We start from the raw sequence: 72089 nt of genomic DNA, 5'->3' as shown, positions 1-72089 counted from the left end.
AGCATGCTCGTACATCACAGCGGTGTATGTACTGGATTTTGTTGTCAAATATATTTCTTACTGAGGATGGGTGTCAACACCATTTGTCTAGAGAAGTTCTAGCACTTTTAAGAAATAGGTTAGAATAATATGAAGGTTTGTTTGTCAGAGTGAAAAATTGGAAACAAATGTGGAGTTAAAGAAAAACGATGAGTCAAACTGTGCTGTGTATGTATACAGTGGAATACTATATTCCAGGAATTGACACATCTGTCCCATCGTCTGCTTTTGTAAATTAAGTTTTATTGTAACATGGCCCCCGATTTATTTATGTATTGTCTGTAACTGCTTTTGCCTATAAAAGCACAATCGAGTAGCTGCAACACAGACTGTGTGATGTAAACTAAAATAGTATCTTGCCCTTTACCTGAAATTTTGCTGACCCCTTATATATAAATAATTATGAAAGTGGAGCTACATATATCCACATGGTTAAATAAAAAAAAATAAAATGCCCCATGGAAAACAGTTGCAAAATACTATGCCATTTTTAGGACTTTTAAAATATTTGATACATATGTTTGTAATATATATATAATAATTTATAATATATAATAAACCTAATATTTATAATACTTATTATTTGTACAATAAAATACATTAAATATATTATTAACTAATTATATATATGTATACACACACACAATTTTTGGAAAAACATGCATGGTTTAATTTTTCTGCATTAACAAATGACCAGAAACGCAGTGGCTTAAAATAAAATCCACTTATTAGCTCACAATTCTGTATGTCAAAAGTATGAGCACTGGGTGACTGAATTCTTTGTTTGAGGTTCCCAAGATTGATACAAGGTGGGGCTGGGGTCTTATCTGAGGCTGGAGGTTCTTTTCCAAGCTCATTCAGATTGTTGGAAGATTTTAGTTCCTTGTAGCATACAAAGAGGCTCTTGTTTTTTTTGCTCTATTAACTGCCTTACTGCCTGCATTCCTTGCCACATGGCCCCTTCTATTTTCACAGCCAATGATGGAGAATCCCCTGCCACCATCACTACATTGAATCGTCATTACATTTTGAATGTCTTTCACCAGGAACAATTATTTTAAGAGCTCCCTGATTAGATCAGGCTATTTGAGAATAAACGTCTTTTGTTAAGGTCAGCTAACTTGAGACCTTTATTACATCTACAAAATCCAATCACAACAGCACCTAGATTAGGTTTGAATAATAGGAGAAGGTTAATGTACACCAGATGCTGGGGACCTTGGGAACCATCTTAGAATTCTGCCCGTACAATGCAGTAGAATGATAAAAACTATTTAATAATATTATTTACTGCAGGAATGTTAGTTAGATACAGACATACTTATTCTAAGAGGTACTCAGATGTCTTGAAATATACCTGTAATATTTCTTTCCTCAAATAACTGTAAAGCATATATGGCAAATTATTAAAATTAAATTGTGTTACATGTTTAACAGATAGATGTGCATTATAGTATTCTTTATCTTCTGCATATTTGAATTTTCCCAATTAGATAAAAATAAATTTGTCTTCAAATTTCATTTCAAATCCCTCCTCTCAGCTGAGCATTTTCAACCTCTTTTTCATTCTTGTTTAACCACAGGCCCTTAGAATTTTCATAACTCTCTTATCATCAGAGTTAATACAATCATTTCTGAACATCAAATGCACGTCATGGACAATTTTGTGCCACATACATATATTGCCACTAATCAATATATGAAACCTGTAAGAAAGGTGTGAATATCTATAGGCCAAAGTTGAAAAACAAAATGTGACTCACTAGTTGAGTTTCTGATATTCTTTCAAGTGGAGAATTTTGGTTTCATTGAAACATTTTGTATTTTTCACTTCCTCTCACTTTGTTATTAATAATCAGTGCCTGTGTCTTCCTTGGTACTAAACTCTAAATTCTTGAAAGCAAAGTGCCTTGCTTTTTATTTTTCTTAACTCATAGCTCCTGAAACAGTAATGCTCATATAATAGGTACTCTTTTAATTGATTACATGTTGTAGGAGGATTCCCAGCATCATGTGAAAGGATGTAGTAGAAGACTACATTTATAAAGAACACTTTGTAAATGGGACGTGTGTGTGTGTATGGGGGTGTGGAAGTGGGCAGAGGTTTCATAGAGGATCACACTTTGACATTAAGAGTTAATGATAAAATTCTATTCTAATTCTGTTGCTTGGAATCACACCCCCCCACCAAAGATTGGAACATTCCATTACCTTTTAACAATGAGGACTTCTTTTCCTGCCCTGTGCTAGAGGTTCATTAGCTGTAACCTTTTGGTTCTCACATCTCACCACTTTGCTGGAATCTCAAATACTTAATTCTCCTTAGAAATAAATGTCATGGTATTAACCATGCATATTAATAACAACACTTACAAATTTCGCAAAGAATTAGAACTTCAAACCAGCACACCAAAACTCTCACTGTGGGAAATGTACTGAGTATATATTTGTATCTACAGATATTTAATCAGCTTCATTTTTGAGGATCCAGACATACTCATGTAATAGTTACAGATAGAACCGGGCTTCCATGTATGTAGGGTAAATTATAACATGTGATAAGCTGTTGGAACTCCTACTCTCAAATATAGATTTCTCTCCCAACTACCAGCAAATTCCCCAAGAGGTACTCCTGGTACACCTTGCCAGGTGCCTGGGTTTGCCGACAGCAAATACTACAAGCTATACTAAAGCATGATATCTCCCATACAGACCTCATTAAATGCTGCAGGCATGATATAAATAGCAAGAGTAATGAACCAAAGCTCAAAAATGTGGATTTTAGAAATTTCCTCAGGTACAACAAACTCTGTGACCTTGAACATATGAAATAGGTTATCTAGACCTCATATGATTCAATCCTTAAATCAGGATAATGTACATTACCTCACTATATCAATTCAGTTGTGGATGTATGCTTCAAAAAATAAGTATGAACATATAGAGAAGGCAGGTTTTTTTTTTTTTTAATGCTCTCTCTCTTTTTTACATAAATTAAGTCTGGAGCTACGCTTTCCAGGGCCAACATATGGCTTTATATGTTTTTCAGGGACCTATGCTTCTTCTGGGTCTAATACAGTCAGTCCATAGTTCTCAGTGTCATTGATTGAGTTCTAGGCTCGACGTCTGCATTCCAGGTAGCAGAGTAAAGAAAGGAACAACAAAATGTGCAAAGTAATCCAGGTATATATTAATGTGGTTTCTCAGAAGCTTCTGCATAATCTTTCTGCTTGTGTTGGCCTAACATTTTTCTATGCTCTTTGTAAGAGAAATGAGCAATACAGTATTGGGGGTCACATGTTCAACTCAAAGTCAGGCATTCTATTTTCTAAGGAAGAAAGGGAGAGGACATACTAGTGTATAATGAGAAGTTGCAACTACATGAGTTAAATCCAAGACCTGGGCAGATAGTGAGGTGTAACTTCCACATCTTAGAGTTATAATTCTATAATCTTTGTCTATACAAGCATATAAAAAATCCTCACCATATGCACATGCACACATATATTTAACCTGCCTGTCAAATTTATGAATATGACAATCTAGCATAAAACACAATCTTTTTGATATGCACAGCTTTTTAAAAATAACATTTCCATGAGGCACTAAAGCTTTAATATCTACAACATTCCTAAAAAGGGAAAAAAACATACACATACCACAGAGCTTAGAACCTGCTATCAATTCCATTCACAGTGGCAGAATGGCTCTAATAGCAAAGACATTTATGAGTCATAAATTACCATTTATAAATGCAGTGTTTAGTGTTCATTTCAATGGACGACATATGGTCGCAACATTTCCAAATAGCTTGAACTGATAAATAGGCCACTGAAGTGGTTCAATTTGTTAAAATGCTAACACATTAACTCCTGAAGGAGTCAGGCTGCAGGTTTGCATCTGAAATGCTGAGCACTGACTTTGAGATGGCAAGATGCTACCTTTAGAAGCTGGGTGAGGATTTATGAAGTGGGTCTCGCAGTCCATTTTTCATCATGATTTATATGATTCCATGTGGAGAGGCTTAGTGATCCATCAGGGAAGAACCCCACTCGTTTGCTTTCAAGTTTCAGAATAAGACTGTCCCCGATGCCAACAATGTCCTACTGTTTTAGTTGAGCTATATCTTGTGGACATGACTGGGGGCCAAGGTATTTCCAGATATTTTAATACAAATTAGTGAAATCCTATAGCCTTTCCAAGGGGAGAGAAAAGAATGAGTAGAGAGATGTCTGACCTACAGTTAGCACATTTATATTAGAAATTAATTTAGAGTGTCCAGCATGTAAGTGTCGAACAAGTAAATAGCTGAACAAACTGAAAACAATAAGTAAATCGCTGAACAAACTGAAAAAAAGAAAAAAAAAAAACTCCTCTTAGATATGTCAAGAGAACTTAGGTCACTGGGAAAACTAGTGAACCCAAAATTGGAGACATAGACAGGCAGATAAAGAAATTCACAACTTGCCAGAGTGGAGACTCCTAAGCAGAAGCCTCCACAGGAACCAGTACTTGAGTAAGAAAACCTGAACTACAAATTTCTAGGGTCTTGGTGTGGGTGAATTTGAACATTATGACCTCCAGGGGGACCCAGTCTAAGGGGACCACACACACACACTTCCGTGAGTTTTACTTTCAGTTCTTCCAGATTCTTGCAGTGTGTATCAGAGAACCCCCCCCCCCCCCCACCGTGCTTTCAGCAGCAGGAGAGAAGTGTAGCTATTTTGAAATCTGACAAATCATTCTGTTCTTAATAAGGCCTGTCCTTAGGAGAAACTCTTATCAGAGCCTAACCTATTGGGTGTTTGTAAGAGCCTAACTGACCTTGGGGAGAGAATTACCTAAGTCCAGCCTGCCCTAGCCTTCCACAGAGGAAAGGGAAATAACAGCCTCCTCTAGCCTTCCATGTTGGAGAAGAGTGATGCTCAACTCCAGCCACCCTGTCCAGCTGAGATTAGCCATCCAGGGCATAAGCTCACTAAAAGACTGAGACCTAATCATAGGAATGTCTTGTCCCCTCACACCTTACCACTGTATTACTAATGACCTATTTACTGCAGCTCCTTGCACACAATAATCATGTCTGGCTTCTGACAACAAATCACAAGGCATACTAAAAGGAAAACAACACCACACCAGACTGAGATATGGCAGAGCTGTTGATTTATCAGATGAGAATTTTAAAATAAGTATGATTAATAAATGAAGGGCTCTAACAACAACAACAACAGCAACAACAACAACAACTCCCCCCAAAACAGACACTGCACAAGAACAAGATGGATATCGTAAGCAGAGAGAGGAAATTTCTAAGAAAGAATCAAAAAGAAATGCTAGAGATAAAAAAACACTGTAACAAAAATGAAGACTGCCTTTGAGAGTTTATCAGTAGATAGGACATGGCTGAGCAAAGATTCTCTGAGCTTGAGAATATGTCAACAGGAATTTCCAAAGTTGAAAAGCAAACACAAATGACTGAGAAAAATAGGCCAAGAATATCTAAGAAATGTGGGACAGCTATAAAAGATGTAACACATGCATAATGGGAATATCAGAGGCAGAAGAGAGAAACGAACAGAAGAAATATTTGAAACGATAATGACTATGAATTTCTCCAAATTAATGTTAAGTATCAAACCACAAATACAGGAAGAGAACATTAAACAGGATAAATGGCAGGAAACAAAACCAAACAAACAAAAAACTATAGCTAGTCATATCATATTCAAATTCCAAAACATCAAAGACGAAGAAAAAATCTGGAAAGAAACCAAAGTGGGGCAAGTGGGGCCAGTGGGGGAGGGGCAGCTGTCCTGTAGAAAAACTAATATAAGAATTACATCAAATTTCTGAGAAATCATGCAAGCAACAGATTGGAATAAAATATTTAAAGTTCTGAGAGAAAAAACAAAACCCCAACCTAGAGTTTTGTATCCTAGGAGTTTGTTCTTTAAAAGTGAAAATATAACAGGACTTTCTCAGACAAAAATAATTTATTGTCAGTAGATATGCATTGCAAAAATGTTAAAAGGAGTCCTTCAGAGAGAAGAAAAATGATACAGGTTAGAAACGAAGATCTACATGAAGAAGAGAAATAGAGAAGGAATAAGTGAAGGTAAATAGAAAAACTTTTATTTTTCTTAACTGATCGAAGAGGTAACAGCTCATTGAAAATAATTATAGCACAAAGGTATTCAAGTATGTATATATAGGTTTATGTATGCTTATATATGAGTGAAATGAATGACATCAATGATATAAGGGACAGGTGGGAAGAATTAAAAATACTTTGTTATTATAAAGTATTTGCACTATCTGTGAAATGGTGTATAGTGTTGTTTGAAAGTGGATTCAGAATAGTTGTAAATGTGTTTTGTAGACTCTAGGGTAACCACTAAAAATTTTTTTAAAAAAGAAACAATTGATATGCAAAGAAATGAAAGTAAATGGAATCATATAAAATGTTCATTAAAGCCACAAAAGAGAGAAAGAGAGAGGAAGATAAAAATAAGAACAAGGGCAACAGATGGAAAATGGTAACAAATATGGTAAGTATTAATCCAGCTATATCAGTAGTCACTTTCAACAACAATGGTCTAAATATACCAATGAAAACACAAAGATTTCAGAGCGGATCAAAAAACAAAACCCAACTATATACTGTCTTCAAAAAAATAAAGCACTTTAAATATAAAATATGTACAGATTAAAAATAAAGGAATGGATAAAGGTATATACCATGCTAACACTAATCAAAAAGGAGGCTGGATGACTATATTAATTTCAGAAAGAGCAGACTTCAGAAAAGGAAAAGTAATCATGAATACAGAGGGGCATTACATAATAATAGAAGGGCCAATTCTTAAAAAGACATAACAATTCTAACAACAAAGCATCAAAATATATGAGGCAAAAACTGATGGATGTGTAGGGGAAATAGATGAATTCACTGTTGTAGTGGGGACATCAAAATCTGTCTATCAAAATTGACAGATTGAAAAGGCAGAAAATTGGTAAGGAAATAGAAATCAGTATCACCATCAATCAAAGGTGTATATTTTATATCCTTAGATTACTTCATCCTACAACAGCAGAATATACATTCTTCTGAAGCTCACATGAAACATTTACCAAAATATATCACATTCTGGGCCATAAAACACCTTAAAATTTTTTGAAGAATAGATAACTATACAGTGTATGCTCTTAGACCACAATAGAATCAAACTAGAAATCAACAACAACAACAAAGTGCCTAGAAAAATCCCTAAAATACTTAGAGGTTAAATGACACATTTCTAAATAATCCATGTTTCAGGAAAAGAAATCTCAAGAGAAATTTAAAATAATTTGAAATAAATGAAGATGAAAATACAACACCAAAACTTGTGGGAGATAGCAAAATTGGTATAGAGGGAAATTTAAAGCACTGAATGCATATATTACAAGTGAAGAAATACCTAAAATCAATCATCTAAGTTTCCACTTTAGGGAACTGGAAAAAGAAAAGCAAATTAAATCCAAGATAAGCAGAAAAAAAGAAAATAATAAAAATCAGGCATAAATCAATGAAATTGAAAATAAAACAATAGAGAAAAGCAATAAAACCAAAAGCTGGATCTTTGAAAATATCAATGAAATTAACAAAGTTCTAGTCAAACTAACAAAGAAAAATGAGAGAAGATATAAATTACCAATACAAGTGAAAGAGGGGACACCACTACAGATTCTATGGACATAAGAAGAATAACAAAGGGATACTATGAACAACTTTGTGCCCACAAATTTGATAACTTGGATAAAATAGTCCAATTCCTTGAATGACACAATCTGCCAAGCTGATGAGAAGAAACAGACAATATGAATGGGCCTGTATCTAGTAAAGAGATTGAATAAGTAATTACTACTCTTAAAAAGCACAAAGCACCAGACTCAGATGGGTTCACTGGTGAATTCTACCAAACTTTTAGGGAAGAAATTACAGCAATCCTCTACAATCTCTTCCAGAAAATAGAATCAGAGGAAATATTTCCCAACTCATTCCATGAGGCCAAGAGATAAAATACTCAGAAGAGTCAACACGATATTTAGGGAGAAGAACAAAGTCAGAGGACTGATGCTATGCAGTCAAGATTTACTATAAAATTGCAATAATCAAGGCAATGTCATATTGGTGAAACAACAGACAAATAGACCAACAGAACAGGGTAGAGAACTGAAATATAGACCCACACAAATATAGTTAACTGATTTTCAACAAAGGAGCGAAGGAAATCTCTTCAACAAATGGTGATGGAACAGTTGGATATACATGTGCGAAACTGTTAATTTACACCCAAACTTTTCACTTTTCGTAAAAATTAACTTATATTGGGCCATAAACCTAAATGTAAAATGCAAATTTATAAAATGCCTAGAGGAGAACATAAGAGAAAATCTAGAAGACCTTGGGTTTGGCAATGACTCTACACACAACACCAAAATCACAATCCATGAAATAAATAATTGACAGACTGGACTTCATTAAAATTAAAACCTTCTGTTCAGCAAAAGACACTGTCAAGAGAATGAGATGAGAAGCCACAGACTGAAAGAAGATACTTACAAAAGACATAACTAACAAAATACTCTGTCCTGCATATATAAAGAACTCCTAGAACCCCCCAAAAATAAATAAACAAGACAATGAAAAAAATGGTAAATGATCTGAACAGACACCTCATCAAAGACGACATACAGATCGGGAATATGCATAGAGAAACTCAATGTCATACAACATTAGAAAGTTGCAAATTCAGACAGTGAGATAGCATTAGACACCTATTAGAATGGCCAAAATCCAAAGTACTGACAACACTAAATATTGGCAAAGATGTGGAGCAACACAGATTCTCATTCATTGCTGGTGGGAATGCAAAATGGTAGTCACTTTGGAAGATAGTGTGGCAGTTTCTTACCAAACTAAATGTACTTTTACCATACAATTCCACAGTTGTGCCCCTTGGTATTAAAAGCCAGAGTAAAAATTTATTTTCACACACACACAAACTGCATGGAAATGTTTATAGGAGCTTTAGTCATAATTGCCAAAACTTGGAAGCAACCAAAACGTCCCTTGGCAGGTGAATGGATAAATAAACTGGTCTATCCAGACAATAGAGAATTACTTAGTGCTAAAAAGAAATGAGCTATTAACAACACACAAAGAGACATGGAAGAAACTTAGATGCACATTACTAAGTGAAAAAAGCCAATTTGAAAAGCCTAAATATTATATGATCCCAACTATATGATATTCCAGAAGAGGCAAAAACTATGAAGAAGTGAAAAGATCCATGGTTGGCACGGGATAGGGAGTGGGGGAAAGGATGAATAGGCAGAGAACAGATTTTTTACAGCAGTGAAACTATTCTGTCTGGTATTATAATGGTGGATGCATGTCATTATACATTTGTCCAAACCCACGGATTGTACAACATGGAGTGAACCCTGATGTAAATTATGGACTTGGGGTGATAATTATGTGTCAGCGTAGGTTCATCGGTTGTAACAAATAAACCATTCTGTTGTGGGATGTTGACAGTGGGGGTGGTTGTGAGTGTGTGGGGACCAGGGGTATATGGAATCTCCATGTATTTTCTGCTCTATTTTTCTGTGAATGTAAAACTGCTCCAGAAAAAATAAAGCCTATTTAAAAAATGAAATTAGAAAAGGAGGAACAGGCATTTGGCAAATTTTGGAGACAACTGTTATTCTAGCCCTGCCTGATCACCATAAGCATATACTCCACCTCTGCTACTACCCCTTCTCATGTAATCTACCATCTTCTCTCGAGGTATCTAACCCCGAGCTGGGCCTCCTCATCTTTCTAAACTTTCTTGCCAGAAAGCCTGCGATTCATCCCACTATAATTATTACATGCTGTTATGAAAGCCTGTTTTCTTTTTCTGGGGCCCATTTTCCCTGAGGACAAGAACCATGCTTCTCTTTCTTTCATCCTGTTGTAGAGAGACAGTATGGGGTAGTGTTGAAGCAAGAGGATTTGGGAGCCAAACTGCTTAGATCTGAATCCCAGCTTGAGCACTCGTTAACTGCATGGTGCTTGCCAAGTCATTTCACTTCTCTCTGCTTGTCTCCTCATCTGTAAGATGGGGATAATAATAAAATCTACTGCAGAGAGTTGTTGAGAAAAGTAGGAGTAAATAATAAATGTAAAGGGGCTAAGGAGTGAATGGCACGTAACAAGCCGTATGGGGGTCTTAGCTTCCATTATTCCAATGCTGCACTTGGCCACAATGTTACCTCTCCTTGGGAACACTCAGAATGTCACTTTTCTCTCTTGTAAAAGAAAGGGTCTTGTCCCCTGATGAAAAGATTATATGCATGTGATGAGGAGCATTTGTGGGGTGAAGGGCTTTCTCTGCTGCCTTGAAATCATATTACAGGGAAAAATTTTTCTGTCTTCTGTTCTAACTCTGAGACTCTGCCCTCACCTGAAGATTTGAAAAGAGATTAAATTCCTCACAGCCCAGCATTCTCTTTTGCCCAACCCGAAGTCGAAATTGTTCATAATGGTCTGCTCTTACAGAAAAGAAATCACTTTATACGTTCAGATTTCATCAAGTGGATAGATGTGGTTGCTCCCAGCTGTGACTGATAGAAGCAAGAAAATAGGAGGTGAAGAGAGGAGTCTGTGAAGTCATAGACAAACGGAGTCCTTTTATAAAAGATCACGTGCTGGCTGTGTTCAAACCCCAGGGCAGTAATTCAGATGTCAGGTGGCTATGGGCAGACATGGTCAGGAGAAATAGGACTCTAAAAACAGGACTTAGCATAAAGAACTAGGACTGGGAACTAGGAGGCTCAGGTTCCAGTCTGGATGATGTGAGTCATTAGCCAAGTGGTCTTGAACAAGTCATGTTAATTCTTTGAATCAGAGGTAGGACAGGCTGGATTTCTGAGAGGATTAAATCAGAGGTAATAGGTATAGACATGATTTGAAAACTGTACAGGAAAATAAAAGCAAATTTAAGGCAATATTAATTTTCCCATAAGAACCTATTTCTTCCTATTTAGAAACAGAAAATGGTAATTTTTTTTTAATTGGATAGGCCTTTTCTGTGAAAGGATAAAATATTATGATTATTATAATCCTTATTTGCTCTCTAACTCTTAGAGTGTTTTTCTGTATGTTCATAATCTAAATGCCTTCTGGCTCCACAGCCATCACCATATCATAGGAATTCAGCTCTCCATTCACTTGTGCTGTCCTATGATGTAGAGGACATCTCTAAGGAGAGGCCTTGCACAGAACCACTAATTTTTAGTCTACTCGAATAACTGCCTCATTCCCCTCTATTATAGTCTCCCAGTTCTAGTCTGTTGCCTGGAGGCCACTTGGAGACATCTAAGTACTGTCCTGGCCTATCAAAAAGACACATAGCTGGATTGCTTACTGGCTCTGGATACCTCAAATATTCCAATATTCTGGGTCTTAGAAAGTGTGCAAGTTCTGAAGAAACAGCACCAAAAAAGGCCTGCCTCCCCCCAGCTCCCCCAGTCCTGTGCTGAATCTAATCCCTTGGACACAGAACAACTCTCCTCATACCTGGAGTCTCAAAAATTTTCTCTTGAACAGATCCCACTCTCTCTGTCTCTATACCATCTTGCCATGGCAACTGAAACTTAAAAACCTGATAGAGAACAGACATTACATTTCTTCTTGGTTCCTCTTTCTTTTTCCTCTCCCACCATACTCTACTGATTTCTTTCAACCACAAAAACACCCCCTGCATGTGAGTGGAAACAAATGGACGTGTAAGAACAGAACTAAGACGGGAAGAGTGTATATTGTCTAAACAAATAGCAAAAGCTAAACATATTTTGTTATAAACACATATGTCATGGATGCAAGCACACATACACAAACTATATACAAAGAAAGGGTGACTTTTCTTTTTTCCTTAACTGGCCTACCATCCCCATTCCACTCAAGTGGGCATCAAGAAAGCTTGAATTTGTCCATTAATGATATCCAGATCACTCCTTGATTAAATGATCTATTTGTATTTAATATTCAGTGAATCCAATGAATTCAGATTTCCTTTCTGTTTCAGAGCTAGTTTGATATTGTTTCTATTTAGATTTGACCAATGCTCAATATTTCAGATTCTTCTGCTTTCCCTATTCTTTTTCAAGATGGCATGTTGGCATAGAAAGAGAGAGGGTCAAAGACCTTCTGTCTGGGTAAGATGAGACCACAGATTCAGTGTTTTCCCAGAAATCTTTTCTAATCTTTGGGGAGTGGTCTGGTTCCTGATGAGGCGATGGAGAACAGCTATTCATTTGTTCTTTAGAGCTGGTATGCCTAGGCACAAATACCCAGTGGTAATCACTTAGCATTTTTTAATTTATTAAAGATATTTCCTCTGAATATAGAATTATTAATTGATAGGTTTTGGGTGTTTAGCTTTCTCTCAGATACTATTTCATTTTCTTCTGACATATAGAATTTCTTTTTTTTTTTTTTTAAGATTTTATTTATTTATTTGACAGAGAGAGACAGCCAGAGAGAGAGGGAACACAAGCAGGGGGAGTGGGAGAGGAAGAAGCAGGCTCCTAGTGGAGAAGCCTGATATGGGGCTTGATCTCAGAACCCTGGGATCACGCCCTGAGCCGAACCCAGACGCTTAACGACTGCGCCACCCAGGCGCTCCTGACATATAGAATTTCTTATGAAAATTCACAGAATTTAAATTGACACACTCCTATATGTAATGTGTCGATATTTTTCTGGCTGTTTTCAAGATTTTTTTTCTTATTTTTGGATTCCAGTAACTTGGTTATGATATATCAAGACATAGTACTCTATATGTTTATCTCGCTTAAGGTTGCTGGGCTTCTCAATCTATAAATTGATGTCTATGAACAAACTTTGGAAATTTTTGGCCATTATTTCCTCAGATATTTTTCTGTCCCCTTTCTTTATTATCCCTCTGTACTTCTAAATGTGTGTGTTTTAGGTCTTTTTATATTGTCTCATGGGTTCCTAGAAATATTTTTTTGAAATTTTTTCTGTTTTCATATTGAATCATTTATGTTGATTCATCTTCAAGTTCACAGGCTCTTCCATAACTTCCACTTTTCTGTTAAGCCTACCTAGTACATTTAAAAATTTTCCCCATATTGCATTTTTCAGTTTTATAATTCCATTTATATCTTTTCAGAGCTATTTTAATTCTAAGATTTCTTACTTTATTTCACATGGCAAAGTCATATTTTCCTTTATATCATTGAGCTCAGTTAAAATAGCTACTTTAGCATTCTTTTCTGCCAGTGCCAACATCTGAATCATCTCGGAGGTAGTCTACATGGATTGTATTTTCTCTTCAGAATGGGTTGTGTTTTCCAGTTTCTTTAAAGATGGAGTACTTTTGTATTATGTATTTGTGAATAATATGCCCTATAAATTAGGTTATAATCCTTCCAGGAGGATTAAGTGTTAAGTGTTGAATAATTTTATACCTTTTAGCAAGCACTTAAATTGGTTAGATTCGAAGGGCAAACTCTCTGTCTATCTTCCTCCAATGGGCAGCATAATACATCTTGGTTCAGATATTTTATTTTCAGTTGTGTTGTTTCTGTCCATGTCATTCATGCAAGTTACTGTTCTCAGCAAGAGGGTTGGGAAGAATTATACACAGAATTTGGAGATCCCCGCTCTGGCTTTCATCTTTTCTGGATTTCTACCCTCAATTTCCATTGACTATTTTTGCCTATTTCTATTTTCTGTTGTTACAAGCCAAAAAAACTGTGAGTTTTCTGATTTTTTTCTACTTACTCCATGTGGTGCAAACTGAACCGGCTCTCATTCTAAAAATTATGAAGCTAGAAAACTGGCCCATCGTGTTGACTCCAGTCCAGTATTTGTCTGATTTTGATAATTCTCCCATGTTTTCAGGTAGGTTTTATTGTGTGTGTGTTTTCCAAAATTTATAGTTGTTGTCTGCAGGACAGTTGGACTGATAAGAGCCCCTCATCCATATTGGAAAAAATATATTTCCTTCTGTCACTATTTCAGGTCTTTCTTTCTATATTTTATGATGCTCTTCAATGCTGTTGTTTTTCTTCTGTATTTTTTCCTGTAGTTCTATTTCTTTCAGTTTGATTTGAATATGTATTCTATTAAGTTTATTTATCCCAACTAGTAGTCATTTTGGATTTTGATTCCTTGAATTAAGCTCTAATCAATGCTGACCTTTGTTTTTTTCCACACACGGTTCTTTTATTCCATTCTCATTTTTAAAGTTTTCTTTTTTCCTGAAATGTTTGGATAATGTCCATGCCATTGTTTTATTATTCTCATATTTCAGTTGGGTAGCCTAATCTGATGTTATTATTTATTCTAATAGAGGATGATTGACTTTGCTTCAGGAAATCTCTGTATTATATTCCAAGCTTTACATTGGGGACTGGGATCATTTTGTTCATTCCACACTTTTTAACCTGAGAACAAAAGAAAAAGGAGAGATATATGCCAGTGGGGCAACGTGCAGCCTTTATTGTAGAGCCTGGCTGTATGTCTCTTCTAACGTTTGTCAATGTTTTCTACTGAGCTTCATCCAGTAGGGGAGTAAGGTAAGCAGAGTATCATTATCTAACGGGATGCAACAACCCAACCTTCAGAGTATTCCTTAACTTCACTCTGAGAACCTGGAAAATGGAGAATTTTATGGATTCTGATGAAACCACAACAATTCTAAGTTTCTATTCAAGAGGATTTTTCTGTCACCGTGCCATTGACTACATCATTGCACTTATTCTGCTTACGTTCAGTGTGGGAGTTATTAGTAAGAATTCTCAGGATTTGCTTGAGATTCATTTCCTTTCTTCTGTATTTCTGCATGAGGATAAGGGAGTGGGTATAATGTGTTTAGCTTTCTAAGCTGCACCTGGATTTTCACTGAATTGCCTGGAGTGATATGTTTAAAGGTGTATAGAATGTGGTATGATATATTGTTGCTTCTGATCATTTTTTTCCCTGATTTTACTTTTTGTTCTTTTTGTTGTTCATTTACCAAGGTGTCTGGAATGTAGGGAGAGGAACAATTGTGGCTCTTCTATATGCTTTCCTATCCATAAGACTTTTGCTGTGGCTTAACCTGTCTTTCTGTGTTAAGTTTTTTTCTCTTCTTAAGTTACCCTCCACTGTCTTATCAAGGAGATTCTAATATCCAAATTTAATTATATTACTACTCCACTTAAAATTCCCAGTCACCTGATTATAGCACCAAAATCACAGGCCAACAATAACAAAAAATAAATTTGACTCCATTAAAATTAAAAACATTTGTGAGTCAAAGGGCACTATGAAGAGAGTGAAAAAATCCAGAGTGGGAGAAAGTATTTGCAAATCATAATATGATCAGGGATTAATATCCAGAGTATATGAGGAACACCTATAACTCATCAACAACAACAAAGAAAATAAACCAAATGGAAAATGGGCAAAGGAGTTGAATAGACATTTCTCCAAAAAAAGTTATACAAATGTCCAATAAGCACGTGAAAAAACACTCAACATCACTAGTCATTAGGACAACGCAAATCAAAGCCAGGATGAGATATCACTTCACATGTGTAAGGATGGCTACTATTTAAAAAAAAGGTTGGGGGAATAACAATTGTCAGCAAGGTTGTGGAGAAATTGGAAACTGAAAACCTAGTGCATTGCTGGTAAGAATGTAAAATAGTGCAGCCACTGTGGAAAACAGTACAATGGTTCCTCCAACAGTTAAAGACAGAATTATCATATGATCTAGCAAATCCATTTCATAGGTATACTCAAAATAATTGAGAGCAGGGACTGAAACAGAGACTTGTAGAACAATATTCATAGCAGCATTATTAACAATAGCCAAAAGGCAGAAACAACCCAAAATGTCCATCAACAGATGATGGATAAACAAGATGTAGTATATACATACAACAGGATATTATTCAGCCTTAAAAAGAAATGAAATTCTAATATATGCTACAACATAGACAAATCTCAAAAACATTTTGCTACATGGAATAGGCCAGACACAAAAATGCAAATGTTGTGTGACTCCACTTATAAGAAATAATTAGAATTGGCAAATTCACAAGGACAGAAAGTATAATAGAAGTTGCTAGGGCTGGGGAGAGGGTGGGATGGGAAGTTATTGTTTAAAGGATACAGTTTCTGTTTCAAATGATGTAAAGTTCTCTAACTAGATAGTAGTGATGAATGTAATTAATGTTACTGAATTATACGGTTAAAGTAGTTAAAATGGAAAATTTTATGTGATGTACATTTTGCTACAAAAAATATGAAAAATAATTCCCAATTACCTATAAAAAAGCCTTTAAGGTTCATATTCCAATCTCTTTATGACCTAGCTCCTTATCTTCTTACCCTCTCTTACTGCTTCCTTCTCTGTTTTGTCCCAGCAGTATCTCAAGTATCGGCAGGTTCTGCAAGAATGTTATGTCGATTCAACCTTTTGTTTGATATGTTAAATTTAAAGAATGGTCCTTTTATTTCTTATTACATGCAGAGTTCAAGTCACCTTTCAAAAGAAGTTTACATATTTTCCAGTTTACATATTAAGTTTTCCTTAACAAGTTTCCAGACATCCTACCTATTTGCCAAGAACTGGACAACTATCATTGGTAAAGGCTTCTTTCCCTACTATAAACATCATGTTGGGGGCTCCTGGCTGGCTCAGTGAGTAGAGCATGTGACTCTTGATCTTGGGGTCATGGGTTCGAGCCCCATGTTGAGCATTCAGCTTACTTAAACAGAAAACATCATGTTTTCTTGAGTGCTATTGATTCACAGCTATTGCTGAATAATACCTGATGAAAGGGGACCAATTAAGTACCATCAATACAATTTCTAACTTGTAATAAAATTTCAGTCTCTTTCCATTTATAAACCTAGACTATGCATACCAAAGAAGCTGATAATCCTCAGTACAGAAAGCCTTTTTTGACATCCATGGAAAAACGGGAAAAAATACTTCAGGTATGGATAAAAATAAAGAAAGAAAAATCTGGAAGATTCAGGTTTCTGATAGCACTCTATAGGACTAGCTGGTCCCTCTTACTGGTTGGTTCCGTGAGCTAATAAATAAGCTCTGCACATAAACTCCTGAGATTTAAGTTTCTTTCATTTGCAAACACAATAACTACCTTTGATTACTTCTCTGATTATATACCTATGACCTTCCAATATTATCTCACCAAATTATTATTTGGTTTTGTCACTGCTAGATGGTGAGTCCACTAAGAATAGGTCCTTGCTGCTTTCATCTTAGTTTTTTCAGTACCTACCACATTGAATTTCAAAAACAGTTTCATACTTTTAAAATTGTTATTTTTCTTTGTAAGTCATAAACTGTGTTCATGCAACTTAGTCCAATTTCAGAAATATGCCTTTACTCTGTACCCCCCATGCTAAACATTAAAAATGTAAGGATAAAAATATAACTTGATCCTTAATTCAGTTCTAGAGCCCTTGAGAACAGACAGACACACACACATAATTTTGATACAATCTGAAAAGTGATAAGATGAGGTACGTGTATATATGTGGCATGTAGCTTTGGATATTTTCATTCAACAATTATAAGCATCGTTTTTGCTAAAATAATTAAACATTATTTTGTTCTGATGAAATAATAGGAATTTATCATAATTTACTCAATGACCCTGCTATTGTTAACATTTTTACAGTTTCAGTATTTATTCATTTATAAATAATGCTAAGCTGAATATTTCATTTCACTTATAATTTCTTCATTTCTAATTATTTACTTAAGACAGATTTCTGAAAGTACAGGCATGCCTTGGAGATATCGTGGGTTTGGTTTCGGGCCTCCACAATAACTCGAGTATCATAATAGGGAGAGTCAGATGAATGTTTTGGTTTCTCAGTGCATGTAAAAGTTATGTTTACACTGTCCTGTAGTCTCATAAGTGTGTAATAGCATTATGTCTAAAAAATGTACATAACTTAATTTAAAAATACATTATTGCTAAAAAATATTAACCATCATCTGGTGGAGGGTCTTGCCTCAGTGTTAATGGCTGCTGACTGATCAGGGTGGTGGTTGCTCAAGGTTGGGGTGATTGTGGCAATTTCTTAAAATAAGACAATAATGATGTTTGCCACTTTGACTGGCTTTTTCTTTTATGAACGATTTCTCTCTAGCATGTGATGCTGTTCAATGGTATTTTACCAACAGTAAAATTCTTTCAAACTTGTAGTTAATCCTCTCAAACCCTGCCACTCCTTTATAAACTAAGATTATGCAATATTCTCAGTCCTTTATCGTCATTTCAACTATTGTCACAACATCTTCACCAGTAGTTCCAGCGCAAGAAACCACTTTCTTTGCTCAACCATGAGAAGCAACCTCTCATCTGTTCAAGTCCTATCATGAGATGGCAGCAATTCGGTCACATCCCCAGGCTCCACTTCTATTCTTGTTCTCTTGCTTTTTCCAGCACATCTGTGGTTCCTTCTTCCACCGAAGTCTTGAACCTTCAATTTGTAAAAAATGCAGTATTTGCAAAGCACAGTAAAGCGAAGCAGAGTAAAACAGGTATGCGCTGTCATCTTGAGTCAACAGCTAGATTAACTGCTAAAGGTGTCAAAGATACAAGTAAATTTTAAACCTAAATTTGGGAGTAATTGAGGCCTATAGAATTTAAATGACTTGTCTAAAGATACAAAGTTTTGTGTTGTTGCTGTTGTTCTTGTTTTTTAACTCTCCTTGTAGTGCTTCTTCTTCTTTTCCCTTGTGCTTGTAACTTCTGTCCAGCATTCATCAGCCTTTCTTACTTTGTTGCCTGTAAGAACTTGGCGCCATCTGGTTTAGTTATCAGCAGTGGTGGCCTAACCATCCATTCACATGGCACCGTTAATGGGAGCTGACACTGGGCCTAGGAGAGGGGGGGGTTGCCTCCTGGTTAGTAAGGCTTTATCTCAATTAGAACACCCTAATAATTACCATTGCACCATGCCATTTTAGTATAGGAAAGCTTTTAGCTTCTCCAATAATCACACAACATAAGGTACTATTTCTCTTGTTTGTATACATAATTAGACTTGGTTTTGGGAAAACTTGCCTTTATTTCAGCATTACAAATTAACTCACAGAGGGATCGTGGATAAATGTTTTTCACATAATTGTTTGGATTCTTCACTTGGAAAATGTAACCAGATATGTAGATGTTGAAAAGGGCAGGGTAATCTCTCACCTGTAAACAAAAGCCAAGTGCCCTCTGAAAAGGAAAAACAAATAAATCATTGAGTAAATTGCATATTTTGGCAACAAAATGAGCTTAATTTTTGCTTGTTTTTCAAGGAAATATATCCTGCTAAAGAACATTAAAAAGAAAAATATCCTTAGCATCCAACTCACTAAAGGGGATGCATGTGTTTATCATTCCTCTCCTATGCGCACTGCCTGAGGCAGTGGAAGGATTTTCCTGCTGTCCCTTTGCCTTATCTCTTCCAATTTTATATCTCCATCCTCAATAGACTCCAAGGCCCACTGTAATGAATACAAATATGCTTGCTATATTAGGACTGTGAAACCACCGTTACTGTTTCCCCTACTTCCTCTGCCCCAGTGGGATATATCTCAATGAGGATATTCAATAAAGCATCATTTTACCGTAGTAGAAAAAGAGCCTGGCCTTTTGCCATCTCCCAACGACTAATAAAGTGTTTCTTTCCCTAATACTGTAAGTAGGCTAATGAGGGACATATTTGCAGTAGAGGTTAGTTCCATTTTTAATGTATGAGTTCAGAAAGACTCCCATTTCTGTAAAGTTGAAGTAAAGCAGAGAACTTGTTTATTGCTTCAGAATCATAGTGTGTTTTTTTTTCAGTTTTCTGAACTCTTGATTATTTAATCACTAATTGTTGCAGATGTACTGTAGCACTTAAGAGTATAAGAGGAGTAAGAGGTCCTAGACAAAGGAAGATACAAAAGAGATACAAATGGAACTCTGTTCCTGTGTCTTTTATAACACTTTTTGAACACCATTCTATTCGTTCATTTGTTTGTCTTAAAAATAGATATATAATGTCTCAAAAATACAACACGACATACTAGATCTTGGGAATATATCACTTAAAAGACAAAAACAGTCTTCCTAAAGGAATTTGCATTCTGAGAAGTGACAAAGTTATCAATCAGGACTCATCACCTATTCATTATTTTATACTTGCCCTGAATTAAAAGTAAAATAAGTGTAATGCAATTGTACGTCAGAAAGCTTAGTACCAGTCAGGGAAAGTTTACCTGAAGAAATAGGTTTGGAAATGAGTCTTAAAAGATGTATACCTTAATAAGGAGTATCACAGACTAAGGTGATAGTATTGCATCGACACCAAGGTGGAGAAAAACATTGGCATATTCAAAGAATTGGAAGAATCCCAATGTTGTAGAAACAGGAACCATCCTGATCACTGTATGAATAACATATTTGAGAGTGACATGTTAGGATTGAGTAAGAAAAGCTAAGACTTGGGAGAGAGTTTGGTAATTTATACTATGAAAATGGCAGAGAAGTAGATAAAAGTGGATGAATTTGAGAAACATTTGGAAATATTTATGTTCCATGGCAACAGGGGATGAGGGAGAAATAAGAGCCAAAAGTGAATCCTGAGTTTCTATCTAGAGCAATTGCAAGGATGGAGGTCGTAAGGGTTTGTGGAATCTTATTGTCAAAGGCTCTTGGTTGCTTGTCATAGAACCCCAAGCCAGCATAAGAAAAAAAAAAAAATGTAGGATTAGGAAATTTATCGGCTTAAAAGATCACCAAAAGTTCAGAAGAACAGATGTAGACTTTGTTTCATGGTTGATTGGAAGTCAATATTACAACACAATCAACTTCCCTTTCACCTCTTATTATTGATTCTTTCAAACTGTTGGTTTGATTTTTCCTATTGGGTAGATGGGCTTTCTTCACATCATGAGAGACTCAACTATAAATATCATAATAAACCAGAAAGCCAGTAGACACTGGGAGCTTCTCTTTTCCACTTTTAATTTGGTAAATCCCAGGAAAAAAACCATATATATAAATATATATATATGTGTGTGTCTGTATATATATATATATATTTAATTGAAGTCTAGTTGACATACAATGTTACATGCAATTAGTTTCAGGTATATAACAGTGATTCAATGACTTTATATGTTATGCTGTGCTCACCACAGTGTAGCTACCATCTATCACCATACAATGCTATTACAATACCATTGACTATATCCCCTTTGCTGTACCTTTCATCCCTATGGCATTCACTCCATAGCTGGAAGCCTATGCCTTCCTCCACCCTTCACCCCTTCAGAATTCCTATTACCTTTGTTTGTTTCCTGTGTTGCCTTCCTGTGGCCAGAGGTGCAAAATAGTTACCTAAGAAAGAAATGAGCAGGGGTGCCTGGGTGGCTTAGTCGTTAACAGTCTGCCTTTGGCTTAGGGCGTGATCCCGGCATTCTGGGATTTAGCCCCACATCAGGTTCCTACGCTGGGAACCTGCTTCTTCCTCTCCCACTCCCCCTGCTTGTGTTCCCTCTCTCGCTGGCTGTCTCTCTCTCTGTCAAATAAGTAAATAAAAATATTTAAAAAAAAAAAAAAAGAAAGGAATGAGCAGACAAAGTTATGGGGTGATTCACAGTGAGCCTTAAAGTGTCACAGTTTGTATTCACCAGCATGGAATTGGTGAATATCCAAAGATCACCTTGAGGGTTGAAAGAAAGTGAGTTCTGTAAATATTAACTTTTAGATACCTGTAAACATCTAATTGGAAGTGTTGACAAGATAGTTTGATGATCAGATCTGTAGCTCAAAGTTGAGATCTGAGCTATAGATAACAACTTCAGAATGAATCATAAATGGATGGCAAATGAAGCCATAACATTTAAGAGATAACAAAAGGAGAGAGTATAAAGAGAAAAGAATACAGTTGAGATGTACACTGGGGTAACATTTGAACTATCAGGCCAAAGAAACTGAGGAGTAGGAGCCAGAAATATAATGAAGGCCAGAAACCAAAGGAATAACCCTTTTTGAAAAGGAAGGTGTTATAAACAAGTGGATCCTGTGAAAGTAAAGCCTGAAACATGTCCACTGAATTTAGTGAAATGCGTGGCATTGTTGGCAATAAGGAGTGTCATATTGGTGGAGTGGTGGCAGTGGAGACGTCTAATTAGAAAGTGGAGAAAGTGAGAGCCAATAACTCTACAACAGGTGACTGCACCAGAACTTAGACAATTGGGCTTAAGTGAAGCTGAATTGAGATCAGGAGTTTTTCTTGTGTGTGTGTGTGTGGTTTTTTTTTTTTTTTTGTAGTATGTGTGGTATGTGTGGGTGCTTGTGTGTATGTTTAAGGCAGAACAGATGGTCATACTTAATTGCTAATGGGTCTGTGCATATTTTGTTCTTCATTTAAAAGTTTACATTAAGAATGCTAATGAGAATGAGTACAGTACAAGAAGCTGGAAGAAAGATATAAGAAAAACATAAAGAGGAGAAAAATTATAATGGATAATTTTTCTTTTCTTAACCTTAAATAAATTTTTATGTCAACCATAAAGTTTGACATTTAAATATTCTGTTTTATTCATTTTTCTTTTTTCACCCTCATATTCTCAACGAATTTTCTTTTTCCAGTTCAGAATCTACATTAGAATGCCCATTAGAGCACTTAACAGGGTAGGACACAGAACAAACATTCTATAATTTATATTGGGCATTCAGTTACAGTTTGTATAGAAAACCAAAACACACAGCAATCCGTGCTTGTTTCTCTCAGTCCACTCTTGATGGTTTATAAAATAAAAGGATGTTTGATCAAATGAAATGATCACACATTCTATGCGCTTATTAATATTGATAAGAAGACTTATGTGTATTTTGATAATACCAATTGCAAGAATAGTTGCAGAGCTCTGAACCTACAATTGCACATATGCCTAGGCAAGGAAAGTCTGTTAATACATTTTTGTGTGAGGATCCTTTTAGCAGGGACAAATGACTGGGCATTTTAGATATGGAAGTTAGTCTCCAGGACTATGCTCCCTAAAGATTTATGGAAAAAGATTGGTCTTAATGTCCTTAGAAATTACACCAGTAGGAGAGGACATGCCTAGGAAGGAAATAGTTGAGATTCAGGTAAGGGTAAAAGGGTAAAAGAAAATACAGTGAAGGATTTGTGGGTAAACGGTATAGTACCGAGCCTTCGGTTACTTTGTGTCAAAACCTCCTGTAGACCAATGCTAGAGACTGAGACAGATAGAGCTGTAGCAATATGTGAGTCAGAGAACACTTACATACAGACCCCCAACCCTGACGTATAGACATGCATGCTTTCATACACACACAACGTTGCTTGTGTTTGCCTCCAGAACCTACATCACAATGCAGTAGTATTTTTGGCTTGATAAGTCGGCATAACATTAACTGAAATAAGGACATCAACCACAGCATGAGAAACTATGGGATGCAACAGGAAATATACATAAAGGTGGTCATAGGATAATGGTGGCAGAAGAGACAGGGGAGGATTTTATAAGTAAACAGTATAGTGTAGACTCTCTCTTTTGGCATCTTTGGAAGAAGAAAATATGTTCACAAATACAGACAGGACATAATGCGGTCTTTATTTAAATCATAGTGAAGACATTTGAAGTACTGTGCTCCTAATAGTTAAGGTTTCCTTTCTGTGCTTTAAGGCTTTTCCAGTCTCCCAATCCTGCTTTGAGATCCTGATTTCTTCCCAAACACTCACCTCAACATGAACATTAAGCCACGGAAACTGTACAAGTCACTTGCTGCACTTGCATTCTTCTGAAATTCACCATTTTTCCTCCAGTGCTCCACACCCTAGGCTTTGGCTTTTGGTAGTTCTTGCCTTTACAGCTTGACTCTCTTCCTTCTCCCTCTCTCCACTTGGATTTGGAAACCTAAGTGTGTACTCAAAGAAATTTCAGAACTTCCACAAGACAATAATGAGTAATAAAGGCCTCAAAAGAAGTTCGTCCATGATTTTCAGAAGTCACTTTAGGTCTTCACTGTGTTCAGAAACTACAAAGCAGAACATTCTATACATTCAGATGACAGGGCCAACTCAGCCCAGGGCCAACTCTGCGTGTATTCATGTGGATCCCTACCCCTTTCTTCAGAGAGTGCAGTTGGCTAGGAAGCTTCCTCTTCTGAAACCTCTTCAGGGAAGAAGGAATCCCCGTCATCATTTCTAACTTGCATCAGGTGAAGTGAAACTATGAGGAGGCTGGAGGGAGCATTTTAGGGTAAAAGAAAAAAGTTCCATAAATCACAGAAGATAACACTTGGAAAAAAAATACAGAGGCACTACAATTTTAGATGAGCAGGGAATGCAGAATAAAAGAATATTCTAAATAAAAGTGGAAGTGACCAGGGAAAGTTTTCAAGAAACTGTAAGCAGAAATTCTCACGACTTACTATATTAGGAAGGAAGGATGTCAAAAGGTACAGTGCCAGGTCCACATGGGAAGCGAACCATGCTTAAAAAATAAGGGATCTACTCATTTGACCTGACTCAGCTAGGAGAGTTGGTAAAGCAGCATTGGCTTGGTTGTTTCTTCTACTTTTGCATCTGACCCTAAGCCTGACGTCACAGATCAGGGAGTCAGGGAAAGAAAATGAACGTGAAGCAGAGACAAGTGGAACCTATGCCTGTGTCTTACCAGATCCCATGCTGTTCTTTCCCTGTTGTCAAGTCTCCAACTTCGTTGCCATGGGGACCTGGAGCTACACCCCCACCTGGTCCAGAAAGTGGAGAAGCTGCAGGAAGAAGTCCTGTGGAAGGTAGAGGAGGTGCGTGCCCCCCTGCTGCCCTCACCAGCAAGCTGAGCCAATCTCAAACCTGTGAGAGCTCAGCAACGACTGGCCTCTCTCCACCTCCAAAGAATAGACATGGCTTCTCCTCACTTCTCCACTTCTTGCACTTCTTTTCTGGCCAGCCCTAATCAGAGATATGTAGGGAATTAACTCTGAGAAGCACTGTTTAGTTTAACCTAGGTGAAACATTACAACAATGTGGGTATCTTCTAGCAAAAATTTTCAGGTCCATGGCTTGATTTTCATTGAACAACAAAATCAAATCTTTCTTACAGAAAACATTATTGTTCTAGAGATACCCGCAGGCTTCAGGTACCATGGCCTTGACCTCCTCCAAATGAGTGAAGCCCAGATGAATTGTGCCTGAGTCAAGGAAACAAGGAGTTTTGAAGGGTCTGAACTTTAAGGGAGGTTTACAGTGGCTATTTTCAGTTTATTAGGCAGGAATCCAAATGATTGAAAACTATCAGCCATTTTTGTTAAATTTACAAATATCAAGCTAATAAGTATTTGCCAAACCAGCCTGTTTTATGTAGTTACTTAGTTTTCTTTACTCCCATTTCATTCTTTCATGATAGGTGTTTTTTAAACGTGTCAAGGGCTGATCAGGAAGACTCTTACATATGTCCTTAGTACATAATTATCTAAATAATGGGGCTTGGGAGACACTAGGAACACTACTCTCATGTAGTGCTTTTCTGTTGCCTGTAATTCTACTGCTCATAATTTCTTCTTTCTAAGCATATTCTACTTCCTGCAACATCCTGTTGAAAGATGAATGGGGTGATCCAGTTAGTAATTAATTCATCATACTTTTTCATCTAAGGGAAAATGAAACAGGAAAAAAAAAAGAAAAACACACCAGCTATCTGAGATGCGAAGAGGAATAAGAACCAGATTTCATTATATTAAAGGTAGGTGTCCTTAAGTTTAGCATTTGCCCATAAAAAGTATTATGCCAACAGCGATACTTTCTGTCAAAAGTTTTAAGGAAAAAGCATTCTCGCACGTCAGAAGCCCACTTACCAGTAACCACTCCCTTTGCTCCTGATACTGGTCCAAGGGCTGGGCCTGCAGTCAACGAGGTATAACTCATACCAACCCTAAGAGGAAGGCACTATGATTACTCTCCTCTGACAGATGATGAAACTGAGTCACAAAGGTGTTAGGTAACTTATTCAGGCCTACATACCCAGTAGAATGCAGAGCTGGAATTTGAGTTTAGAAAAGTCAGAGGCTGAGAAGGAATTCTCTAATTTGGTTAACCTTAGTATTCAAGTAAATAAATTTACACAATCACCTCAAAATGGAAAAAAAAATTAGCAAAGTAAAGTAATTAGGAGTGGAGAGAAAAGGGTTTTCATGTAGTAAAATATTTACAACTAAAAATATTGAGGAATTATATTCAAATATGGAAGAAAAGATGGATGATTTTTTTAATAATAAAATTTTTTTATTATATTATGTTAGTCACCATACAGTACATCCCTAGTTTTTGATGTAAAGATGGATGATTTTTAAATGAGGCCTGATAATGACAGTGAACCATTGGATACGAAGGCATCAAGTGCACAACGTCCTGTTCCATGCATTTGACCCACTGTTCTTCACTTGAAACATTCTCTCCCCATCTTTCTACTTCCCCAAATTTGATTTATTTCCCAAGGTCCAGTTGAGAATGTGGACATAAGCCCCAACATCGATGTGCTGGTAATGTTAACCAAGCCAAAGAACAGCAGTGTTCCCAGTTAGAGAATGAAGGCATGAGGCTAGATGTAGATTGGCAGATTGAACAACATCCCTTCTCCTTAGCAAACAGAACCCCACTTTCATCCAGGGCTAATATGCTTAGTGCCAGGTAAGATAACTTTTTTCCCAGATGCTTTGGTAGATATGGATGGCCGTGTGACACGGGTATAGCCAATGATACATAAACAGGTGTCTTCTGGGTGTTCTGGACATGCTTTTTTTTTTTTTCTTGCCTTTTGTTATTGTTATTGAGAGGAAAAGACATTTCTGTATGGCATTGCTACTCTCCCCTTTTCTTGTTTTCAAGGCAGGTATTATATTTGGAGTTGCAGCAGCCATGTTTGACAGTGAGGCAAAAAAAAAAAAAATCCCAATATGTTAATAATTGCAAAAATAGGGGCGCCTGGGTGGCACAGCGGTTAAGCGTCTGCCTTCGGCTCAGGGCGTGATCCCGGAGTCCTGGGATGGAGCCCCACATCAGGCTTCTCTGCTGTGAGCCTGCTTCTTCCTCTCTCACTCCCCTGCTTATGTTCCCTCTCTCACTGGCTGTCTCTCTCTGTCAAATAAATAAATAAAATCTTTAAAAAAAATAATTGCAAAAATAAAACAAAGACCTTGCATTACTGATGGAACTGTTGAACATCTAAATCAATTCCAGCAGTATTTCAGGCTTGTTTGTAAAGGATAAATATTACTTCCCTTTTAAAGTTATTTGAGCCATATTTAGTGTTAGTAGTAATGGAGGTATTTCTAGTTTTTATTTTCAGGGATTTTCAAACTGGACTGAGGATGGTTCTGAGGCTCCCAAGAAATGTCCTAAAAATGTTGAGGTGGGGGGATGATTTGGGGGCGCTTGCAATCTTACCCTTTCTCCTAACTTCACTCATGATTATTCTACTCTGTAACAGTTATATTTATGCATAAGAGTTTATTTAAAGCTATATTTCACTTATTAGAAAACATTTGAAATCATTTGTCTGGCTCATTTCTAACTTCCCCTCCAGCTATAAAATCCCAATTTCTAAATTCTTTCCTGAAACTTTCCCTAATATCACTCAAAGTGATATTTATTTTTGACAGGTCAGAGTACTTATTTTCTATATTATTATTTGACAGTTTATTCTGACAATTTAGCATTTACAATATAGTTTATGCATAATGTATTGCACATGTTTATTTGTATTAGTCTTGTCTACAGAGATTGTCAATTAAAAACCATCGAGTTTGAAGTAGTTCCAGGAATGTAGTCAGAGTCCTGGGTTTACACACATAGCAGGGGGCCAGCGTGTACGCATTCAGTTGGACTATACGCCATCCAACAGCCTCTGATTCTTGTTACTTGTATATCAGAGATTCCGGGTTGTATTATTCATCACATGCAGAGTACAATGGATGAAAATTACAAACACTTCCTACCCTCAAGATCCTCATCATAAAGTTAGAAAGGGGCTCCTTTTTGAAGAAAAAGACTTGCCTACAATCATTTTTATCTGGATGTCCCCCATGCCTCTAGTCTGACCTTGCCTTTATTCCTGATGTAAAGAAAAGAAAGTTGCAGGCATGGAGTTGCTAGGAGTATTCCAGCATAATAAGAGGGTTTTTTGTTTGTTTGTTTTTTGTTTTTGGTTGCAGAATTAATGTGTCATTTTTCTTTATAGCTTCTGACTTAATTTCTATTAATGTTGCTGATCATTAGTTTCACCAAGAAATTCATCCGAATGAGTTAGTGGTTTTCTACCTTTATGCTGATAGCACAAAAGGCTAGATAGGTAATGTCAGAGTATCTGCAAGAGGCAAATAAAGAGATCGATACACTATGTAAATAGCTTTCACACAGCATTTTATTTTATTTTTTTTCTTTTATTGCTGAGTTGGTACAAACACAACTGTGGGTCATAGGGAAGCACAAAAAAGCTACTCACAATTGAGATGATCAATGATAGCATTTTGGAAAAGATGCTCAATCAGTAGCAGGAGAGGCCTCCTATTCTGGAGTTCAAACTTTTATTCATTTGTGTATTTGAGGAATATTTACAGCATGCCTTTTATGTAACAACTTTACTTGGCACTGAAGAAACAAAGATTTACAAGACAGTTCCTGCCCTCCAGAAACATGCAAGGAAAAATAAATAAGAAGAGAAAAGTAAAACCTTTCTTGAGGTAATATGTGTCTAGCACTGTTGTGGCACAAGGGAGAAGCTTAATAAAAAATAGCTCAAATTATTAGTGGCCAAAATAGGTGCCCCACTCACTGAAGCCCACAGATGCACTCAAGCCTCCTTTCAAAGTCTAAGTGCTCATTATTTCAAGGTAGTCCTGATAAGTGTGTAACTCGTTCCTTAGACTTTTGGAAGTCAGAAGAGACTAAACAGAACAGGAAGGCTGAATGTGAACACAGACAAATAAGGAAAGTGGGCAAACGAAGAATGATAGCAATGGGGGATGTCAAAAAAGTTACTGGAAGCCCACGTGCTGTAACAGCAGACACACACAACAACTATATCATTCAGAAGCTTTTCAGTGTGGGGCAAACAGTCCTGCAAAACTGGGGAGTCTGCAGAATAGACAACAGAGGCATCCATACTAGGCAAGAGTCAACTAGTATTTGAGGGGTTTTTTTCACATGTTTATTTCATTTATTCCTCACAAAGACCCTGCTAAAGTAACTCGTTCTAGTTAACAAATGAGGAGATGAAGTCTCTAACTAATCAAGAAACATATTCAACATGAATCATGAATATGAAGTTCAAGATGTTAAATTAATTTAAATATCTAATTTTGATTGCATCTTTGAGTTTCAGAGCTGCTTGGGAACCACTCCGTTGAGGGGATTCATGATGATAAATCTGTAAATGGCATTTAAGAGTTTCCTAATGCTCTAATCTTATTAGAGATAAATCTTCCTAATTCGGAGAACAGTTAACATGGCCAAATTAAAATACATAAAGAATCCAAGAACTTTCTTCAAGAGCAGCATGTCAAATGTGCTGCTGATCTTTGCAAGGACAGAAAAACCTACTGATTTCACCCTAGATCCTTAAGACTCAGCAAAATCCCAAGTAAAAATTTAATACTCAATCAGCATGATTTAGAGATGGCTAATGACTGTACATTATGTTTTTTGTTTGTTTAATTGTCCCCACACCCAGTGATCATGGTAGATTCTTTCCTCTTTTTTCTTTATGTTCCTCAACTCCTCCTTCTCCTTTCTCTTCAGATGGATTGTAATGATAATCTTCATGCCCTATCCATCAGAGTGGTCATAGACAAACACTCTGTCCCAAATGGCCTTTCTGTACCAGAACCCCCTGCATGGTGAAATCAGGGATTGAGGAAATCCTCCACATATCTCTTGTGGATGGTAAATAACCCTTAGATATTTCCTTTTCACCCATTGGTTTAAAGTTATCCCAAATAGTTCATCTCAGTGCTTGTTATGACATGGTGAAATGGCTCTTTCTAGAAAATCTGTTTTTTAATGGTCCAATTTTATTACACATTGAAATTCATGTTAACTTTATTGTGTTTTGATCTTTTTAATTTTCACTCAGCATTTACTTTATTTCTGAATATCTTGCAATGGTATGTGAATGAGTTTGTACTTTACAGGAATGACCTAAAAGCCCTTAGAAGGAGGCAGGGGACCCCACATATCTTATTCATGTATTTGTCTTTACAGTTAAGAGCATGGGCTATAGGGATGAGAGTGACTCATGCTATTTATAAGTTTAAGGCCTTGGACATTCTGCTTGACATTTCCAAGTGTCAGGCTTTTCATTTTTGGAAAGGGGATACTTACCTCACAGGTTGATTGTAAGATTGTGTGGCATAACTTATTTAAAGCAAATACTGAATTCCAAGTAAAAGAGTATTATTAATTATATTATAATTTTTATTATCTAACACAGTGCTTAAATAATAAAGGACTCAAAGACTTATTGATGATGATGATAAAATCTCAAAAGATACTAAAATTCCATTCCTTGGTCTTTACTGTATTAACTAGTAGTACTCAAAATTCCAATTCCCCAGAAAATTCCACATTTGCTTTTGAGTTCTGGATGATCCAGTTGACTCTCTATTAAACGATGATGACATAATTGAGGTTATTTCATGTTTCTTCATTTCACATTCCAGTCTTCTGCCACTTCTACCCTCCCTGCTGCTCTGTGCTCTCCTGAAATTAATAAAGCAGCTGCTGAAGGACCCCACGAAGTGTCCTTCCCATATGTCAGTGGAAAAAAACAAAACAAAACAAAACAAAACATGCACTTGATTTTCAGTTCTGCCATAAACTGGCTCTGTAACTTTAGGTAAGACCAGTAACTGTTCTGTGCCTTAGTTTACATAACTGTAAATTGGGGTAAACATCCCTGTTTTCCTTGAAAGAAATTTGTAAAGGTTCAATGCAGCAAACATTTTTGTGTGCATGAAATACATTTAATGTCTATAATGATGTCCAAATATTAAGCATTCTATTATACTACATCTTCAGATTATGCCTTTGTGAATACCCTTATTTTAAATGACTTGATTCTGTAGACATTTCCTCAGTCTCGGCTTAATTATTTTTATCTATCACATGAACTAGCTAAAGGTACTACTAATGTTAATTGGTACTTAATTGATAAAATATATTTTTTAAGATTTATTTATTTATTTTAGAGAGAGAGTGCACCAGCAGGGAGAGGGGCAGACAGAGAGAAATTCAAGCAGACTCCTTGCTGAGCGAAGAGCCCCACTTGGGGCTCAATCCCATGACCCTGAGATCATGACCTGAGCTGAAACCAAGAGTCGGATGCCTAGTGGACTGAGCCACCCAAGGGCCCCTACTTGACAAAAGATATTAACACAGCCCAGGTAAAATATTTGGATTTTGATAGAAGACTTCAAGGTACAAAATGTAACTATTGGGAGCAGATGTAGTGAAAAAAATAGTTGCCTCTGAGCTCAAATTGAAAAATTCGAGGAAATATATTTGACACAGGCCGAACTTCTGGTGTTATAGCAGTTTTATTGTATGTAAGCTTCCTATAGATGGGGTGACCCTTTGATTGGGTATAAAACCTAAACCATTCTCCCTTGCATTAAATTTTACATCTCATTCTCTATCAATGGGAAAAAGAAGCATCTTTTGATTTCATGGTTGTCTGTTATATGATAAATGAAGTAAGAGACACAATGCATCATGAAACAGTGGGGGTAAGGTGACTTCAAGTCTGATATAGACACGGAAATGAACAACAACAACAAAAAGCTGTTTGGTACATGGCACCTTATGGAACATGTTAATTGAAGTGTGTCTGGATGTAGCCTCCTCAGCCACTAGGGGTCAGAATTACACAGCACACTCACAGAACAAGGACCACTGGTGGGCCAAAAAGGAGGGACTAGAAATCCCCATTTGGAAATGGTTTTGAGCATTGTGTGCAGAGAGTACACTGAAAAAGCATTTGCCATATGCCTGCCAGGTCTAATTATATGTTAAAGGCTAAGAACATGCAATTGCCACATAGACTTGCTCAGCCTATTTTTCCAGCTTTATTTCTTCTTTTCCCTCATAAGATACCACTTGGAACTAGATTTGAAAGAGACTTTCCCTGACTTTAGGGGTCAGATTTCTGACAGCCACCATGGCAAGACAATTTGACATTGAAGAATTCAAAATCTTCTGGAGAAAATAGGATTAAGAGGGGCAATATGTATGGTTAACCTGTGGAAAGCTGTTATAAATCCATGTTGTAAATATGACATCTTCCCAAAACCAAAATGATAAAACAGCACAGTAAATAAATAAATAGATAAATAAATAATTTTTTTTAGATAAGAAAATATGAATGGTGTTTTTAAAAGACCATTTTAAAAGAATGATGGATAGAATACTATACATTTTTAACTGCTATCTCTTGGCTCGTTAGAAGGTTTTCCTGATTGCCGTACAATTTCAAAGAGGTCCATATGATTGTTTTCATTTATTGCAAATAATAAGATGCTAAGACAGAAGAAATGTTTGTCTGCCCGATACGCAAGTCTTCTGGTTTGATTACTGGAGAGATTCTGCTTCTGTCCCTCAAGTTCCCCTGTGGGCCCTAATTTCAGCCTTTCTGGGTTTTCTCAGTTACGTCCTGCACGTTGGTGCAGCTCTCTCTCTCCTTACAGAAACTAGTCACAGAGAGCTCTTGTAAAACCTAAATTTATGCCTCTCAATTTCCTTTTTCCTTTTCGAAGGCTTTTTGTAGAAACTTAATTTTTTGACATTTGCTTTACTCTCCTTTTCTATTAGCAACCAGCAGTCTCCTTTTTCTCTAACTGTACTCAAATAAATCACATTTTGTGGATACTGGAACAGAAAAATTTCACAGTTGCCAAAAAGTTGTTCAGACATAAATTCACATAAGCAATTTGGTAGAACTTGTGGTTGGGCATATATGTGTATATATATACACACACACATATATATACATATACAAAAATATATGTAAAAACAATGCAGAAGTGCAGAGGCATAAAAAGTATGTCATTCTGGAAAGAACAACATGGCCAGGGCATAGCAGGTTTATAGAGAAGTAGAGGGAGAGGAGGCTTGCAGTATAGACCACAACTCCATCTGCTCTTTTAACTGCCAATGATCTCAGTTTAGGAAATGGGGATTGTGTTGCACAACCCACTCCCGGAAAGGCGACTTCACCAGGTACACCTGTGGATGGCAGTATGTATATGCGAGTGTGTGTGTGTGTGTGTTTCTCATTTCTGATTATTTTGTGTAACTCTAAACATAGTAACCATAACTCTAAAATAGTAAATATGCACTGGAAAAATTGAAAGTATTTGCATTCTCTTTGGACAAAGATAACGCATCACAGAACCAACCAATACAAACAGGAACTACATTTTTACAGATATATAGGCAGTGAGGTGCCCTGGTATAAGCACAGACAGGAAGTTGGTCGTGGTAACAGGTAAATAGCTTCTGTTTAAAAATCCATAAAAGGAGAAGAATCTCTGAAATTCACCAAGACAAAGAAAAAACCCTAAAAAAGAAAAAGCCTAATGGGAAGAATTGCAATGAATATGAAGGCAGTTTATAGAACAAGAAATACTGAGGCCAGTATTGGAAAGAAACAACTTCAGTGATAATTGATAAATGAAAATTAGAACGGCAGTTAAATATGACGCTAGTGCTTTTGTATGATTTCAATTACAGAACAAATAAATGTCCATCCAAAAGAGTGTACTCTATAGTTTTCAAGTATGGAATTTATTCCTCTGGGCTTTAGTCTATGAACAGCAACAACAACAACAACAAATATATATGTGTATATATATATATATATATATATACACACACACATTGGCATATCACTGAAATCTGTGGATTTGTGGTGATAATGGCTATTCTTATTTTTTTCTAAGAGGAAAGCCTTTGTTTTTTTCTCACACATCATAGAGAGTTTTTCTTAAGGGCCTTTTTAGGTGAGCACATGTAAATCTTTCATGTTTTCTAAAATTACAAAGCACAGATGCACCTATAATTTAATTAGCTATTCTTTTATTGATAGATATTTAGGGTCTCTGTAATGTTTTATTATAACACAATGATAAAATGATTTTCACACATTACCATTTGAGATAAAATCTTCACCCTCAAGATTGTCGATAAAAGTAACTGATGATATCTGGCATTACGTGGATGGACATAGGCAAACAAATACCTTCTCACATTCACTACTAGTGGGAGAATAATTGGCAGTAACCTCTTCTGAGGGCAATTTGGCAAATCTAGTAAAAGAAAAAAAAAAAAACTTGGAAGGAAACACACCAAACTCTTAACTGAGGTTATTTCTGGGAAGAGGAGTTAGATTACAGGAGATGGAGTAATTTAGAAAGAATTTAACATTTTTTCTATGTAATGCCATATTGTTTAAATTTTTACAATTTTGTATCCATTTGCAAATAAAATAAGATAAAAATAAGAAAATTCTATGATCAAATACTCTTTGTCTATACATATCATATACTTTCTTTTCCTTTTGAAAATTTACAAAGCTCATTAGCACATTTCAACTCTGAGAAGCCCCAAGTTATTCAAATTTTGCGTAATTTAGTCAAATAACTCTTATTAATCTACCCATAATTGAGTATTTCTGTAAAACCCTTTAGAAAACCATGCTGATTGTTGAAGAATATCTATGAAGAAGAGTTCTTCCCAAATACCAAATTGTTCCAAATCAATCACTCTCAAGGTTTCCACGAATATCAGGCCCATGCCTTTAGATTTAAGGGCAAACAACCTCTAAGGGCAAATGACACTTCCCAGGTTGCCTTCGGTAATTAACTCTGTGCTTGATGAACTGTGTTTTAGGGCAGTGCCTACTCCTAACCATAAGTATGTGGTCTCTACAGGAGTCCAGCACAATGAAAATCGCTTATGCTTAAAGGTGGCAGGAGTGTAAGGTTTTAAGCATGGGCAAGATACAGTACAGTTTCTTCATTTTCTCAAACTACAGCTCCTTTCAGCTTGCCTCCCCTACCTCGGCCGCTGACATTCAAATTGACTTTTCGCATTTATAATAGCAGCTTCTGTCTTGTTTTTACCATTGTCCACTGAGACCACTGCTGTGATTTTCTGCTGATGCACAAGATAGAAGAAAGTGTCTGGGAAAATGCACCACTTATTCCAGTCATTTTGCTAAAGGACACTCAAGTGTGGGCAAAGTCGTCAGAGAAAATGACAGAGAGCTGCACGCTGCTGTCAGGAATTGCTTCCTCATCAGTGGCTCAATTTTCAGAAGTGAGACCAGAAACCCATGTGCTCTCCAGCTTTCAGACAAGAAAGAAGTGAAGTACATGACATCTAAACTAAAGGAATGAGCCAGATTGCAAAAAAAAAAAAAAAAAAAAAAAAAGTAACAAAAAGGAAAAAGAAAGAAAGCAAGCAAGCCCGCCCGCCCTAGTAATGCAGATCCCTCGGCAGAAACACCAAAGTTTTGAAGGATGATATTAAACTTGATTCAAATGTAACTCAATGACACTGAAATGTCTTCTGTGTATTTTGTGCGCTGCATATTCCAGGCAATGAAAGAAGGCAGAAAACCAAGGTGGAGAGTTCAGGAAAAGAATAAAAGCCATTGTTTCAACAATGAGTAGTTTGTAACCCATAAGACAAAACAAATAGGAAAAAAAGAAACAGAAAGGGAAAGGGGGGATAGTTCCATATTTTTCAAAATATATTCTTAGATGCTAATAGGTATGATAAAAAACAACAACAAAACAAAACAACCCCACCTCAGAATCAATTAAAGAAAGACTCTGAGGTCAATTAAATGTCAAACTTCGCAAGGCCTGTAACTATGTAAATGTGTTTCCTGACTTGTCAAGAGGGAGATTTGAAATCTGCTACATTTGAGAATGGAAATCGATTTTATTGACAACAGGTCTATTAACATTGGGGACTATACTTTTGAGAAGCTGGTTAAGAGACATCAGAGTCCTCTAGTTCTCTGTCTGCTGCTGTTTAGTTCGTAGGACTTTGGACAAATTTCCATCCTTCCCTGACTGAACTTTAGTCTTCCCATCTGTAAATAAACTTGCCCAAGATGGTCTCGTTATCCTATGATTCAAACATGATAGTACAAGCCCAGGTTGTTACAGGTGTAGCACAAACTAGAATATTACCTTATTGGTTAGGTAATGCCTTCTCAGGTCACACCTTCTGGGAGGGTTATAATGTCAGTGGAAACAAACAAGCATGCAAATCTTGATTCTGAAGACCTATTCAACTTAATAGAAAAATTCAGGTTTGATATTTAGTGTCCATTAAAGCTTTCTACTTGTAGTGGTCAGAAGTCTCTGGTTAACTCTCCAGTAAACTATAGGTCATTACTGAGGCCCAGTAGACCTCCTAAATGCATGGGGCCCCTTTCTGTGAAGGCATTACATTTTTCCTCATCCTGATGGGAAATACCAACATTAAAACATTCGGAACTTCATGTTTCAGTTTCAGTATTTACAAATTATAAACATTTGGGCCATTAAACTCACCTTAAATTTAAAAGAGTAGAAATCATACAAAGCATGTTCTTAAACTATAATAGGATGAAATGGAACATTAATAACAGAAAGGTACCTAGAAAATCACTAGATATTTGGAAATTAAAAACATATTTCTAAATAACACATGGATCAAAGAAGTCTCAAGATAAATTTAAAAACACATATTGAACTAAGTAAAACGGAAGATATTACTCATCAAAAGTTGTGGGTTACAGCCAAAACAGTGCTTTAAGGGAAATTTATAGCATTGAATGCATATATCAGGAAAGAAGAAAGCTCTAAAATCAATAGTGTAAGCTTCCATTTTAGAGAACTGGAGAAAAATGAGTAATTTAAGCCTGAAGCAAGTAGAAAGAAGAACTAATAAATTTGGAGCATAAATCAATAACCCTGAAACCCAGAAAACAATAGAGAAAAATCAACAAAACCAAAAACTGGTTTTATGAAAAGGTCAATGGATTTGATAAAACTGTATGGATAAGTAGATTTTGGGGGTAGCTCAAACAAAACAAAATATGTGCTATTCATAAACTTCACAAAGACCTTATAGAGTAAGGTCTGTAATTATTTCGTATAACTTCAGGTAATGTAATGGGGATTATATGGTTAACCAGATTATTCTATTCTAAAGTACATTATCAAAGGAAGGAACAACTTTAAAAGATAGAAGAAGCCAAATATAATTTCATAAAGAGGGCAGATATTTGCTACATTGTGAAGGCCAGTCATACATACAATGAAGAAAAATTTTTATCCCTGCTCTTTTGTCCAAGAGATTTTTTTCCTTGTGGTGTTTTTCTTGGTACTGACTGCTGTTTATTTCCCACTGTAATCATGTAATTTAAATATGAGTTTTTAATAGTGGTGTAGTCCACTGGGGTCACACAATGCCTAACAGAAAGTTGGCACAGATAACTCTTAACAGAGAGAGACTATGTAAATCCAGGTATCATTCATGCTTTTTGGCTGCAAACAACTGAAATTAATAAAGGCTAACTTAGGAATTTAAGGTACTAAGTTATGTGGTAAAAGACAGCTCACAGGATCTTCAGGAGGTTGACAATTAGGCTTGGCATCTACTCTGTCAGGATAAATATGAAGTCATGCCACAGAGTGAGTTAGAGGCCACTGAATGCACAAACTGCATCTTATCTCTACCTTCAACAAAATGGAGTCAGTCTATTTTCTCCTTTTCAAATCTAGCATCCAGATCTTGGGAAGGTACGTCACATAAGCAGACTCACAGCACGGCATGTATCTATGCTCTGGCTGCAGAAGAGGATGGAACCATGAGTATCAGGCAGATTCAGTCTCTGCAATAGGATGCACGCTCAGCTGCTTGAAGTGGAGAACTTCCCTTCGTAAACATAGGAATGGAGGTGAGGTGTTTCAAGCCCAATAGTATTGCAAATGCCATTGCAATTCTAATTTTATTAAGAGTATAATTATTTTTAAGAGGAGTTAAATCATATAATTACATCACGTTAAAGCTAAAAAGGACAACTGTGATACCAAGGATGGCAAATTCTATATATATTTAGTAAATATATATGTGAACTGTTATAAATGTGTGTGTGCATATAGTACATATGTGTATACATGCGTGCCACCAGTCCGAAGAGACCTTGCAGATAGAGCTAATTGATACTGAATTTATTTTGTTCCCAGCGCGATATAATCCTTATGATTGCTATGATACAAGTACCTAATCCCAATCAATCAGAGTTGGCATTTAAGATAAAATCTACTTGCAAGCGTAAAACCACATTATTGTACAAATGAGAAATCAGAGATTGAAAGGCCTTAAAGAACATTCTCAAGTTACTTATCAAGACAGATAGTGAATGGAAAACTCAGGGCTAATGGCTAATAGCTAACATTTATCTGGCTTCTCAATCTACCAGTCACTATTCTGAGTGCTTTATGTGTAATAATGCATTTAATCCTCATAACAACCATGTAAGATAAGCATTATTATAATTCTCATTTTATGAATATGACGACTGAAGCACAGAGAAGTAATTTATAGATTCAGGTTTGGAATCCAGGTGATCTAGATCCAGAATCCATGCTCTTCACCATGATGCTAAATTTCTCACAAAACTTAAAAGTACAAATTCTGGCCTTAAAATCTACTTCTACTCTTTTCATCTAAAAATTAATAAAAATTAATTATCTTGTACACTCAGAATTTTCTTATAGTATCTCCTGGGTACTAAATAAATTTCTTAATCTTCTAACTAATATTTTTCAAAACTTCTGCTGATAAACACTCAATTGCTTGAAGTCCCTTTCACCACAATCCCAAGTGATTTGTTCACAATTCACAGGCTGTTGAATATAATAAAAATATTGGCCATAGTTTTTCTTCTTCACCTTTGAATCAGCAAGACATTTTTCTCCTTTAAAAATTTATTCTCATGTTAAAGAAGAAAAAAAAATCTCAAGACACAGAATTGTGACTTGGATTATCTCTGGTTCTTAGTTTTTTTATTTGTAAAACAGAATTAGAAGATATGCTTCTAAAATGTGTTCACATTGTGCAAAAAACCTTAGTAAGGGGATTTTTCAAATAATTTATTTGAGAATATTCAAGATATTTAATAAAAATATACGGGATGAGTGCAGGATATAGGGAGAACTTCAAAAATGGCACAAGGTCCTTCTAAGTATTGAGGAGAGTAGTGATCAGCACAGGCTTGTGAGAAAAGTATCTGATACTTGGGTGGGTAAGTGGGTGGGAGGGACTACTAGAAAATATTAGAAAGAATAGTCCAACAGCTCACCCAAGGCCAGAAATAGTTTTTGTTCCCAAGCCAGCCAGAAACACCTAATAATTCAAGGGGCACTAGGCAGGAAACTCATATCTTGCCTCAGTAGCACAGAATAAATTGGCCCTGTATTAAATTATGTTATAGTCTTGCCTAATAAAGCTTAAAAATAAAACTTGAAAGTTTCAAGAAGTTTCCAAGAAATTTAATTGCATCTCAAAACAAAGTTCAATAAAATTTATAGGATTACAAAAAATATCAGGCATACAGAAAAAAAAATACTGTTTCTGACATCTACTCAAAAAATTATTAGGCATGGAGAGAAGAGAAAAATACTATTAATAGTGAGGGGGATAAAACAATCAAAACTGACCCAGATGTAAGAATTAGCAGAGACATTAAAAATTATTATTACTATATTCCATATGTTCAATAAACTAGATTAATCATGTTAAATAAAGACATGTAAGATATGAAAAAGACCCAAGCAAAAACTCGAGACATGAAAACTGCATTGTCTGAGTGTAATTTCATGTCATGAAAAATACACTGCATGGGATTAATCCAGATTAGACATTGCCAGAGAAGAGATTAGTAAATTAAAGAATAGCAAAGGAAAGTATAAAAATGAAATGCAGAAAGAAAAGTGGTCCTCCTCAAAAAAGAACATAGCATTAGTGAATGGTGGCACAACTCTAAGTGGCTGGTATACATGTGATTAGAGTTCTTGGAGAGGATGTTATGGGACCAAAAAAAAAAAAAAAAATTTAAACAAATAATGGCCATTTTTCCCCAAATTTGATGAAAACTATAAAGCTCAGATACAAGAAGCTTAAGTATAAGAAACATTAGAATCATATCAACCATGACATAATCATTATAACAATGATAAAAAAAGAAAACCTTAAAAGTCTCCAGAAAAACAAACCAGAGCAATGCAAACACAAAAGTAAAGATAAGGATGACATCAGAGTCCTCATCAGAAAGAATTCAAGAGAGATGACAGTAGAGTAACATCTTTCAAGTAGTAAAAGAAAAAACTCTCAACTTGAAATTCTATTCCCATAGGAGACGCTTTTCCAAAATAAAAGGAAAATAAAAGGCTTTTTCAGAAACTGAAAATCTTAAAGAATTTGACAGAAGACCTACACAGCAAGAAAGAAAATTGATGCCAGATAGAAATATAGATCTATATAAGGAAAACTCCATATATAATTTACATGTGCAAATATATAATATGTTTCTTGTTCTTTAAATCTTTTCAAATGAAATTTATGTTTAAATAAAGATAATAGCAATATAGTGTGAGATTTTATCATACACATAATTAAAATGTACAATAAGAAATACACAAAACCTGAGAGAGGAGAAATAAAAATAAACTATTGTAAGGTTCCTATACTATACATAAAGTAGTGTAATAGTAAAAGAAGATAGTTTGTGATAAATAACTAATAAAATAGCAAACAATGAGTTATAGCATATAAACCAATGAAGGAGATGAAATATAATTATTTTTTACATTATTAATTAACCCAAAAAATTCCAGATAAGGAAGGAAATTTAAGGAAAAGGGGAAAAAGAAAACATATCAGATGAGATAAGTAGGAAAAAAATAACAAGATTATAGGTTAAACCCAACCATATCAATAGTTACACTAAACATAAATGATTTAAACATTATAACTAAATGCCAGGGTTTTTCAGGTTTAAAAAAGCAAAAAGAAACACATCCACCTATTAAAAAGAAACACATTTTAAATATAAAAACACAAATAGGTTAGAGAGTAAAAGGATGGAAATATATACATCATGCTAACACTAACCCAAAGAAAGCTGACAAAGTTATACTGATATCAAAGAAAGTAAGTGTCATAGTAAAGACTATTATCAGAAATAAAGATGGTCATACCATAATGAAGTGGTCAATTAATCAAGAAGACATAGCAACTATAAATACTATGAACTTCAAAACAACTTCAAGATTTCATTCTATACACATTCTTTTTAAGTATATATCAAACATTTCCCAAGATGGGCCGTATCCTGGGCCATAAAACAAGTCTCAATAAATTGAAAAGGTTTCATGTCACAAAAAATATATGCTGTTTGACCACAAGGAAATAATTTGAACTCAGAAAGGTATCTAGAATGTTACCAAATATTTGGAAATTAAATAGCACACTTTCACACAGGGGAAAAAAAGAAATTAGAATGTATTTTGAACTGAATGAAATAAAGACATAATATGAAAATTTGTGGACTGCTGCTAACAAATTACTTAGAAGTTTATAGCACTAAAATAGTTGTAATATTAGAAAAGAAGTAAGGTTTCAAATTAATGTCCTCAGCTTCTATTCTAAGGAAAAAGGGGGAAAAAATAAAGGAAGCCAATTAAGATGAAAGAAAAAAAAGAGGAAAAAACCTAATGAGATGACAAACTGTATCTTTGAGAAGATAAGTAAAACTGGTAAACCTCTAGATAGACTGATGAGAAAGGAAAGAGTCACAAATTACTAAAATCAGGAATGTGAGATGACATCATTACAGATACTACAGATATTAAATGATAATGAGGGAACATTATGAACAATTGTGTGCCAAAAAGTTGATAACTTAAATGAAATGGATACATTCCTTTAAAGAAACAAATTACCAAACCTGATTTACGTAAGAAGAAATAGGAAACTTGAATAGTCTTGTATTTATCAAATAAATTATATTTGCAGTTTAAATCTCTACATAGAAGGAGCTCAAGGCACTGGTGGCTTCACAGGTCAATTTTACCAAGTACTTATGGGAAAAATATCAATTTTACCCCAAAATTTTAAGAAAATGTAAAAAAAGGAAACCTTCATCTCATTTTATGAGGCCAAATTTTCCCTGATAAAATGAATAAAGACCTAGGGTAAAGAAAACTGAAGGCTGATATCCCTTATGAATATAGATACAAAAATCATTAAGAAAATTTTGAAACTGAATTCAACAACATACAAAATTGTTACATATTGTATTGATATATATATAGTTAATATAATATATAAAAACATATAATATAAAACATAAAAATGATAATATATCATGAAACAAGTGGAATTTCTCCCAGGAATGCATATTTAGTTTAAGATTTTAATTAATCAATGTAATATCATATTAACAAAATAATAAAACATGATCATCTTTATAGATAAAGAATAAGCATTTGACAAAATTCAACATCCATTTCTGATTAAAAGCTCTCAGAAAACTAAGAATAGAAGAGAATTTTCTTGGCTTGGGAAAAGTATCTGTGAAAAACTCACAGATAATATCATAAATAGTAAAATACTGAATGTTTCCCTCAAAGATTAGAAACAAGGCAAAAATGCCCCATCACTACTTTTTTTTTTTTTAAGTAGTCTCTAAATCCAACATAGGACTTGAACTCAACCCTGAGATCAAGAGTTGACTGCTCCACTGACTGAGCCAGCTAGGTACCCCCATCACTACTTCTGTGCACATTGTGCAGAAAGTCCCAGCCAGTGTAATAAGGCAAGGAAGAGAAATAAATGACATGCGGATTGGAAAATAAAAACTAAAACTATTTGCGGACAACATGATTATCTGTGTTAAAAATCTGTTGAAAGTTATAAAAGAAGTTACTAGAACAAATATATGAGTTTAGCAATGTTGAAAGATACAAGGTCAATATACAAAAATCAATTGTTTTTCTATGTAATAGCAAGGAATACTCAAAATTGAAATTTTGTAAATACCCCTTTAAAATAGCAAGCATCAAAATATGAATTATTTAGAGATAAAGCTGAAAAATAATGCAAGACTTGTGAAGTAAGAAACTACAAAATATGGCAGAGAGAAATGTTAAAAGATCTAAATAATTGAGGAGATATACACTGTTAATGGCTTAGAGGATACAACATTATATGATGACATTCTTCTCAGATTAATTTATAGATTTAATACAATCTCAACATTCTGCCAGGCTCTGATGTAGAAACTGATAAACTGATTCTAAAATTTATGTAGAAATGCAAAGAACTTAGAACAGCCCAAAGCAACCTTGATTATAAATATTACTGTAAAGCTACAAATATCAGAGCAGTGTGGTATTGTCATAATGACAGACAACTGGATCAACAGAGCAGAATACATCATCTAGAAATAGATTAACATATGAACAACTTATTTTGAAGTAGGTTTGAAGGTAATTCAATGGACAAAGGATTGCTGAAATAATTAGATAGCCATATGCAAAAGCAAAAATTGAAGTCAACCCTCACACCACACACAAAAACTAACTCAAAATGGATCATTAAACTAAAAGACCTATAACTAAAATACCTGTAGAAGGAAAGATGGAGAAAATCCCTAAGTTTGTGCTAGTCAAAGATTACTTAGGGGCGCCTAGGTGGCTCAGTTGGTTGAGCAGCTGCCTTAGGCTCCGGTCATGATCTCCAGGTCCTGGGATCGAACCCCATGTCAGGGTGCCTGCTCAAGGGGGAATCCTGCCTCTCCCTCAGCCCCTCCCCACCACTTGTGCTCTCTCTCAAATAAATAAATAAGCTTAAAAAAAAAAATTGCTTAGATACACCACAAAAAGCGCAATCTGTTAGAGATAAATTTTATAAAGTCAACTTTATCAAAATTAAAATTTTTTCCACTTTGAAAGGTAGTTAGAATTAAAAGGAAAACCACAAGCTGGGAGAAATTGGGTGTAGAGTTTATTTATTTATTTATTTATTTAATGATTTTTTATTATATTATGTTAGTCACCATACAGTACATCCCCGGTTTCCTATGTAAAGTTCGATGATTCATTAGTTGCGTATAACACCCAGTGCACCATGCAATACGTGCCCTCCTTACTACCCATCACCGGTCTATCCCATTCCCTCACCTCCCTCCCCTCTGAGGCCCTCAGTTTGTTTCTCATAGTCCATAGTCTCTCATGTTTCATTCCCCCTTCTGATTACCCCCCCTTTCTTTATCCCTTTCTTCTCCTACCGATCATCCTAGTTCTTATGTTCCATAGATGAGAGAAATCATATGATAATTGTCTTTCTCTGCTTGACTTATTTCACTTAGCATTATCTCTTCCAGTGCCGTCCATGTTGTAGCAAATGTTGAGAATTCGTTCTTTCTGATAGCTGAGTAATATTCCATTGTATATATGGACCACAACTTCTTAATCCAGTCATCTGTTGAAGGGCATCTCGGCTCCTTCCACGATTTAGCTATTGTGGACAATGCTGCTGTGAACAGTGGGGTGCATATGGCCCTTCTCTTCACTACGTCTGTATCTTTGGGATAAACACCCAGTAGTGCAATGGCTGGGTCATAGGGTAGCTCAATTTTTAACTTTTTAAGGGACCTCCACACTGTTTTCCAGAGTGGCTGTACCAACTTGCCACCAACAATGTAGGAGGGATCCCCTTTCTCCACATCCTCTCCAACAATTGTTGTTTCTTGCGTTGTGTATTTTTGCCATTCTAACTGGCGTAAGGTGGTATCTCAGTGTGGTTTTGATTTGAATTTTCCTGATGGCTAAAGATTTTGAACATTTTTTCATGTGTGTTAGCCATTTGTTTATCTTCATTGGAAAAGTGTTCATATCTTCTGCCCATTTTTTGATTTGTTTATTTGTTTCGTGTATTGAGTTTGAGAAGTTCTTTGTAGATCTTGGATACCAGTCTTTTATCTGTAGTGTCATTTGCAAATATATTCTCCCATTCCGTGGGCTGCCTCTTAGTTTTTTTGACTGTTTCCTTGGCTGTGCAGAAGCTTTTTATCTTGATCGAAGTCCCATAAGTTCATTTTATCTTTTGTTTCTCTTGCCTTTGGAGATGTGTCATGGAAAAGGTTGCTTTGGCTGATGTCGTAGAGGTTGCTGCCTATGTTATCCTCTAGAATTTTGATGGATTCCTGTCTCACATCGAGGTCTTTCATCCATTTGGTGTAGAGTATATTTAAAGAACACTTTTACATCTCAAAGATAAGAAAATAAATAATAAATAAATAGAGCATAATATATAAATAGAACAAATATTTAGCCACTTCACCAAAATGAATATACAAATGACAAATAACCAAATGAAATCATTCCCAACATCATTCGTTATTAGGCAAATCCATATTTAAACCACAATGAGATAACACTAAACACTTATTAGAATGCCATTAATTTAGTACCATTCCCAGTGTAGTTAGGATGTGGATCAACTAGAAGTTTCATGAAGATACTTGCTCGATTATCCACCATCAGAAAGGGCCTTCTTGACCACCCTATCAACTTAATTTTCATACATGAAACCTTTGGCCTAAAGTTTAGTGACTGACATTCAGTTATCTTCACGAAACCTATTGCAAGCTTCCAGATGACCTTTACCTAATGATTCTCTTTGTGCTCTCTCAGTCTTGAACAAGGGGAAAGGAAGTGTTTGGTGCTATATTCTGCAGACTTTTGCAGATAAATTAAAACGTAGTTCTCATTTCCAGGGCAGGACTGAGAAAAGGTTCTAGCCTATTATTTCTGTTAAATTATACATATAAATTTAAATACATGCTACTTTGTAATAAATGCCTTTTATATAAGCAGGATTCATGACTTGATATGCATAACTGTTTGTCACTGACAATCTTAAAGGATAAAGCGTCAAGGTGGCCTATACTTTTCAGGTAACATTCTTCAACTTACCTAATTTCAGATGAGTCAGGGTAGTTATCCTTCATATAGGTCTATGAGCATAGCTGAACATATTAGTATTTCTATCTCTAATGATTTTTTATCCTCCTGAGTAACCACTTCCAAACTCCTCCTGAGCAGTTTTTCATTTAGCACCTTATTGATTTAAGTCAATGAAACACAAGTTCTAAGAACTCAGTGGGAAACTAGGAATGAATCAGTTTCAAGGATGGGGCTCAGATATTGGCCCTGGACCCAATCAGTTCCTAGTATCCGTATTTCAAAAAGAAAAACACTGAGATGCTTCTGGTTTTGCTTCTGTTTGTTTGTTTTGTAGGGACAGGGTGGTTAAGTGGCTTCTAGGCTATCTGCTTAAAATTCCCGAGAGATCCCATGACAGTTTTGCAACTCTTGGAGCACAGTTTGAAAACACAGATCCAATACAATTTTCATTTTATAAACTCAAAAAGTTAAGTGACTTATAAATATTCACATAGCTAGCCATAATTTTTCTAACAAGTTGTCTCCTCTTAACATTCAGTGGAATGTGTGTACTTTCCGTGTAGGCTCTCCAGATTCAGCTCACTTACATTGATTCGGAGTAACTCATGCCATCAAAATATAGTTTACCTACCTTTGTAAAAAAGAGGCAGCAGACTGCCCAGCCTACCAAGCCACTCAGGCTTTAGGGCAGTCTGATATTTTCTCCTGTACCCCGAGTCTTTCTTCAGATGGCATCCCTTTGTTGTATCTAAGGAACCCAAAGTTTATCCAGCCATTGCCTCTCTGAGATTCAAAGACTTCTGCCTTGTATACATTAGATGCTCAGATACTAAATAAGAATGGCAAATATGTCTTGATTGACAGGCCAACTACAACCTATTGGAAATGACTACATGGGGCTTTTTGGGTTTTTTATTTCCTTTTATCTTTTCTTTTATTTTTTTTTAAATTTTTAATTTTTTTTTTTTAGTAACAAGTATGAATCAGTATCCAAACTCACAAGAAAAGAGTTTCATGACTGATTAGCAGAGTATGCTATGACTTCTAGACAGTTATATTTTGGCACTCATGCCATCTATAAGTCCCAGTTTTCCTGAATTTTATGAGAACTCCTAGAAGGCAGAGCATTAATACCATATAACTACCTTTCCTGAAAGCTCAGTGAGCTTTCACAATGACTCTTGGCTCCACACTAATTTTTCTTCTAGGCTTTGTCCTTCTCACTCCTTGCCTCACTCCACTCTCCTTCTGTCTTAATTCTCAGGCCAACTGCTGATGTCTTTTCCTCTGAGTTTTGGTATATTTAGCTTCTTAATCTATTGCAGACTAAATGTTCTGCCTCGGGAACATAGCATTCAGCTATTTTGCGCATTAGAATGACATGTTAACATTTTCCAAAACACGTATTCCTGAAGATTCTGACACATTGGGTTTATAATATGGCCTGAGATTTTATATGTTTTAGAAGTTGCCTAGGTAAATTAGTGAAATGAAAGATAAGAACCATTACCATAAGGCATATTTCTATTTAGATTTTCTCAAATTCAAGTATTTGAAACCTTATGGCTCCCACTGGGATTGGACGGTTTTGAAGCGAGGACAGAGAATATGGATGTTAATGTGTATCAGCCTTCCTAAAAGCAATGTTACAAATGTAGTCAAATTCCATTTATGCAAAATAACTAGAAAAAAGTAAAGGGGCTTTGTGTCATCAGAAATTTGTTCAGATGACAAATAAAATTTGTACTATGTAAATTTTAAATGAAATGTGCTCTAGAATAACTTTGAAGTTATATGTATAAATATTTATATAAATATATAAATATATTTATTTAAATATAAATAACTTATGATATATGCAGAATAATTTGAAAAAACTATTAAGATCCATTAGGATAGTACACCTTCAACAAATATATTTTTACTGAAGTAAATAATAGATTTTGACTTCATAATCGTCAGACTAAGCTTACTTTGATGAATAAGCAAGAATATTTGCAATTGAAAACAGTTCTGGGAAAATAGTCATAGCACTAGTGTAGTAGTACTAGTGGTACTAGTACTAGAACCAGTAGTATATGAAACTACATATAGAAACAATATACAGTGTGCTTGAAAATATTAACCCAGAATGACCATAAAAAATGGTAAGAGAATGGAAAAACTATCAGCAAAAAAAAAAAACCAACAAAATAAAGATCAAATTTTAAAATACTTTAAGAGTCATTATTAATGGTAGTAGTATTAGAATTGCTGTTCAAAGCCTATTGTGTGTGAAAAGTGAAATAAAGTAATGTATAATTATTGGGTATTCTAATTCTGTCATCCGCATTGCTCTTGAGAACGAAGATCCTTTATGTGGAAGAAAGAACATGTAAATTAGAAGTTAAGTTAAAAATCTGGTGGTCCTGAACCTGAGTTGAAAATATCAATCTCAACTCAAAATATGCATGTATAGCCTGATTCTTTCCACTCAAAAGATCAAGTGACAATAACCAACCCAGTAGCAACGAACATCCCTAGGTTCCTGAAAATAGACGACAGGAAGGCAGGGAGGAAGGAAGAAAAGAAAGAAGGAAAAAAGAAGGGTGGGGGAGGAGGGACGGAAGGAGAGAGAGAGAGAAAGGAAAGCTTTTTGGAGAAATTTTAATTTGTGTCCATTTTTTTTTAAGTAGGCTCCATCCAGTGTGGAGCCCAACATGGGGCCTGAACTCCCGACCCTGAGATCAAGAGTCAGATGCTTAACTGACTGAACCACTCAGGCACCCCCCAAAATATTTTTGATATAATAATGAAAAGCATTGCAATGTATTGGAACTCTTCAAATATGTTTAAATCCATGGATTCCTAATGACATTTAAAGAAATTACCTTTTAAGAAAGATAAGGAAGTAGGTCTATTAAAAAAAACACATTTATTCTGACTCTTCTACATGCTTTCCTACGTACTTTTCTGCATTGTTCCACCAGATAACCAAATAGTAGAGGGAGGAGGTGGGAGAAACATTTCCTTGTGAAGTTATTGTAACTCATAAAGGAAAATTAAATGAAATGATTCAAATGTCACCATTTTGCAACTCCAGTTAATTACTGGCTGTGGGCATTGATTGTCAACATTTTCTAACATCACCAAAAGAGATGGACATTGTATTCTTTCTACAGTCTTGCAATACACTATCTACAATTTCATCAGAGAAATAACTCCTAAATGCAATTCAGTCTCTGGCCTCTTGCTTTTGCTCACAATTATGCCTAACAAATCTTATTAACACATAGTACACCAAAGTGAAAGAAGTAAGAAGCTATAAAACAGATTTCTCATCCCATTTTGTTAGTTTTGGCACCTGTGAAATGAAGCATTTGCACTAAATATCTCTGTGTTTGTATGTATGTGAATGTGTGTGTTCCATTTTTAAAACATTCAGGAATTTTACTCTCTTGTTAGTTTTTTTTGAATATCGGGTGAATAATACAAAATTTCCATGTAGACCCATTTTTATCACATTTTGCACTATCAAAATCATTTCATACATACTATTCCATTTAATCTTCAAATCACTGTTTACAGACAGGTCAGAGCCATCATGGACTTACAAGGCACACTGGACTTAAGCAGACCAGGGAGTAAACTGGTGAAGTAAGGCTTAAAAATATATGTCTTGTTGCTTATTTAGCAAAAAAAAAACAAAAACAAAAACAAAACAAAAAAACAAAAACAAACCACAACACTCTTTTCCTATTATATTTGAAGATTTAACCTGGAGGAAATAAAAACACTTTCCCCTCTTTAAAAAGGAAATTCTGACATTCAAGTTTCTAATAACCATAATTATCATTGAGGAAGAGCAAAATATTTTTATTTTATTTAGTTTTGGTGTTTTTGTTTTGTTTTGTTTTTTAAGGATGGCAGTCTTAGGTTCCTTTTTTAGTGGATTTAAGGCTCAGAATGGGGGAGAAATAGGAGACGTGTGACTTGGCAGGAAAAGAATTCTGAGAAGAAACAAGGATACAAGATACCAATTAGGTCCAGGGTTTGGGATATCTGGGTTCCATCCCTGGAAGTGGCCAGAGACGGGTCAGAGCCAGGACAGTCATGCAAGGAAGGATCCCTTTGAAGAGTGCTATCACAATGCTCAGAGGCTGTGCTGGATCAGAGAGAAATCCCACATTCCTGGCCCAAATCCTTGTGGGCTAAGCTATCTGCAGTTCAGTAGTTGAGAACTTCATTGTATTTGTACTTTAAGTTCTCACTTTCTAGAGCTATAGTCTTTGAGTGGAAACGTTGCAGTCCTTGGGCCTAACCACTTGGCTGTTCAATGAGGAAGCTGCCCTGCCCCTTGCTGTGGACCCAGATACTTGTAAACCTTCAGAAACTACTCAAGGGGGTGAGTATCAGAGAGGAGCACCATGCATATTTATTTCTTGGACAGTAATGCACCACTAGAAATCCCTAAGCTGACAGTAGAGGATAGCATTTACCCCTGTAGAACTGCGAATAGTCAGTACTGAGCTAAGGAGAGTTGAGCTAACTATTTGAGGTCATGTCCTTAAGGAGAATATCAACATTTCAACTACTCTGTCTGAGGGACTTGGACAAGGTCCAGGAGGCTTCAGCAAACAGAAAATCTAATACTGTAGTTAGCCTCAAGGTAATTGGAGCTTCAAGTATGAGAATATGTACAATGAGGTGGGTAGCATTATCTCTTTGTAGGGTTATAAAAAAAACTTTTGTTATTTTGTTTCTTAGAAAGGACCAAAGATGGTGGCTGGATCATAGGATTCAGGTAGCACCGGGTCCATGATAGTCTCATGGGGTCCTGTGCTGGGAAGGGCTCAGTACTGTTTAATGCTCTTCTGTGGTCATCTTTAATTTCTTAATAATTTTCAAATGAGTCCCATGTTTTCATTTTTCATTAAGCCTCACAAATTATGTAGCACTCAATTCTTGGAGATAGTTTAGTAGTAGATGCTAGTCTGATGAGCAGGGTCCCATGTCATGGGACTGGAGCTTTGGGAAATAATTTTGTCCCAGTAGAGAACTAGAATGCAACATAGAACAGAAGAGATAACTGATTTTACAAACCTGGCTAATGTGATTGAGGTTAAGAGTAGAATATATTTAGTGGATTAAGGACATGAAGGGATCCACTCAGGACTCACTAGGTAGAGGACTGAAGGCTACAAAGATGAATTCTAGGCTTTATCTGCTGATGGGAATTGAGCTTCTGATAAATGTCCTCTCCTAGTTAGGCTGGAACAAGATTAGATGTGGTTCACACTGCAGATCATGATTATAAACTTTTCTAAAATGTGGGCTGTCTCATTCTTCTATGGCAATCATAAGTGTAAAATTTTCCAAAATTTCAACTGTATCTTATTCTCCTATGAATCCTAGGATAAAATAATGCCTAGCACAGAGGAAATGAGCATTGAATGGAATAAAGCTGAGCTATAGACCAAAGCCTTCAGTGGTTGCAGTTCTATAGTTTTGATGTTAGCAGGAACTTGCTAGATAGGCAGGACAAGTCTTATTTGTCCCCATTATGTAAATGGAAAATTAGATTTTGATTGATTAAGGAACCCAATCAAAGTTACTTCAGTGATATTAGCTGTTACCAGGATTCATTTCTCCAGATTCTAGACCAATTCTGTCATGCTGTCTCCTGAATTAATGACATTTTACTGAACTGAAAATGCATCACCAACTCATTTGTTTGATGATGAGGACCTGAACATCATTGCTGGATCTTTGTGAGGAAACTCAGTGAAAGTGAGATTCATGTATCAAAACCAGGAAAGGCTGTGGGGTCTTCATTTCTGATTATTCCAGTCTTCCAAGACATGATGAAGAGGGAAATGAGCTATATGATGTTGTCTTCACTCCATTGTCTTTCATTATTGAGCAATTCAAACCCACGAACTTTTCTGGGTTAGAATATTTCTAGGACATGGGAACAAGCTGTGATGAGTATTAAAAAAAAGTCTAGGCTTCATCATTTTGTCATATTAATCAATTAAAAAAATAGGCCCTCAGTAATTTCCTTTTCATTATTGCACATTACCAATCTTTAAAAAATATAGCTTCTCTTTTATATGGCTTAAGATTCTGTCTAGTGAATTGAACAACTGAATAATTATCCAGTTAGTTGAATCAGGATAGACTATTGATCTACTTAATATTGCCTGAAATATATCTGTTAGATTAAAACTGATTGAGAGCCCAGGGGCTATTTGGCTATGCGAAAAACATGATAAAATTTATATCTTTAAAATTTATATCTCCACCAAAGACCGTGTGATTCTTCCCTGCAGAGGGTTGTTCTCATGCAGGAATAGGACTAGATTATCCTGAGTGAGGCTTGCTTCCAGATCAGAGCTCACAACCTTGGCTGCAGGTTAGAATCACCTGAGAACCTTTAACACGCAGGGATGCCCAGTCCGCACAGCAGACCAATTAAAGCAGAATATTTTGAGGAGAGATCCAGGAATCAATATATTTTTTAAAAACTCCACAGATGATTCTAATAGGCAAACAAGATAACCATTGCCCTAAAGTCTCTTTGACAGCAGAAAATTTAGAATATTTTGTACTCTCCTCTAAATGAGCATCTCCCGTCTGAGCATGCACACTTCCATGCCATGGCTATTTGTGAAAATTCATTCAGTTTTAAGTTGGTTCATCTGTGGATAATTGCTTCGATGTGTCATTTGTCCCTAGTATAATGGGCCAGGCCAAGCAAGGCAGTGACAGCAAAATCAAGTCTGCCCCCACTTCTACCTCTCAGTCTCCCTCTCTCTCTCTCTCTCTCTCTCTCTCTCTCCAGCTATTTTCAACCTGCTTTTTCTGTAATTCTTTCTCCACCAGAACTCAAGAAGCTTTATATCCTTCATATAGACTAGGATTCCAGCCTCTACCCTTGCAAGACTTGTAGGTTCTGCTTTTACTAGCAAATCTGACTTCATTTCCCCCTTTGGACTTTGCTGTGATTCCAGTCATCTCTGAAGATACTTTCCTTCCTCATGTTTGCCAGCAGAGAGACCTCATGTTTGCCAGCATCAGAGAGATTGAATTATATAAATTCAATCCAGTCCAAAATCAAGGAACTCTTTAGAGGATCAGCAAAACTAACGGAAGAAGCAAACCACTTTAATACATGACTCTCAGTAAAGCAAATTTAAAATCTCCTTTGACTTCTCACTTAAATGACAAAAACAGCTAAGTCAATCAGCACAACTTATGATAAATTTAGGCTTTGAAGTTTCTTATTCTATAGCTTAGAAAGGCCAAGAAAGGCAGCCAAACTAAGAAACTCCTGCAACAATATGCTCATTCCACCATAAGTCAAAAATCCTAGATTCTTAACTAGAAGACATACCAGAGTTTAAATACCAGACAGCTGTGTAAAACAGAAGGAGGTAGTATGTACAACAGAGAGAAGAGACTTTTGTTGGGTCTCTAACATTGAAGTGGCCTATAATTCAGTATAGAAATTCCAAGGTAAGGTAGCCCCCTGAGGTATTTGTGAAGCTGTTATCAAGCCAAATGATGCCTAATCAAGTTGCAAAAAGTAGTATTTAGGACTTAGTTGGCAGAAATACGGAGTCCTCCATGGTGAATCTATACTGAGTAGTGCCCAGGATGTGGGATGAGGGAATATGGGTCATTGGTGTCAAAAACCTTTCCTCAGGTGAAATGGAATGCAAGGTGGCAGGTTCTCAGCCAAGTGGAATATAGTTAATAATATGGCTCCCCAGCTCCTCTAAGGAGGAAAGGGAGCAATAGGTCCAATATAATTAATTCCAGATCAAATCAGGTAACTGAGTTTCCTAATGTCTTCAGTGACTCAACATGATCTCTGTCTGCCTGGGGTACAATATGCAGTACAGAGGCCTTGATGATACCTATTTTGAGATTGAAGTTAGAGCTGATCATCATAAAGTTTTGGCTTGTCTTTTTCTCTCCACATTTTTTTTTTTTAAAGATTTTATTTATTTATGTGACAGAGAGACAGCCAGCGAGAGAGGGAACACAGCAGGGGGAGTGGGAGAGGAAGAAGCAGGCTCATAGCGGAAGAGCCTGATGTGGGACTCGATCCCAGATCACCAGGATCACGCCCTGAGCCGAAGGCAGACGCTTTTTAACGACTGCGCTACCCAGGCGCCCCTCTCTCCACATTTATACACATTGTAGTTGTCCTTGTGTGAATATGAGCAGGTTTCTTTGAAGAAGCATAGAAAGGGAAGGGTATTAGCATTTAGCCAATGACACCGTGTCAGGCACTTCTAGGTATTTTATTCATATATTATTTAATGCAAGAAGATAACCTCTGTACAAAGTTGTTATTTCCGTATTTACACATGAAAATACTGAAGCTGTGAGAAATTAAGCATTTTTTTTCTAAAAATCAAATGAGTTTTAAATACTATGGTCAAAATTTTTAATTACATAAATCAAACAATATACGAAAATGTCTTCAAGTGTGAAAAAGCAAGCATGTACTTTAAAGACATTGGTTGAGGGATGGAATTCTCATCTTTTCTCCCAAAATGGGACATTAATTTGATATCTTAACACTTGGGTCTTTTTTTCCAAGAACAACAATGAAAGATCAGAAAATTCAGTTAGAAAGATCTGATATATTACCTAAGGAAACAGTACACACACTGCACATATATGCAGTGTTTACATCAACACTAAGAAACACTGCTTAAAGTGGGGTGGAAATGCAGACTAGTGAGACACAAAATGCCTTGTGTGGAACAACTATGACCTCCAAATTCCGGTGAATGGAGGAGTGAAGAATACTGCTCTAGTACTGATTCCAGCCCCTATTGCATTGGTGATGAATTCAGTTGAACTATATATTGAGCACCAAACTCCTGGGCAGCACACCAACTACAGATAATAAAAAAAGAAAAGAAGTATGTCAAAAAGTATGTAATGTCATTAGATATTTGCTAACACCTGTGCAGATGCAAAGAAGTGATTGTACCTCTTCTTGGAAGAGTTTGGAAGATTGAAAAATAAAGTTTTATTGATGCGTTATTTAGCAAAAGGTAGACTTTTGAATGAATGAATGAACCTCATTTTGCAAGTGGAGCAGGGGTGGAAAGAAGGCCATATAAAAGAGGAATTTATATTTATGACCTAGAAAAATCATGATCTGTGTTAAAGAAAAACTAAGTTGTCTGCTGAGGTTGAAAGGCTGAGTATATGGTCAAGAATCATATGTACTTCAGTCCACATGAGCAGTATAACAAAAATACTAAAAAACTGAGTGGTTTGTGTTAATATATATATATAGAGAGAGACAGACAGACAGACAGACAGACAGAGAGACAACAGGTCCAAAACCAAGCCCCAGGCAGCAAACCAAGACTTCATAACTAACTTAACTGCAGTTTCAACCTCTCCTAGGGATGTAATCTTAAAATAGTAAATCTAGTATTTCCTGGTCAGCATTAGTGAGGTCATCTGCCTCATAGGCTCCTTCCATCCCCCAAAGAAAACGAAGTGACTCACTTTCCTTGTCTCTCCCCCTTCTGCCTCTAAATGTCTCCCATTTTGTCCATCTCTCTAGAACTCCTTTCTGTGTGCTTGGTGGGATATTGCCTAATTTATGAAACAAATAAAGCCAATAAGATCTTTAAATTTTATTCAGTTGAATTTTGTCTTTCAACACTTATAAACAACAGAAATCTGTATCTCATAGTTCTGGAGGCTAGAAGTCTAAGATCAGGGTGCCAGCATGGTTGAGTGAGGGCCTTCTTCCACACATGAGCTTGTGCTCTCTCTCTCTCTCAAATGAATAAATAAAATCTTTTTTAAAAATCTGAAGAATACTAGTAAATATTTTTATTCATACATAAGTATGTAGTGATATTTTAAAAGAAAAACAAAGAAAAAATAAAAAATCTTACAGTTGTTATCTTGGGAAGGAGGGCTAAGTGGGATCATAAAAAACATATTGAGTCTAGTTCTTTAGAAAAAAAATTGAGGAAAATAGGAATTATGGGTACATTGATGTACTAGCTATATCTTTCAGTAGGTCTGTAATATTTCATTAAAATTGTATGTGTGTGTATTAAAATGTTGCTTACTTACACAGACCTTAGCTATTGTTAAAATACAATTGACATAATAGGTCACCTACAATCTTCTAAACCTGTTCAATTTCTTGCCGCTAGCTGATAACCTGGAATCATGTATGTGGCTGATACCTTTAAACTCTCTTTCTGTCCACATATACTTCTGTGGCTCTAACCATATCTCTATATTTGTGCATTGGCAGTACTAAAACCATGGCCCCTAGGTGATAATGCCCTCCCTTTTTGGTGGACTTTACATAGAGTTAAGTAGTTAGTTATCTAATAGTGTGGTTTGTAAAGTGGTGATAATACATCCTTGCCCCAAAATAATCTCCCTGATACTTGAAATACCACAAGTACTGCTTTATTCCTTTAAGGTAAGTATCATCCCCTTCATTCTTCTTCATTGAAATGCAGATCTTCCTGGTTAGGATTTGCATTTTAATTAAGCCCCTAATGCTTCAGCATTAATGAGTTTATCTAAGACTTTCTTCTTGACAGAAAGGTACAAGGCTAACTGAAAGGCCTTTTGATCATTTTGGGAAAATGTGAGACATACATGTGCTACTAAAAATAGTGACAAAACACACAGATTAGGGACAAAGCTACATAACAGATTTACTCAAGAGACTTCACAATCCCACGGAATGCTGATGGGATCTATCACTTCCCTTCTCTTTCCTACATTTTAGTCTCAACCTTCTCATTCTTGCCCAGAAGGACCTAACCAACTCACTGGCTTAATAAACCTACCAATAGAATGCTGTCCTTTGCTTTCTATAACCTTTATGATGTCCCCACTAGATTTATTCCTGGGTTGCCAGGGTGGTTCGATATTCTTAAACCAATCAATGATATATCACATCAATAAGAAGAAGGATAAAACCACATGATCATTTCTTTAGACAAAGAAAAAAGCATTTGACAAAGTACAACATCTGTTCATAATAACTCCAAAGAAGTAGGTTTAGAGGAAACATACCTCAACACAATAAAGGCCTTAATGGCAGCACTTGGGTGGCACAGTCTATTAAGAGTCAGACTGTTGGTTTTGGCTCTTGTTGTGATCTTGGGGTTGTGATGGCAGGTCATGAGATCAAGCCCCATGTTGGGATCCATACTCAGCATGGAGTCTGTTTCAGACTCTCTCCCTCTCCCTCTGCCCATCCCCCCTGCTCTCTCTCTAAAATAAACAAATCTTTAAAAAAAAAATAAAGACCTTATATGAAAAACCTACAGCTAACATTATCCTCAGTGGGGAAAACCTGAGAGCTTTTCCCCTAAGAGCAGGAACAAGACAAGGATGTCCATCTCACCACTTTTATTCAACATACTACTTGAAGTCCTAGCCACAGCAATTAGACAACAAAAAGAAATAGAAGGGACCCAAATCAGCAAGGAAGAAGTAAAACCTTCAGTATTTGCAGATGATATGATACTATATACAGAAAACCCAAAGGAATCCACCAAAAAAACTGCTAGAACTGATAAACAGATTGAGTAAATTACAGGATACAAAATCAATGTATAGAAATCTGTTGCATTTCTTTACACCAATAATGAAGCAGCAGAAAGAGGAATTAAGAAAGCAATCCCATTTACAATTACACCGAAAATAATACGTAGGAATAAACCTAACCAAAGAGGTGAAAGACCTGTACTCTGAAAACTACAGAGAACTGATAAAAAAAATTGAAGAGGACACAAAAGACGTGCCATGCTCATGGATTGGAAGAACAAATATTATTAAAATGTCTATACTACCCAAGGCAATCTACACATTTAATGCAACCTCAATCAAAATACCAATAACATTTTTCACAGAACTAGAACAAACAATCCTAAAATGTGTATGGAACCACAAAAGACCCTGAATAGCCAAAGCAATTTTGAAAAAGAAAGGCAAAGCTGAGGCATCATAATTCCAGACTTTAAGTTATATCACAAAGCTGTAGTAATCAAACAATACGGTACTGGCACAAAAATAGGCACATAGACTTACATAACAGAATAGAATACCCCAAAATAAACCCACAACTGTATGGTCAATTTTTTACAAAACAGGAAAGAATATCCAAAGGGAATAAGCAGTTTCTTCAACAGATGATGCTGGGAAAACTAGACAGTAACATGCAAAAGAATGGAATTGGACACTTTCTTACACCAAATACAAAATAAATTTAAAATGGATTAAAGACCTAAATGTGATACAGGAAACCATCAAAATCCTAAAAGAGAACACAGGCTGTAACCTCTTTGACTTGGGCCGTAGCAACTTTTTTCTAAATTTGTCTCCTGAGGTAAGAAAAACAAAAGCAAAAATGAACTCTTGGGACAAATCTTGCCATTTGCAATGACATGAGTGGAGCTAGAAAGTATAGTACTATGAAATAAATCGATCAGAAAAACAAATACTGTATGATTTCATCATGTAGAATTTAAGAAACAAAACAAATGAGAAAAGGGAAAAGAGAGAGAGAAAGACAGAGACAGAGAAACCAAGAAATAGACTCTTAACTATAGAGAACAAACTGATGGTTACCAGAGAGGAGGTGGGTGAGGGGATGGGTGAAATAGGTGATGGGGATTAAGAAATGCACTTGTGATCAGCACTGGGTGATGTATGGAAGTGTTGAATCACTATATTGTACACCTGACACTAATATAACATTGTATGTTGACTAACTGGAATTAAAATAAAAACTTTAAAAAAATGATGTCCCCACCAGTCAATTTAATAATTTCCTTCAATATAACATTGTGATGGAATCCCAAAATCCTGGGTCTCAGAAGAACCGTAGATGTTCTTTGTATTTTAGTAAAACTTTACAATATCTTTGAGCCTCTAAATTCTCATCAGAAAGTAAGCATAATAATAATTACAATAAATGAATATAGTAATATCTAAATGTTTAGCTCACAGATTTCTATATAGGATCAAGATGAATAAAGCCTATGTAAGTATCTTGTAAAATATAGTGATCTACTTATATATGTTAATACAGATGTTTGTCATTGCAAGTAATAATAAACCTATATCAAACTAGCTTAAACAAAAGGAGTAGTTGTTTGCTTATATTGGTAGAAAGTGTAAGATTTAAAAGTTTTATCAGTTCTATCAAAGTTTTGCCTGTATTACTCTATTATTCTCTCACTGTCCCTGCCATCCTCTGAATGCCAACTTCATCCTCAACCTGGTGTCCGCAGGTCATAAAGTGGCTGCCAGTAACAAATTGACCTACTTCCTTTCTCAAAAATTTTCAGGGAGTGTGGGGAGAGAAAGTCAAATTCCATAACCATCAAAGGTGTTTCTGGGCGTCATGCTGATTGTCTACCATTGAAGTTTTCTGACCATCTCTGTATGAAGGGTGTCATACATTGATTGGCACAGACTTTTACTTTCCATACCGTAGAAGTCATGAGATTACCTAGACTGGCTTAGGTCTGCCAGAACCCATCTCTGGGAATGAGGTCAAGCCTATCAAACTTCAATGAAAGTGGTGAAATGGTTATATCATTTATAAATTTTATATCAGTTGGCATCTACAGATTGTTATATTATTTTTTCAACAATACTAACTATACAACTATTATTATCACTATTACTGCTACTTGTACTATACTACTATTACTATTTCTACCACAATTATAATATCTGTCTAGGAAATGAAAAGCAGTTATACATGTATAGTATTGTCACTACTTTGGTAAGGATCATGAATACGCAGTTGATCTAATTGCATTGCAAAATGAGGTTTCACTATCTGTATATGTTAGAATATATTTGTTTTTTAACTCAAAGAACTCCCCCCCCCCCGCCCCGTTTCACAATTAATCCTTGGGACACTTTGTGATGGTATCTTTTCATGAGAGTTGCAGTGATTGTTTTCAAAATAAGCTTGCCTCTTCTCTTCATTCACTGATGGACAGTTTGTCTTAGAAATTCATTGAAATTGGTTTGATAAACAGAATCAAAATTAACATAGTAGAGAAACACATAATTTGTGGAACCTAAGGAATCATGGCTGTTTTTATTGAGTACCTTTTAACAAAATGAAAGAATCCATAAAGTATAATTTCTGGAAGACAATTCAGTCAGACTTCTGGTTTTAGGAAATTCAAAACACTGTCATGACCCCTTTCTACTATGACAATTCTGATTCTATAAATTTATGAATAGAGAATATGGATGGCAAGCAATTTGGAGCATTTGGTTGAAACTTTGAATATTGATATTAACAGATACCATCTTAAAGATCACAAATAAGATTCTGAAACCCATAAACAATATATTTGGAAGCCTCTAATCTTGGCAACAACCCTATATAGTAGGAAAGAATGGATTCAGAGTCTCATTCTACATCGAGGCACTTAGTCTTCAAACAGAACTAATTCTATTCACCATCCCAGAGTCTACAGATGGTGGCAACCTATTCTTGACTTGGAAAAGATGATATATGCAACCTGTACTTAAAAAAAAAAAAAAAAACAGCAAAAGAATCTAAAACTACTATGTACCTTGAGTATTTTGAAACAAGAAGAGCCTGGAAGACTTGTTGCACAATGTAAGTGATTAATAAATAAGTGATAAAGATACAAGTAGCATTATAGAATTAGATAATGTGTAAAAGAAAAAAAGTGTAATTTAAAAGATATTATGATGGAAGTGTTAATAAAGTACGGAGACTGAGCAGAGGTGAAAAAGCAGGGTAAAGGAAAAGAGTCAATAATGACTTCAAGGCAATAGGGGAGTGTGATAATGTCACATACACACAAAAATAAATTGAATGGAAATGCTGCATTTAAAAGTAAAGATATAGATTTTAACTGGGGTGATTTTAAGATGACAAAGGACTGTAAGGTAAATCAGTTTAGTAAGTAGGAACTCTAAAAGAGATTTTAAAATGATATGTATTAGGGGTTCACTAATTTAACAAGTTGTAAGGGACAGCAATATTTTTGTGACCAATCTTTTTTGTCATCATCACTTTTATGAGAATAGACCATTCACACACATGATTTCACAGGATGTATAAAATATGACATTAATCTTACATTATACTTAATTGTTTGAACTATGGGCAACTAACAAAAGCTTGGCCAATCAGTATTTTCCCCAGAAATTTGGAGTTGGGACTAAGCAGTTCCAGGACAGCATGGCTGATGTCCCTAAAAAAAGAGATCAAAATAGCCAGTGATGTCTATTTTCCATGATGGGCGTTGGTAAACAAAGAAAGCTTGCCTCAAGTGAAAGCAAAGAATAAAACAGATGTATGAAGAGACACAGAGAAAGAGGATTCTGTCCCCTGAAACACTATTTCAGTCTATTTTTGAGGTCAAGATATAACTCTGCTCTTTGAATTCTTGGAGACATCGTATATCCTGTTAATAAATGGTTAGACATCCCACATCCTAATAATAAATGGTTCTCCTTATGTAAGTATGTTTGTCAGATTTGGCAAATAAAACTTTAGGACTCCTAGTTACTTGTGAAGTTCGGGTAAACAATGAATATATTTGTTTTAGTATAAGTATGTTCCATGCAATATTTGGAGTATAATTATACTTTTAAAGGAACGACCTGTAATAGTTGTTTATCTTGTTAAAATATAAACTGAGAGGGGCGCCTGGGTGGCTCAGTAGTTAAGCGTCTGCCTTCGGCTCAGGAAGTGATCCCAGGGTCCTGGGATCGAGCCCCACATCGGGCTCCCTGCTCCCCCGGGAGCCTGCTTCTTCCTCTCCCACTCCTCCTGCTTGTGTTCCCTCTTGCTGGCTGTCTCTCTCTCTGTGTCAAATAAATAAATCTTAAATATGTGTGTGTGTGTGTGTGTGCATGTGTGTGTGAGTGTATATATAAACTGAGGCATATTAAAAATTTTAAGAGTTTATTTGAGCAAAAATCAATTCAAATCAGCATCTAACCTAGTAGATATAAAGGAGATCTGAGGAGTTGTACAAAATGAAAGACTTTATAGGCAGAAGGAAACAGGAACAAGGAAGTTATACCAGGCCAAAAAAGTAAGTGGGTTGGTTATTGCAAAGTTACTGTACTTTAGGAGATGGCAGGGGTCTTAAGTCTTGGATTGATGACTTGAGGCTTAGCTTAAGCAGCTTCCTTTTCGGTGTGTTGTATTGTCTCTTAACAATCTGAATTTCACTTTTAACTGGGTAGCCTGTATTTCATCTAGCAATTCTATATGTGAGCCATTTTGAGTTGGTTACTGTTCTTTCCAACCAAAATACTCTTAAAATGGAATTGTTGCAGTTAATGAGAAATGATGGTGCTTCTGAGGGAGGGAATAAGACGAGTCTGAGAACTGAGTCTTAGGGAGAGAACCATAATCAATTCTGTGATCTCCTCATTTACTGACCTCCCTGAGCATTGCAATGTCTATCATTGGTCAAGTAATCATATTGTCAATTTAAAAAAAAGAAAGAAAAACTGCTTATTTTTCATATAACTTATACTTGAGTCATTCATCAACTTCAAAAACCTTGATAATAGAGACCATGTCATTTGTGTTTGTTTCCCACAGCACCTAACTCAGGCCTGGCCACACAATGAACACTAAATAAATACTAGTAAGATTGAAGTTTTCATCATATAGATTACAGGCATAATTAGCTTTCTCTTTTTCTGTGCTGGTTTTTGCTCCCTATGCCCTAAACTACATTTGAGATTCTTTGAAAGTCGAGAAGCCTTAGAGGACCTCACAGTGTTATAATAGCATTAAAATGAAGAGGAAGAAAGGGGTCTGGGGAGGGGTGGGAAACAAAAGCCCAAAGAAAAAACCTGAAAGAAAGCCCAGCCTTTCTCAACTAAAGGCTTCAAGCTCTTGCTTCAACCTCTGCAGGCAGCAATTACATTCCGAAGGAAAATGTTTTACAATTGTAATTACACATAATAGGAGGAATGTATTTTTCCTTCATCCTACTCCCATGGCGAGTCAATTTAATTTTTAAATACAAGAGACATAATTGATTTTAGCCCTAGATTAGCACTGAAAATGATCTATATGTGTTCTCGCTAATGGAACAAGAGAATTGTCCTCCTTGGAGACTTTTACCCAAACCTGTTCATGCAACAATTACTAGAGTTTGACAGGTTAGTGTGCAACGGGAGGGGTGTGGGAGGGAAACACCCCACTGATTAACAACTGAGCAAAATAATTAATATTATGCTCTTCCCAGTTAATTATGGATTAGGCACAAATATATTATCATCATAGAGGCCACAAAGAGATGAGACTGCCTGGAGGAGCCTTGTCCTGTTCCCCAGAAAATGGGCTTCCTCTGAGGGTTCCAGGGCAAACCGATGTCTCGATGGGGCTCTCATGGAAGGGGGTAGATCAGAGGGGGGACTCATTTTCTCCAGTAATGACAGACCTATCTCTTTTCTGGCGATGGTTTTCACATCTGCCCCTCTACCAGGCTGCCATGAAGCTGATGGGTAAGTAGAATACGAATAGCTCAAGGCAAAGCTATGAAATAGGTCATTTATACTCTGCCATTTCACTATCAAAATCTGCCTTTAAGCACAACTTCAGAGTCCAATTCCTGCTCTCACCAAGTCGCCAACTAATCTCCCCTAAAGCAGGATTAGTAACTGGGATATTAGCTTCTAAGACTATAATTCCCAGGTGTGTTTGCATTTTAATCAATGACTGCAGGGAGGCAGATTTGGCATGGATATATCCCTGGAAACATAGTGTAGAGACCTATGTTCCAGTTCAGACCCCTACATTGACCAACCAGGCAATTTCCAAGCTGTAAAATAGGATTATATCCACCTCATGAGATTGTTGTGATAATTAAGCAAATTACATAATATATTGTAAAAGTCACTAGGATAGTGCTTAATACCTTTGAATGTGTCTCATTGGGGGTGGTGATGGAGATCCTCAAGTCCCAAAGGAATGAAGCTACAGTGATGATGTTGTGTGACCCTGGGACAGTCACTTTGCCTCTTTAGGTCTTCAGCTGCATCACCTTTAAAATAATTATTTATTTATATGATCTCTAAGACTCTTTCCCCTTATAAAGTTCCAAGATTTAATTTCTGCAAACTAATAGTGTTCTCCTTAATAGCACACAAACACATAAGGTTGCACAAGTGCAGAGACCCAGCCCTTCAGTCATGAATGGAGACAGTCTTTCAAAGCATTTATTCAAATATGATTAACTCTTGAAAATACATTGTATTAGGATTCAGGGCATTGCAGTTGACAGAAATAGTGTGAGCAATGTGTCGGCATTTGTTTTGTTTTGTTTTTGTGAAATGGAATGAGGAAAGGGCTAAAGTAACAGTAAACCCTCAACTTCAACTGGCCAGATAACTGATTTATAAGTCTCGCCTTTGTTGTACTGTTTGACAGCCCAAACCCCAGATGGATTTGGATATACAATAAAATCTCGCCACCAACTGACCTTTCCTCTCTGATGTCTCATATCACCCTACCGCATGATTTTACATCACTCAAAGCGTGTCATTTTATGGACAATCTGAGACATGGGAAGATAAATGTGTTTCTGTTTTTGTGTTTGTGTGTGTGTCCATGTATGTATTTGTCACATGTCTGTGTATCTATGTCGGCATATGGGTGTGTGTGTGTGTGTGTGTGTGTGTGTGTGTGTGTCTACCATGTCTGTTTGTGTTCCCAGATGGACTACCTTTGGTAGATGGAGGAATCACATAGCTTGTCTTTAATACTAATGGATGTGTAATATATAGGAAATTGTCTGTATTCGTAGGAAAGCACTAGAGCCTACAGTTCACTGACTAAATTGCTTATGAGTGGTTTGATGTACCAATAATGTTCAAACTCACACACCCAAGTACATTCACAAGACTTTCAGATGACAGTAAACTAGGCCCATGAAACTCACTCTAAACACTAAGACAAATGGGAAGCCATGTAAAAAAGATTGTTTCCATCCCAAATCAAATGACCAGATTCCTTCAAAATCAACTGACTAGTTCAATGCCCTCTTACTTTTTTATATATATATATAAATGAATACGTAAGAAGTACAGAAGATTCTGAGGGCTGAAAAATTCTAAGACTAGCAATTATGTATATTCTGCTCAAACTGCTCATATGTAGGCAGAAAGAGTGGTCATTTATTTGGCAAGATATTAGAAGCAATTTTCTCCTTGAAGAACCTGAATTTCCCACCTTTCTCACCTGGATGAATAGGCTTGAGGTATATTAATGTATCTTTAACGGCTTAGAATTGAAATTGGGTGGAAATAGGAATTATTTGTGAGCAAACCAACAATTTGCCATTTTATTGTAGGGAAAATTGAGATCCCAAATAAATCAATCAAATGCTCCCTTGTCAGGAGCATGGACCTTTATACCCCTGAACTCTTCATTTTAGAACATCAAAATCAAAACAATGGTAATGGAGTAAGTGTTTTAAGTATGTATTTGAAGGGGGATCAGAGAGTCCTTGGTATCTGGGGTAAAACTAAACATTGAGTCTTTGTATCATTTAAGCAACAAATTAATTAAAATAGATTTGCTTTTTGAAATCATGATTTGGATGACCAGGTCTAGGTTGTGTAAAAAGATAAGTGTACTCTGGAATAGAGAAAATAGGGTCAGTGAATGAATGGACTGCCTCTCATGGTCAAAAAGTCACACCTATTTTATCTGAGTGGGCATTCCATAAGTAAGTTTCAGGATCATTTATGCCTTGCATTTACAAGATAATCACTACCAGACTCAAAAAAATACACTTCTTTCTCTAAATATTTTGTATTCTACTTTGCTGGCAGTCTGCCTCTTTGACATCTCCTGTATGCTACCTTACTGTGGCATTTAGCTTCCTAAGTAAGAATATTTGAAGACCCGATAGTGGCTTGGACCTCTTAGGAATCCAGTTGACAATAATTTCCTTTGTCTCCCTCTTCCTAATAGAATATAAGCTTCTTAAGAAATAAGACTTACATCTTATTTTAATTCTCCACAGCTCTTAACATGATGTCGTTTAGATAATAGGCAATCAATAAATATTAGTTGAATCAATGAATTCATGTCTATCCAGGGTTAAGAGTGCAAGAAGGCATTGAGTGGCCAAGCGATTAAGAGAAGCCTGCTTCTACAAGGGTGGAAACTGGATTATTGGCTTCATTAACACCTGAATGACTGGATTGATTGCTAGCTACCAGGATAAGAAATTTTCTCTGCCTCAGGTACTGTGCTTAGCACTTTTCATAAATTGTGTATTCACAGGAAACCTGAAAAGTAACTTCATTTTATAGAGAAGGAAACTCAGGCACAGAATGATTAAGTAACTAGACCAAGGTCACACAGTGAGCAAGTGTCAGAGCCAGGAATTCTGTTCTGACCTTTTTCAATGACAATGCAGTTGCAAAATTTCTGGCAAATAATCCAGATAAGTCAGTTTCCCCATTGTGTCTGTATCATAGTAAGAACAGGGATATATTCCAGTTGGATTAATTTGAGGAGGCTTTAATAAATGAACAGTTTACAAAGACACTAACAGGAATAGGGAAATAAGAGATAATGTAATATCCTGTGCTTAGTTCTCTCATAAAGATGAGGGTTCAAAGGGAAGAAAAGTCACGGGGACCTGGGGACAGAGAGATTGTCCCCCTCCTTCCCTGTTTCCTCCTCCACTGTCTGAAGCAGTGACCAGCAAATGAGCATTGAACAGCAGTGAGGAAATTAGGAGAATAAACTCAGATCCTCTACTGATGCCTCCCATTGGCCAAATTCAAGAGAAAACCAGAGGACAAGGGGTTCTATTTGTAGAGTGCGTGTAAGTCAGCCCCCTTCCCACCCCAAGTCCAGACAGGTAGAAAAGGGAGGAGAGTAGATCTTGAGGAGCAAATGGAAATTTTCCAGCAAACGCATCATGTAAAGTAAGAAAAAAGTGAATTATGCTCTCTGTGATTTGAGGTCTTTGAAGACAGGGAAATCTATAAAACAAGAGTAAGTCTTGGGTAACTTAAAAAAAAGAATCCATAAAGTTATCAAAAAATAATTGTAACTGCTGAGTTCAGTTTAAGCCTTTTTTTTTTTTAATGGAATGACTGGCATCCAGAGCAAATTTATAATGCACCCAAGATATTAATTGAAAAGCAGTTGTAACCAAGAATGAGGGCAGAGCAATAGTGGCAGCACATTTAGCACAGTGGGTAGCTCTGCTTTGTCAGATCAGAATGGCCCCCAGACTGGGAGGGATGCATTTCAATTCCACTTTAACAGCCATGGCACCCTGGAGAAGGAGTGGAAAAATGCCAGCTAACATTTTTAATTTGGCCCTCTAGAGTCAGTATAGATACCTTTTCTTTCAACTCTTTGACCCTCTGCTGTAGTCAATATACAAGCTTGAAATGTTCTCACCGACCCAAATCTTAATTAATATTACTTCTCAGCTGTGATACTAGATCTGTTTCCACTGACCTTCAAATGCCCCTTACTTGGCATCCTGGGAGCCCCTTTAATCTTCCCTGTCTGCAGCCTGCACTCTGGGTGCCCAGCATGGGTCAGAGTGATGGGCATGGATTGGATACTGAATTGGTAGAGATACTCAGTATATGAATAAATAGCTAAATAAATAAGCTGGAAAAAACATGTCTCCCTCCAAGTGAAGATCGAGAACAGGAGTCAGCTTTATGTTTTGAGAACATACCAATTATACAATTAAAAACTTGTTAATATAATCTTTCAAAGGTGGCTTTTTAAAATGTCTTACTTACATTTTCCTAATGTCCCTGAAATACCTGAGGGTAGTTTAGACAGAAAGAAGTGGGAAGAGAAGGTGAGGGACTTGAGCATGTATAGAAACTGGGAGGAGAAAGATGAATGTTTTATTTGTTTCAGTGTTCATTTTTTTTAGTAGTAGAATTCTCCATTTCTTACGTTCCCATCCCCAAGGTTCACACGTGTAGGGTAGATTAAAAATTTATCCCTCTCATATTTCTTGTTTATGCCCCTGCACAGCCCATCACATACATGATACTCCATGTAACTGACAAAAGACAGTGGCCAACATCCTTTGCCCTTCTAGTTAAGGGATTTCTCTGAGACTATTTGAAAGCACTTGGAAAAGCCAGCGGCTGGGAAGGGTTAGTGACAAACAGTCAAGTCTCTCTTGAATTTGATTTCTTTAAGGATGCAAAGGAATTAAATGGACCTAGGGGTAAATGATTGAGTAAAGGAATCAGTGGAGGGCAGTTTACTATTAGAAGAGTTTTTAGACAATTTGTATCCTATGCTGAGACTTTTGTCTTATTATAGGAACTTCCAATATATCTAGAAACCAAAGATTTAGATATGAAGGGAAAAATTATTTCCACCACAAGGTTTACTCTGCCAGCTAAGCAATCTGAGGCAACCACAGATTTATATTCCAACCACTGCCTCTGCATAGGTAATTATATTAACAAGTGTTTTCAAATTGCCTCATTGTTTCTCAATCATTTATAGCTTCTTAAATTTTTAATAAAACACTATTTTTTTAAGTGCCTGTCATTTCTCATGGACTACTATAGCTTTTTTGCTTTCTACATATGCATTCTTTGGAGGAGAAAGTTCTGTTTTGTTTCTGTTGTTTTTGCTTTGTTTTGCTTTCCTCCTTGTGTATTCAATTTGGGATAAGATGGCTGTGTATACAGAATACACAGGACTGCTAGCTACTAGTTTTATCAAATACCTAGGGGATATAAAATCTTGAGTTGACATCAAGCATGTGACGTTAGAATTAGCATGACACTGAGTTACTAAGAGAATTGGGGTTGGAGGCAGCAGGGCTAAGGCAGTTATTGTGTTTATTGTTGACCTTTCAGACCATTTGCTCCAGGAGTTATGGTCTTTTGCTTCTTATGGTCTAAAAAGAATTGGCCCACACTGCAATGCACCTGTCCATTCTTTGTCCTCAGCTTCTACCTAGACTACCGGATGGATCATCATTCAATAGTAGAGGTAAGCTTGAACTTTTTCTTACATGTCAGGATATAGCACAGTTTAGGGAAACACCTTTTCTTAGTAAAATTGAAAAAATTTCTGATACAGAAAATTGGATATTTGCAGATTTTAGTTACCTGTGTCAACCACAATCCAGAAGCAGGTGATCCTTCTTATGACATACGGTCAGAAGGCCAATAGTAACCTAACACTACATCATAATGCCTATATGATTCACTTCATTTTATCTCATCAAGTTTTAGGCATTTTATCATCTCACATTAGCACAAGAAGGGCAAATAGAGTACAATATGATATTTTGAGACAGAGAGAGACCACATTCACATAACTTTTATTGTATATTGTCATAATTGTCTAATTTTATTATTAGTCATTGTTAATCTCTTACTGTGCCTAATTTATAAATTAAACTAATTCATAAGTACATATGTGTAGGAAAAAAACATACCATATTTAGGGTTGGGAGCTATCCTCAGTTTCAGGCATCCACTGGGGGTCTTAGAATGTATTCCGTGCAGATCAGAGGGACTACTGCATAAAATTCTACATCAAATAAAAAATTAATAAACCATGCTTATATAAATCCAGTGATAGATGGATTATGTTTTCGGTAGAAATAATTCAGTTAGAGATGCCTCAGGCTATACAAATCCTAAAAGCCCTTTTAGGCATCTACTCTTTTCCCATTGTAAAAGCCAAACATGAACTATGCATGATAAGAATCAACCTCTTTTGACAGAGACTTAACTATCTCTCTGGGACCTAATTCCAGCACTTAACTACCATCTTTGCCACCATCCATTAGTCTTCTAGACTAATTCTCTGTCACACGTGGCTTAATTCAGTTTCCTCTATTTGTTTTCTAACAGCAAGGAAAAACCTTTTAATTTCTGGAAGAAGGTAAGATTTTCAAGTAGAAATACTTCCCCCGATTTGAGTTACATGTATCTTACACAGAGACCTTCTATCTAAACTGCCCAAACCAATGCCATTCCTATCACCCGCATGCGCGCGCACACGCGCGCACACACACACCATTCAGGCCAACCTCTAACATGTGCAGGGCCTGAGAATAGAGTAGAAATTTAGGTCCATACTCCTTACATGCAGACATTTAAAAGTTGTAAATCAAACTAATAAAATACTAAATAACCATGTTCTTTTTAAATTTAAATTCAATTAGACAACATATAATACATCATTAGTTTTTGATGTAATGTTCAATGTTTCATTAGTTGCATATAACACCCAGTGCTCATCACATCATATGCCCTCCTTAATTCCCATCACCCGGTTACCCCATCCCCACACCCATCTCCCTTTCCACAACCCTCAGTTTATTTCCCAGAGTCAAGAGTCTCTCAGGGTTTGTCTCCCTCTGATTTCTTCCCATTCAGTTTTAAATAACCATGTTCTATTCTCCAGCCTTGACAGCTATGATTTCATAATGACCAGGAAGAGCAAGTTTCAACTGAGAATTCTTTAATTCTTTGGAGCTTCACAGGAGAATGGTAAGTGGAGCACAGCTTCCTGGTTCCCGACGCACAGTTGTCCATTTTCCTTCTTCCCATCTTCCTCCACCCCTCCACTTCTGACCTGATCCTAAAATGTCAGAAAGCTTATATCCACATTTGTGGATACCCCAACCTGCATGTCCAAGCTGTGTACACCCTTTGCAAAAGGTGGACTCTTGGTCACTCCTTGAGCCTAGGAGTGTACACACTAGTTCCAAGGTGTGGCATTAGGAGTGGGGAGCCAGGGTAGAGTGTGGCACAGACCCTGGAGCAAGACCCAGGATTCATTGGAGAGGAAATTCCAGGTCCCAAAATCTGGAGAGTTATCAAAAAGTGAAGGGTGTGGGCTATTGATATACATTCTGCCTGAACCCATGGACTCCTCACTTTATGCTATAGGCAAGGGCAGGTTCTCTAAAGAATGGAGTTGAGGCAAACGCTGAGATTCTCAGGTCTGAGGATGGAGTTTCATCTGACATTTCACCTGAAAATTCCAGCTGGTTCCTTATATATTTTAGACCTGGACTGGTGTTTCCTGCAGCTCTAGAAATGTCACAGGCTGTGCTAAGTTGAACATGGAAGAAATCCACTTTGTGCATTTCTATTGAACGCCATCAGAACAATCCACCATAGACTAGGTGTTAGAAGAGGATGTTTTCTGATAATTTTTAACTACTTGAGTTACACAAATATGTAGCTGAACAGCCTGCATCTATCAGGCTGAACTGGAATTAAGAGACAGTGCTTGGACCTGGCTCACATTCTAAGGGTTTTTGCAATTTGGGCTCTGTGACATTTGCTTACATGCAAAGCCTAGTGAACAAGGGTATCTATTTTACACATTCACAAATTCTAATCATTATTCTTATTCCCATAAAGACTTTTGAAATAGGGAATTTAAAGTAGAAGATGCATTTATTTCCCAACTCCTTTCATATTTCTTGTTTAAAATATACACACAGAGTATTTATCTTCTGGACCCACTATCTGAATTACAGGAGATCGTATGTCTGATTTCCACTAGGCTTCAACTCACATTTTTTCAGGTTGGATAATCCAAATTCATTGATTATTTGAAAAAATTCAATGTCAGATATATACCTCCAGATATTTCCAAAAGGATCTATGCCTTCTTAGAGGAAATGAGAAGAGAGGAAAAATCCAAATTCCTAGACTTGAAAGTCTCCCTCCTGACAGGTCCATGGAGAACATAGAGAGGCTCTCCATCCTCACTTCTTAGGACAAAATCTTCAACTCAGAGAAACAGCAGCACTACTTCCTAAGACACATCCAAAGACCTA

Source organism: Ursus arctos, unplaced genomic scaffold (assembly GCF_023065955.2).
Source record: "Ursus arctos isolate Adak ecotype North America unplaced genomic scaffold, UrsArc2.0 scaffold_17, whole genome shotgun sequence".
Taxonomy (NCBI): domain Eukaryota; kingdom Metazoa; phylum Chordata; class Mammalia; order Carnivora; family Ursidae; genus Ursus; species Ursus arctos.
The sequence above is the reverse complement of the archived record's forward strand: the minus strand, read 5'-3'. Positions refer to the sequence as shown.